This window comes from Cornus florida, unplaced genomic scaffold, assembly GCF_030987335.1.
Source record: "Cornus florida cultivar Cherokee Brave unplaced genomic scaffold, ASM3098733v1 CherokeeBrave_3.0.0_Hap2_Chr03, whole genome shotgun sequence".
NCBI lineage: Eukaryota > Viridiplantae > Streptophyta > Magnoliopsida > Cornales > Cornaceae > Cornus > Cornus florida.
Genome location: NW_026775573.1, coordinates 48,724,200 through 48,785,147, shown reverse-complemented (window position 1 = coordinate 48,785,147; position 60,948 = coordinate 48,724,200). Strand labels below are relative to the sequence as shown.

General features: G+C 33.2%; 2 protein-coding genes across 2 annotated transcripts; both read right to left on the bottom strand.

The window, feature by feature from the left end:
- Positions 1 to 4,395: 4,395 nt before the first annotated feature.
- On the bottom strand, positions 4,396 to 14,086 carry LOC132300457 (uncharacterized). Its single transcript, XM_059797526.1, has 11 exons — positions 13,579 to 14,086; positions 12,275 to 12,399; positions 10,830 to 11,274; positions 10,595 to 10,710; positions 9,198 to 9,984; positions 8,386 to 8,856; positions 7,843 to 8,031; positions 7,531 to 7,758; positions 5,470 to 5,824; positions 5,157 to 5,349; positions 4,396 to 5,063 (listed from the first exon to the last, which is right to left on the bottom strand). The coding sequence occupies exons 1-11, from the start codon at positions 13,765 to 13,767 to the stop codon at positions 4,583 to 4,585; spliced, it is 3,579 nt and encodes a 1,192-aa protein (XP_059653509.1). The 5' UTR covers positions 13,768 to 14,086; the 3' UTR covers positions 4,396 to 4,582.
- A 24,260-nt stretch (positions 14,087 to 38,346) lies between these two features.
- LOC132300456 (small ribosomal subunit protein eS1) lies at positions 38,347 to 41,553 on the bottom strand. Its single transcript, XM_059797525.1, has 7 exons — positions 41,431 to 41,553; positions 41,290 to 41,337; positions 41,052 to 41,157; positions 39,412 to 39,549; positions 39,111 to 39,296; positions 38,823 to 39,023; positions 38,347 to 38,636 (listed from the first exon to the last, which is right to left on the bottom strand). The coding sequence occupies exons 1-7, from the start codon at positions 41,439 to 41,441 to the stop codon at positions 38,535 to 38,537; spliced, it is 792 nt and encodes a 263-aa protein (XP_059653508.1). The 5' UTR covers positions 41,442 to 41,553; the 3' UTR covers positions 38,347 to 38,534.
- Between the last annotated feature and the right edge of the window lie 19,395 nt (positions 41,554 to 60,948).

Below are 60,948 nucleotides of genomic sequence, written 5' to 3'. Positions count from 1 at the left end.
GTTCACGGGCACGAATCATTGTTCCCGAGCTCAAATCCGATCTTCACCGTTCAGATTTTAACTCATTGAGTCATGAACCTCTCCTCTAAATTTCAGCTCGATCGGAGTACGGACGAAACGGAATCGGAGGTTTGATGAAACCTGGGCAGTATATAGAAAAACTGCGTTTTTCCTCTTTCTCTTATAAAAAAACTACGGCTGATCTCCCTCTCTTTTTATTCTGACTTCCTTAGGGTTATTCACCCTAAAAAACTGGGCTTAAAGTTTTAATAAAACCCACTTAGGCTTTCCTCCATATAGAAGGAAATAAACCCAACAATATTTTGATAGTATTGTTTTCATGGGCAACTCTGTTGATATTTATAGCCCACTTTCACCTTCTAAATTTCTCTAATTTTTTTAATTTCACAGTAAAATTAATAATTTGTTTACTAGTTAACCTTTTCTACATATTCTTCATTTTTAATTTGAAATTTTCATCCAATGATGTTTAGAAACTCATTTTTGCAAAAGCCTAGATTTTTCTCAAATCTTCCCTCCTCTTTTGGAGTTCTCTAAAAAAAATCATTGACTCAAATTTTTATCAAAAGAAACAACCCGACCAAATTACCAAAACTTCGTGACAGTAAGGTCCTGTTTGGTGGTTGCTTCTGCCACATGTGTTTTGCTTTGAGCCAGTTACTGCAACACAATTCTGGCCCAAAGCATGTTTGGTGAAAAATGCTAGGCCAATAATACCAAGGGACTATTAATAACAGGGGAAAAGAATTCTGCAAGGAAAATAAACAACAAAGAGAATATTATTTAAATTGACACACACATATATATATTCCAAACGATAATTTTAAATTTTATGGAAATCCCAAAAAATGATCTGAAACAAGAAGAGGGAAAAAGAAAATGAATAGGGATTGGATTGGTTTGGTTAACAAACATCAAACTTGCCAAATTATTTGCAACCTTCTCATAAACAAATAAATAATACATATCCCAAACGCTTTAGGCTTTTACCTTTACCTCATGGATTAGGCCCTTGTCCAATAAGCCCATGAGATAGCTTAGGCCAGATCGTAGGGTCTGTTTTGTAATTCTAATTTTATTTTATTTTGTGAAAATCAGGTAAAATGTACAAAAAATATGTTTAGTTAACTATTTTTGTAATTTGTTTTCCAAAAAAAAAGAGAGAGATTGTTTTTTTAAAAGACAACAAATTAGTATTTTCTGCGTTTTTTAGAACTACTTATAAAAAAATTGAACCAAAAATGTCCTTTATGTCGGACTCGATTGGAGGATTTTACTTTCAATATTAGTGCTATATATATATATGATATTTACGGTTGTAAAGAACCTGACCAATAATTAAAGAAATGTCATACCCACTATATTATAAGGGAGAACAAAAATATTCATGTGAAAAACTTTATATATGTATAAATATATAATATGTATTTAACCAATTTATATACTTTACGTGTGGGTGGTCTATATATATATATATTTTAAACTCAAGGTTCCATCAAACATTCATAAACAGTAAACAAAAATAGCAAGAAAAGAAAGAGAGTAGAATTTTTTTATAATAGGAATATTTTCTTAGATGATATTTATTTTAAAATGGTTACAATTTGTAGGAAAATTCTCCTCAAAAATTATTTTCCATAAACACCTAATGTCATTTCTACAATAATGTCTTAAGAATTTTTTTTGAATTTACAATAATATCCTTTCTATTAAGGTAAGTTTCTTGCCATGTGTGCAAGGCTGCAACTGCAGGTTGTTGTTCAAATTGGGAAAAGTTTGGGCTTCATGTAATGGGCTAAAGCCCTCTTTTGTTACTTCGGCTCATTAACTGGGCCTGTACATATTTACTCCTCTGATATAATCAATTATTACAAGTGTTATCATTCCTTTCCTTCCAACTAAATCTGAAAGAATGGCACCCTATCCGGATTCATAAGTCACTACATAGGCAGTGAAGACTAGTTACAAAGAACATCTAACGGGACTCGAACCTCAAATCTTAAACTTGCTAACCTCCAAAGTCCTGTAGCGTCTTCCACCACCGCAGAGCCCAAACCGACTGCCTCTGCCATATCCTATAATTTACGATTATATGACCTTTCCTACCTTTACCCCCCAAAATGGGAAACCAATGAACTTTTTGTCTTAGATGAAACTCACTGGTTATATGCCATTAATTTGGTGTGATTTTGAGCCAAATTACGTTATTGACTAAATTGGATTGAACGCCACCGATGAGGGCAAGTAAGGCCATATCCGAAGTGGAATTTTCGTCTCTTTTCTCCCTCCAACCAAAACACAACATTTGACATCAGGCACCATTTGCACATTTCAACTTTCACAAACAATCTGAATTTTTTTACACACTACACCAATAATTGAAATTCAAAAAATAAAAATAAAATAAAAAAGAACAATAAAACACTGAGACTAAAATAAGAATGAGGTAAAATTTTTATAGAGGTTCTCAAATTTACATTTTAGATATACGATGAATGCAATGAACATATAACAAGAATAATAAAGATATAACAAAATTTATTTAAACGCTATCATTATGTGTTTTCTTACTTTAGCAGCTTTCGCTCTCAGATCAGACGGCTGTGGAGACTCCATAATCAGTGAGTCATTAGCAGATGCCTAGTTGTTGTGATTAGGAACAACATGTGGGACCACCAACCTAGAACTCCCATAATGATTCACAATGAACGCCCTGCTGATGAACATAAAGGTTCATTGGGCCAAAAAAAATAAGCTGAAAAAAAAAAAAAATGGTTTTGTTTTGTTTGGCGTAAAATATTTTTTAGAAAATAATATTTTATTTTTTGATGTTTGATTGTAATAAAATATTTATGAGAGAAAAAAATATTAAAATTTAATAAAAATAATTTATTTATAAATTTTACTACAAGTTATTTTATATGTAAAAAGAAAAAAATATTTTACTTGAAAAAAATATATATTAATAATATTTTCCGTCCAAACAAACTGAGAAAAAAAAACATAATAAGAAGCACTCAATTCAACCAGAAATTTATACAAGTGATTACACACAGTGACACACATATTGACAGAATAAAACCAAAACAGGGGAGACGGCAGACGAAACCCAGATTTAAAAAATCAAAGAAAACAAAAACCCAAGAACGAATTCACCCAAATAACACATTAATTTAAGAATTTATTTGGGAATTGAAGAGAGGGATTAACAAAAATACCAATTTTTTTTTTTTTTCTCTATTCTTTAAGTTCAGAATAATTTTCATTCATAGAAAGTAGGGAGAGACTAAATAGAAATCATGGGAACATGTCAAGCGAGTAGAGATGGAGGGTTGTTCTAGGGTTGAAAATCTCTCCGCGTAAAATCTCTCTACAACCTACTTTAAAATTAAAACATCCATGCTCACCCTGACTCATATCCAACCAGCCAGAGGTGGCCAAATATTCAGCTCTCTACTTGGTGGTGTATTAGAGAAAGCCGGTTCCAGTATCTGTCAAAATGCTATCACGGGAATACGTGCAAAATATAAATTGTATGACTCAAATGGAAAACACATCAAAGTCTATTATAAAAATGAAGTTGTTCCACTATTGATAGCAAATTATAATCAAATCCTGAGCACTAAATGTTTTATGATTTTAAATTTTATATAATTTTTTTTTACTATTATTTGAGATATGGGAGTAAATTAAACCGGATTCAGGTTAAAAGAGCCATTGGAAACCCTATATTTAGGTTGTCTATTGTACGGTAATGAAAATGCTATTGAATATTTAAAATGAGTTTCGTATCGAACGTGTTAATAATTTTGTAATTTTGTATTTTTTTTCCATTAATATATATATATATATATATATATTCAATTTCATAATTTAAAATGGTATTTTATATATATATTCAATTTCATAATTAAAAATGATATTTTTTTTTTCCTTTTTTTAAAATTTTCAGTTGTGATGAGATATTTAACATCCCGGTACTATTATTTTGAATTCTTGCAACGCAAGTGTTTTTTTGGTGTGTGTATATATAGGACTTTTTCCTAAAGCAAGTGGTACTGTAACATCGTTATCAAAGATCCTTTTTACCACTTACTAAAGCACAACTATAAAAAATAATAATAATAAAAAAGTAAAAATAAAAAAAAAAAATTCTTAAATTAGGTGAGGAAGAACTCGAATATAGACACACTTGTTAAGTATTCTGATTCTGCGACAAACTTTTGATACTGATTGAACCATATGAGGGATCCATTTAACCATTTTTTTTCTTTTTTTTCCCGGCAAATTAGGTGAGGCCGAGCGGCACTACCATGTGCTCGACATCAGTTTATTCCACCCTTGCACAAATGCATCATCATGAAGAAAGCCAAATCAGAATAGAAGAGGAGCATTTATTTCTTTTCATCCAGTTCAAATACAATTTACATTTTCTACCTCCCCTCTATTCATGTTTGTACACACCATTCAATTTATGCACCTCTGCCATTTAAATTACACTACATAATATAAGCAAAACCTAATATTATTAATATGTACAAGGTTGTTACTATTTGTCCCTTCACATGTTCTTAGTCAGCTGTGCATACCAAGGCAAATGAACATGTACAGACACATTTGCTGCTACCCCCAACACCATCACAGCTTCCGCCAGCCGATCGGTTAAAACCGCTGCTCCCACCTGCCGGAGCACCCTTTCCGCCAATTCTCTTCCACATGGCCCGTTCCCCTCGAGGATGACTCCTCTTGCAGCCAAATATACAGCACGAGACACCCGGATAAAAATAGGATCCCCGGCTTGTAAGCTTTTGGTTAACATACTGGCCATCACATTCTTCCTTGTCCCAAGTTTCGTGGCGTCGGCAGGTTTATCACCATCTGCTAGTTTACCGAGTATTTCAACAATTTCTTTAATACCTGCATCCTCTACGGTGTCCAGGAGTTGAGAAAGTTTTCTCTCACAACTCAATACCGTGCTTTCGACATATGCAGGGTTTGCTGCCATTTGCTCGCTCAGAATAGTTTGCCGCAGAACCAGAATACTACACAGTTTACACAGATATCAGTCGGTGTCAAGAAAATAGAGTCTCGGAGAGTTTTAGAAGGAAAGAGAGATGGAAATCTAATTCACCTACCTGGTAGAAATTACAATGATCTTCTGAATTTGGGACTGGACACCCCTTAGCCTAGAGGGGTTGAGCTTCAGAGTTTCAGGTAAAGCTTCTTCTGTTAGGCCAGCTACTCCACTTACTAACTTTAACAGCCCGAGCCTCACCATCAAATCAACCTTTTCCCCCTTGCATTTAAGATTTTGATAATCTGAACCACCTACAGCCAAAAAACAAGATAATGTTAAGAAATATATATATATACACACACACAAATACACATATCTTTGCCGCATTTTGTACAGATTTCTTAGTTTAAAAAAAAAGTTCAAATTTTTACCTGTAGTGTTCGTAGCGAACGAGGCCGAAGAATATGAAGCCTCTTGGTTTCCACTGATTTTGACTGAGATGCTTCCGCCAGTTCTAAGGGTGGTAGAAGGAACAAGTCTTTGAGACGAACTTTCTTGGATCCTTGTCAACTCCGAGAGAGCATTCGTGTGTTCAACCCATTCCTGATCTTTGCTCTCACACACAGATGAAAGCCATTGCATTGTCAATGGTAGAGCAATCAGGGCATCAGATGGAGGTCCATAACGGATGGAAAATGCCTTCTTCAAGTAATCCAAACCAGCAGGCCCCCTTAAAAATGGTTTCATAAGTCTTATTCGAGCCTTGCTGATCTCTTGCTTGAGTTCCTGTCATAAAAAATATATATCTTGAAACTCTCTTCTGCACAAGCTACACATTGTACAGAAATGCACATGTATATTTAACATGTATGTATGTTCTGTGAAAAGGTACATGCTTCCATTTCAAATGACAATGTGAAGGCTGGCTCATAAAATATACTTCTTTTCACTGCAGAACCTAATTTAAATTTAAATCATTTTCTATAAGGATAGAAGGCAGCAGACTGCAAATAGTTTGCACCTGTGTTACATGGACTCGGGTACGTGTGTCGAGTACGAGTATGTGTCCATGCGTCGGACGTGTCAAATCTCTAAACAGGACACACAGACTCTGCTAAATATTTATTTTATTTAACTAGTTTATTATATTTTCTAGAGGAATGTAATGTTTTTATCTAATATAGAGTTCAATTTAGGCTTTTAACTCACTTTAAGTAGTAATACAATATAATTGAATGATTGGGCATGCCTTTTAAGTACATGTCCAACCAAAAGTGAAGAGTGTGTAACATAGGTTTGAACAATACACCATAGGAGGCAATTAACTGTACACAGCAGGCAGTTACTGTTACAGATATCTTCTCATGAAACATGAACATGGAAAATATGTAATGTTGGCAGTTAAGTGAATTCAAGATAAGTTAAAAGGCACAACACGTGACGGGTACTACCCATGTATCTCGTTAAAAATAATCCAGGCTAAATACAAGCGCACAGAGCTAAGAAAAACTAATGGCAATAGAAAGAGTTTTCAACAACTAAGACACACCTCAGGACCAATATGTCATACAAAATACAATTGCTTGGACATCTAAGGCATTACCAATAAAATGGCTATTATTACAATTCGAAATAGAAATAAATGACGATGCTGTGATGAGTGTTAACTCATGGGATGTTATACAGTTACTTTGAACCTTTAAATAAAGTTTTAAAATTAACCTTCTTTTTTCACTGTTAAAAGCCATGGTAGCAGTTATGAGGGAGGTATTTTACTTTCTGCTGGTCTGATCACGTAGTGCTCTTCTATGGGATATTCATCTGTTTATATACTGTCAGTTGCATTTTAATTAACTTCTAAAATCAGTCTGGCTGTTCAATTAATTATGAGGAAGTATTTATTTATATATTTTTAATATTTATTCCTCCTAGGACTGAAATTTTGACTTTCATATGCTTTCAGAAAACTTTAAAAACAAATCTAAGTCAGTCAACTTTATATTGAGCCTTTCATTCATCTATTTCTACTGCTGTTTCTCATTTGTCCCTCCCTTCATCATTCATGAAGTTTTGTGTATCAAACTTCAATAAAGGAAAGTCAGTCCTATATTGAGCTTAAATCATCCATTTAGTAATATTTTTCCTACCACTTAAGAATTTGGCTTATATATATTTTTTACTGTTTAAATGCAGACATTATTTTCCACTACCTATCTCTTATTTACTAGAAGTATCCTACACATTTTATTAGTTTTGATTTTCTACTCATTTTCTGTAAAATGAACACCCCAAAATAAAAGAAAAAAAATAGTCTCCACCGTGACCATCCCATTGTGGGTATACCCCCGTGTCAATGGCATGTTGACTGCTAGAAAATTATTCATCAGTACCATGGCTACCCAGACAAGCATCTCTCCTAAACAGCAGCTAACATTGATTTACAAAATAAAAATAAAACAAAATCTAGAGGGAAAACAAGCATAGAGATTTACCTGTATCTGCTCTAAGAGAAAGCGCAAACCCTTGAGCAACGCAATAACATGTGAATAGTTTGATCCATCTGTAGCCTGACATATCTCAGCAAGTTCTTCCAATAATTTCTGGTGAGCAGCCTTAAGTTCATCCTCACTCGCTGGAGCGGATAACTTCTGCAAAGTGACCAATGCAAATTCCAGAATCTTTCCAAGGTAATCCATGTCTAGCTTTCCCGAATTCAGCACCTATGGAAAAATTTATACTTAGTATACACTACAAATAAATTAGAAACCTGGGAGCAAAAATAATCTCAGTAATTTGGTGTATACCTGAGAGAGAATGTCCAGATCAATAGCATCAATAATCTCTTGTTTCCAGCTCTGAGGAGCCATGTCACATATTTCATCCCTCACTTCTCTCATTAGGTCGACAACTCGATCATAGTTGGGCTCATCCTGTTTCATAGATTCTGTGATGCCATCCCAGAAAGCCTTCTCCATTGTCTCTCTTATCTTTGCCTAAACAGTGAACAAGTGAGAAATCAAATGAAGAATTTTGATCTTATCTGTCAGACTGTTCTATGGCCAATTATGGATTAAGGTATGCTTTGGTATAAATGTCAACATATATATACATATATAGGACACGTTTCAGAATCTAGTAGGAATCTCTTTAAAGTGGTTTCCATTTTAAAGATGTTATCCCTATGCTTGTTACCAAATTTGCATTCCCACCCATTGTGTTATATAAGAACTGCAAAAAGGAGAAAGCCGTGACACTCTTACGATATAAAATATATGCCAAAATTCTATTTCTTCTTTTTGGTATAGCTTCTGTTGTTTGTTGCGTTCAAACTAAGACAATGCACTAACCTTGATACCATTTTGGTCGTCTTCAGTGTCATTGAAGCTATCAGCAAACTCATGGCGCTGCTCATGAACAATTTCATTCACAACCAACTCATTTTCCATGGTCAACTTCTCACCAGAATTATTGAACTGACTCTCTAAACTACTACTAGGAGTGGAGGACAAACCAACTTCTTTTGGTGGGAGAGATGCCACATCCCTAAATAAGGAGCGAACTACATGGCTTGGCCTCTCATTACCCTCAATTACATCACTTGTTCCATCTGAGCTGCCAACAGAAGAAGGCTGAGCTGAGGAATTAGACAGGGTTTGAGATACAATGTGTTTGATAGGAGACCCTGCTGGACTTCCATTCTCCCTTGCTTGAAAGTATTTGTTTCGTGTATCAGAAAGAGCATATTCCATACGTTCAATCCCAGCATCTCCACTCAGATGTTGCACTTTCTCTCTTAAGAGTTTCTGATCTTCCATAACCTGCATCAACAGAAGTTTCAGTATTGACCATTAACCATAAATAGGAAAGAAGAAACATTACCCTCTGTAACATAAGAGTAATTTAACTCATAGCAAATCCTTCCTTTAAATGAGAAAATTCAGAATGCCGCTTGATGGCAAACCAAATGGTGCAAACTGCAAAAATCTTACGAGATTTTTGGATTTGGAAATGAAAATTGTCAAGATGCCGTTTTAAGCACCAAAAAAGGATCCAGCTGTAAGAGCCTTACAAAGATGAAATTATTTCCTCAGTGAAGAAAACTTGGTGTCATTCATTTGTAATGATTTTCCTTAAAAAGAATAAAGGCTAAGAGCAAGACCTGTTTCTGAATAGCCTTCATATCATGAGTGAGAGCACCACCACTCTCTCCTTCTGGGGTCAGCTTGCATTTTTGAATCATAGAGAGTTCAAGCTGGCAAGCGGCTCTCACCAAATCCTCCTCTAATGATTCGGCATCCTTAACCTTCCACATCACAAAACTATTCAAATACGAGCACCATGTTGCATCAAAAGCTGCAAGCTGAGATCTAAAAGTCCAACGTTTTGCCAATGCTGGGTCATACTCTTCACCAGAACTCTGTATGGGCCCGTCTAATATTATCTTTATCAGGAACTCAAATTCTCGAACAAAATTTTCAGCAGACTTGGCAAGAGCAATCTCGCGCTCTCCTTGACCACTGAAAACTGCATCTGGATGACCTAATATCATATAAGCACAGAGCACAACCCTGACTTGGTACCTTGGTAATTTAACCAGATTTTTGGTTGCTTCTCCAATGGATGCTGGTTTCTTTGCATCTCTGCTCCTAGGGGATCTCCTGGGTGGACATCTCCTATTTGGGGAAGCAACTCGCTTGAGAAGGTGACTAATGTCATCCCAACTGGAATGACCACTGGTAGCAGCAACAGCCCGTGATAATTTATAGCGGCTCTCAAGTCGGTCAAGTAAAGCTTTCACAGTCTGAAGGGTAGTGGTCGATTCTATCAGAAGTGCAAATTGCTCAAAAGGAGTTGACTTCACGTATTTCTCATTAATATTCAAAGCATCATAAGCTTTTGTTAAATCTAAGGTAGTTCTTCTATGTCTAAGGAAACGCCTCCAGCACCTACACACACAGTAATTAAAGATTAAAGCTATAGGAGCTTTATCTTGCACACAGACCCCAAGAGAGACAGAGAGACAGAGAGAGAGAGTACAAAAAAGGAAAAAAAAAAAAAAAATCAAGTTCCACACATCTACCCAAAACTTTAGATACATGTGTTTGAGAATTTCTATGGTTTTGATATTTTAAATACTAAATAATAACATAAAAACAAAACATAGCTTTAAATATATATATACATATATTGTAAAGCCCCCAAAAGTAGCTAATTTCAAATTTTGTTTAATTTGACAGCATTATTACTATATAAACATTCCAGTCACACCAGGAAAAAATACAAAAAAAATCCCCACCCCAAAAGTACATACAATTTTTAACTCCAACAAGAAAATAGTTGTAATTATTAAAACACTCCACAAGTTAAAAAAGTTAAAAGTGATTGTATCAAGCTAGCCGCAAGAAAGAGTTCTATATAGCTTGGTCCAGGTGAAAATGCCTTCACAATAATAGTCAAGTGTAATAAAATAATAGAATGAATTCAAAAGCTCTCAAAGATGTGAAATTTATCACTTATGAAAGATAAAAAATAAAAATAAACAATTGCTTTAGATACCTTGCTAATTTTCTGGAAAGAAGGTCAGCCTGCTTGTGCATCTTATTCCTGTTAAGACGAACAGAATTGTGCAGCCTTCCTCTCTGCCTTAAATACTCTGCTCTCTGTCTCCTTGCCTAATTGTTATCAAATCCCAGGAGCCAAAAGAATATGCAACAATCAGGAAAGAGCCACTTGCAGAATGACAATAAAATTTGGTGAAATATGTTATTTTAACTTCAAATCATGAGCATACCTTTTGCAGTCTGTCTTCCAATTTGTCCTTCATTCTCCTCCTCTCAATCTCGCGTTGGTGAGAGACAGACTTCGCTACCTTTTGCACTTGCAAGACCCTAGCATGTGCCCTCTTCTTCTCTTCTTCAAGCAAACCTAATCGCTTCTTCTCAGCAGCTGCCCGTTTTTGGTAAATTGCAGCTCGCACACACTCCTTATATTTGCTCTCTCTGGCCATCCTTCGTAATAGTGACTGAGATGTCCTCTCCTTCAGTGAGGCCCTCCGTAGCCTGCGAGCCTTCAACATAAGCATTCTATTTGCCTCTGCCTGCTGAACCCGTGATTCGACTTTTGAACCTAACTCTGCACGTTCCTTCTTAAAGCGCATTTCTACCCCAGTTTTTGCTGCTTGCCGCAGTTCATCCAACTTAGCTAGGCGCATTTGAGCCTTTGCCAGAGTGTTCAACCTATAAGTTTGGCCAATTAATGCGTAAAAACAGTAAGTCATCATAGAGAATATGAACCTTACAATATGCAGGATCCATGCTAGTTTCATTTACAATGACATTTTAGTAAGTGGAAACGGTGCTCTTCAATTAACCTTTGTCTTGTCAAGCATAAGCAGGTACCAGAACCATGCTATGTTTTTTTACAGCATTTTCTATCTAAAAAATACATCAATGCTAGACAAACAGACAATAGGTCAAAAGGAACTTTAACACTGATGTAACACATACAATATTGCAGCAATTCTACAGAAGCCAATATTAGAAATCACATTACAAAGGATGCAAGAGTTTAGTGCATATACAAGAACATTAAGGAAGTAATATACCTTCATGCTTGAGAAACCGACCTTTAAGGATATTCAAATACACTGCTTCTAAGTTCTAACCAATCAACTTGTCCCTCTCTCTTCCTATACAAACTCTACAAGTGTTCTTAAAATTTTCTCCTATTGAGTATTTTAAAATAATTTTTTCATATGTAAATTGAATTTTTTCAAGCCATGTAATCATTTATAAATAAAGAACGATGATTTATGACTCATGAGCCATGAACCCTTTTCTTCTTATATTTTACATCTTATAAAATAACGTTGAGTCTTATACTTCACATCTTATAGATTAATCATCACCAGGGCTTTCGTTTTTATTACTAGGGTTTGTTTAAGTGTTTAAGAGAACTATGTCATCAACAAAGAGACTAGCGTTGATCCTTAGTATGCTCCTACTTTCTTTTCTTTTCTTTTTTAAGTGAAGATGTTTTAGAACAAAAGGGAAACGCATCCCGAAAACTACGTGATCCTACTTTTAATCATTAATTTTCCCAATATAGTATGAACTCTATTACTTGTATCTTTATACACATCTTAGATAACTTAAATAAAATGAATAGAAACTTCTATTCTCTATAAGGCCCACTAAATCTTTAGAGAGAGAGAGAGAGAGAGAGAGAGACTTTCACCTTTTTTGCTCGGCAGCTTGGAGCTTTGCAGCAAGCCTCTCACCAAGGTCTTCTTCATGAGAGGAAGAATGTGAGGGGCTTCTCGGCTTCCGGCAAGCCTTGCTTGACAAATTCTCATAGAATTTCTGCATTCAACAACAAAGACGTTAAATTGAATTAAGTAAAACACAGAGAGAGAGAATTCTCTCAAGCAGGTTCATCTAAAAATCCACAACTACTCAACAAAAGAACGATGCATACAATACAAATATTGAACTATTTACTAAAGGAAAATCTGCAATGGTATCCACAAACAATTTTGGTACCCAATTCAACCTAATTTGCCAAAAGATGTATACTGCAATTGATTAAAAATAAACCACCACAAGAAGGAAATTAAACAAGGAAAGAGAGACACACACAGAAACAATCAAAATTTATAACATAAAAAGATAATAGAGTAAACTCTAGAGGAAATGCAAAAAATGATTCTCAAAAACGATTTATACTTCCAAACTAAAACCTCCCAAAAGAACCATGTAGGAAAGTTACAATTTTTAAAAAGAAACTTCTAAATAAATTCAACGATAGAAAGAGAGAATGAAAAAAGAAACGGCTTTGAGAAGAGAACTACTGGACGGTAAATAAAATTAACAATAGATGGAGAGAGAGAGAGTCCAATGTGAAAAAAGACTACCAAAGAGAAGTATAGAACAAAATTCAAACAAGAAAAGCACCTACCCCACCTAACTTAAGAAAAACCTTCAACACAAAGGTAAAGAGATTCAAAGAAATTGAAGAAAAAAGTATCCAAAAGAATAAGAACCAACAATTCCTTTCGTTATTGGCAAGTATATTGAAAAAGAAAAGAAACAAAAGAGATGGATAATAATATAGTCTTCGTGGTTTAGAAACCTCTATTAAACCGAACCTAAATACCAAACACAACTGTTACAAAAGACTTTCTCACTGACCAAACAAGTCCTATTAACAAAAGACCCAATATTCTAAAGGTTTTCTCGTCTTTACTTTCCTTTCCTCAACTTTCTCACTGACCAAACAGAGGCCAGAAAAATTATACACGGGGCAAGAAATTCTCAATAATCAAATTACAAACTGCGCAGCTAAATTCAATAAGTCCAACTAACAAAAGACTCGATATTTAAAAGATTTTCTAGTCTCGACGACTTTCAGTTTCTCAACTTTCTCACGGACCAAACATAGGCCAGAAAATTACACAGAAAAGTACAAAGCAAGAAAATTTTCACAGAATCAAATTACAAACTACTATAATTTACAAGAATTTAGAGAAAAAGGTTAGAGACCTGTCTACGAAGATCGGCGTCTCTAAGCTTGGCTTCGATTTCTTCAACAGTAGACGGTGACGACTTGCTCTCTAAAAGCCTCCTACGAAGCCTCCGAGGCATCGTCCTCGGCGAAGACGACGGCGTGCAGTCACTCGCCGGAAAATCCATCGCGATTCCGGTCATCCTCTCCGTCTCCGGCGACTCCATTCCGATCGCTCGAACTCCGATTATATCAAAGACGATGTTAATTACAAGTATATATCTGTTTGCTTGTGTAAATATAAGGATATAGAGAGAGGAGAGAGAAAGGGGCCGAGGAGGGAAGTGATTAAAGAAAGAAGGAAAATATATGCATATATAGATATGTAGAGAGAGAAAAAGAGGAGAGAGAGAGGAGGAGGAGGGCTGCGGGGAGGAAGTGATTTAAGACAGAAGGGAAAGGACGCGACGTCTCTCTCTCTCTCTCTCTTTCTTTCTCTCTCTAAACTTACAGTGTTTGTGTCTGTTGAAAGGAAAAGCTTTTCTATGAGTTTGGTTTTGCGTTTATTGTGTGTGATTTAAGTACGTGTACTCTAATTTGTTTATCTACAAAGCTAGACACGTCATCACTTACACAACGGCTCTATGTTACTTGGACTCTGACTACTCCGTGCAATTTGACTATTTTGCCCTTTTTCTTCTTTTAATTGAAGACGGTATTCACTGATAGATTGGAAAAGTGAAAATTTATTTTCGGCGGATTAATAAGTGTGGGTGCTGTTTGAAAACGTAATTCAGTATTTATTTCTAAACAAATTAAATGCTTTCAATTGTGTTTGATAACCCAATATAAATATTATTTAAAATAGTAAGCGTCATTTAAAATAAGATAAAAAAATTTAAGTGACAAAAACTCTTAAAATTTAATAAGATTTTTAAAAATATTTATTTTTTAATTATCACTTAAAAATTTCAGTATTAGTATTTAAAATTTTGAATACTTATTTTTCAATTTTATCAAACAACAAGTTAAATGTTGTAAAAAAAAAACAACAAGAAGTTAAATCCTTCATGTTTCACAATTATTGTATAACAAAAATAACTTGAATTACATGGCAGATGTTTTGGCAATTTTGTGTGGAATAATATGGTAACGTAACATTGTGTATTCTGAAATTGATTTTGTCCAGAAACATATGGTAGGATGAGAGAAAAATAGGAAAAAAATATTTATGGTAAAATTTGAACCCTAAAATAATTCTTTAGAGGGGACGTCTTCAGAATTAACTCTTTCTCTTTAATAAGAACCCTAATTTTGTGAACCAATTTCTATGTGTAAATAATTAGATAAATACATAATCCTAATTTTCTCAATAATCTACATGTGTAAATAATTTGATAAATAAATAATCAACTTCATATTTATCATAATTATAAAGTCGAGAATGCAAAAGATAATATATATATATATATATATATATATATATATATATATATATATATATATATATAATAAAAGTAGAGAAAAGAAAATTAGAGAGAAACGCAATTTAATGTTCATCTTCTCTTTCATTGGGTAATTTACACAAATATGTATATATATCATCTGCTCATTTTTTAATTTGTTTGCTTTCTTAATTTAATTATAAGTTAAATATGTTAATACTTAAAAAAAAAAAAAAAAAAAAAAAAGGTGTAATATTTATGAAAATTTAGGACATATTAATCTTTTTATTAACGTCACATCATATATTATGTGTAATTTGTCCAAACATCATATCTGGTCAATGTATAATGTATCTATAATTATACTTATTTTACCCTTATTTACCCTTTTTTATCAAATAAATGTTTGATAAATAAGGGTAAAAAACTAAAAAGTATAACATGGATATTTTTGTCATTAACATATTTTAATGGTTAAATTAGATGTGTTTGGTTTAGTGCAACATTATGAGACTTCAATTGTAGTTGAGGGTTGGATGTTACAATAACTTAATAGTTAAGGAGTGTTGGGGCAATTTAATTGGATAAGTATATACTTTTCTTGAGGGAGACAAATGAAATCATACGTTACATAGGGAGGAGATCATATATACATTCTGCAAAACTTGCTATTCAATGACTAAATTACTTATAAAATTGAGTGTATAAGAATATTTGAAATAACTCTCAAGTTTTAATGTGTAGTTGTGGGTAATTATGTCATTTTATTTTTAAATAAAAATAAGTAAATTATAAGTAAATAAAAGTGAAGTGTGAATTTCTTTCTTAAAATATATATAAATTAATCCTTTTAGTAGGTCTTACAAGTTAAAAGTCACTCTTACCTTTTTATAATTCATTATTTTAGACTCTTAACTTTTAGAGTCAAACTTATTATTATCTTCTTCTTTTTTATGTTAAGTTTAGGAATTAAAATTCCTTTTGCTTTTAAAAGTTAGTTGTCAAATACAATGGTTCTATGTTTTTTTTTCTTTACCACGTGATCAATGCATTTAAAATCAAACTTTGTTACTTTATTATCAATATAGTTATAATAATAAAAATAATATTTTAACAAGTGAAGCTTGCAACTCACAATTATTTCACGCTTGGTAAGGCTTAATCTACATAAGCATTTTTTTAATTTTATTTTTTCAAAATGATGAAATTATTAACATCATGTGCCACATAATCACTAAAGAACAACACTTCTCTATTACAGGTGGAGTAAGTAGTCCAATTACAATATACAAATAGTCTTTAATTACACAATTAGAAAAGTAATAAATAAAGAAATTAGAGAGTAAGTTATCCCTACTAACATCCGATCACAATGTACAAATAATTCGATAATTACAAAATTTAAAAAGTAATAAATAAAAAAATTAGAAAGAGTGACTGAATTTATTCTAAAAAAATTATTATCCTTATTATTACCTTCTTATTTTGTAATTACAAATTATTTATATATTTATGATTGAACTACATTAGCCATCACTCATCAGGATGACCTACCCATGGCAGGAAGTCTTGTTCATCACTAAAAGTGGATTGACCAATAATTGTGGTTTGTTTAGTGCTTCAAAAGTTTTCTTAAAGGCAAACTTTTTTAAAATTTATTTTGGAAACAAAGGCAGTGGTTCATTGCCTAATGGGCAGTGGTTCATTACCTCCTAATCAAAGGGTAGGTATTCTTCGATGCACTGGACACATTACAATCATTTGTATTGTAAGTGTGCAGATGTATGTACAACACGAACGATTACGATATACTCAGTACACTGAACAAGTACAATATAATATATTTTCTCCTAACCAAAGACAACATTCCACAACAGTACTTTGCTATATGTACCACACAAAGTGTATTAACAATAATATTTTTTTTTTGAAAAAAAAAAAGTATTAACAATAATTAATATGATATTTAAAAAAAAAAAATGACTAATTGTGGAAAATATAGCATAAAGATGATCCATCCTTGCTTATGGATTTCTAATCAATATCACTTTAAAAAAAGTAAAAACTATCATGATGGGTCACATGTATTAAATATGGCTAAAGTGGAATGTGTTTGTGGCAAATAATGACTGATTTTAGGTGCCTTTAATTTCATCTCAAGTTCATGTCAATCAATGTTTACTTGGAATGAGACATGGTACTATGATAATTGAAGATTTGTTGTACTATGATCATATTAATTATTAATATTTTTTATACAAGTTACACCAAAAAAAATCCTTATTGTTAGAAATGCAACAAACCCTAGAGAGGTAAATTGTTCAAATAAATCTTCCTTTGCTCCAAAATTGAAAAATTTTAAAATACTTAAACGAAAATGCAAAATAGACATACGAAGGTAGAGGTATATTTATTAAAACAAAGCAGAAAAAAAAAAAAAAAAAAAAAAAAAAAAAAAAAAAGCATGGTCTTCATTTTGTTTGATTGAATAAAATGATAAAATGCAATGACACGGATATGGATGACTTTATTAGTAATTTATTATTTTATTGTAACACTTTGAAAGAAAAGAGACTTCTTCTAAATAAGGGATGCAACTCGAGTGAATTGAAGAGTAAGAATTCAACTCAAATTATAAAAGCTTTAACACGAGCTCAATCAAGCCAACCATTAACCCAAGATCTCTAATTGAGTCCAACCAATGCTCGAGTTAATAAATTTGTCTTAAGCTCGAGCAAGAGAATTCAGGTTGAAAATTGAGTTGATCGTAAGTTAGCTTTGAATTACAATACTTCCAAGTAATAAAAAAAAAAAAAACTTGAAGTTTCAAAAAAATTACAAACAAATTCTTAAAAAATCAATTATCCAAAATATTCATATATAATGGATTAAGATTTAAAAAGAAAAAAAAAAAAAAAAGTGATCATAATTTAAAATGTATATAACTTATTTGAAATTGAAAAATATAATTACAAAAAATAAATATGAAATTTTTTTAAAAAATAAAATTCAAATTCAAATTCAAATTCAAATTGAGCTCATGTTGTGAAAATCTCAATCCAATCTCAACCTTAATTAAGTTTGAATTGAAAATTTTCTATTCAAATCCAACTATAATTGGAAAAATAATTGCTTTTAGTTCGTTAAAAATTAAATTGGACTTGAATTGGGTTGGAATTGGGGAGTCCAAGACACACATGCTTTGTTTGGTGGGAAGAAAGAAAAGAAGAGGTGTAAAGAAAAAATAAGAAGGAATCAACAAACTTGGAAAAGAAAAGATAATATGAGGAATGTTTCTTCATTCTTTATAAATTTTCATCTATCCAAAAATAAACAGAAGAGAGGAGGAAGAAAAGTGTTCAATTATAGAAGTTTAAATTAAATACTATCCTAAATTACACAAGTTTTAAATTATAGTACTATATTTTATGCATTACAATATTACATATATTACTTAACATAATGGTAAAAATAATTTTATATTTTATATTTTCTTCACACATAAAGAACATGATAATTTGGGAGCTTATTTTCTTCTCTTCCATTCAACCGACAAAAAAAAAATAAAAATAAAAAAAAATAAAAAAATAAAAAAAATCTCTTCAATATAGATGTTTTATCCATCCATTATTCCCGCTCTTTCATCCAAATTTTTTTTCTTACTAATGGTGCAGTGAAAAACTAGCCAAACAACTCACTTTGCCCATTTAAAAAAAATTAAAAAAAAAAAAAAAAAAAAAAAAACTCAATACTTACTTTTATTAGAAAGAAAGAATTAGATTATTGAGCAAGATAAAGTTTTAAAAAATAAAGTAAAAATAAAGAAGGTAATGTTTACAAAATTGAAACATAGGGACATTACCGTAATTTGAGCAACATATTTTCCTAAATTTCTAAATTCATTTGACTAACCCATGAAGTTATAATGCTTCGCGGTGAGGATTACGCGTTTCTTCGCCACATGGAAAGCCTAGTCATCATCCACCGCAATCCCCAATCAACCTTACTCGCGAAAGTACAAAATCAACTATACTCGCTCACCTACCAAAACAATGTGGTGACTTGTTACAAAACGAATGGTTAGATCATCTTTATTACTGTGGAACGTAGCGTATATAATCGTTTCCTTATAAGTTATGACTTGAATACAGCCCTTGCCACGTAAGGGCACGCGTCGTTTGACCACGTGTGCATAGTACGCAAAGGAGGAATTTCAACCGTATGAGTCTCTGTCGCATGTGGGACCCATTGTGTGAATAAAGAACCTATCTTTGGGACATCATGAAAAGAGCGCCTCTAAATGGCTGACATCTATGTGTACAGTGGATTGAGCAATACATATATAGTATATATATACTACTAATATACACATATATGGTATATACACTAATATACACGTATATAATACTATATATATATGCGCCATATATAATATTGTTGATGCTTATTATATGAGTCACATGTTATAGTGTACTACGTATATTTCTTTGACATCTACGTGAAGTGCATAGAGCCATAAATATATAGTAATATATACATATAGATAGCACTAACAATATACATACACTAATTCAACTATTTATTGGTGGCTAAGGAGTTTATGTACGACTTAAATATTAATAGTTAGATATAAAAGTATAAATTAATTATCTAGCTAATACTTAAGGTGTATCTATATGATGCACGTTATAAGAGCCACATTTATATAATTTTCAATATTTTTTATTTTTGTTTAGGCAATACAAGAAGAAAATATATATATATATACACTAATATACATTTCACAGATACTCAAACTCTCCGTCTTCTCTTTGAGATTAGCCTCTGCATCCAAACAAATATGTCAATTTTGTATAATAATTTTTTTGCATTAAGAGAAATGTTATACCATTGAACTAATAATAGTTGGTATTATAACATAACAATTGTAATACCCCGTAAATTATTGTTATTATATATATATATATATATATATATATATATTTATGGATGCATATTGTTATATATGAGTTATCTTTTAAAACAAAAAAAAAAAGGATAAATAGGTGATTGTATTTAAAAGGGGATAACAGAGTTATCATTTAATTTACTTTGAAAATTAAAAGAGGTCTTATTGAACTCAACTATTGGATATATATATAGATATATCTAGACTAAGTTGTGTATTCAGTTTGCTATCCCGAGGATTATTCGTTGTGGTGGAGCAAAGAAAAGTTCAGGCAAGTTAATACTTGCTCATAATATTTATTTATGTTTTAATAGTTAGATTATTAACTATGATTTAATTGTAGAACTCATGATAATTATTTCTAATTGGAGATATAGAGATTATACAAGGAGTTATTGAGTGATTAGGAATTTTATTTGATTCATTATTTCTTTTTGTTTAATTGGAGTTGTAGAGTAGCATAGATTTATACTGATGGATTGTGGGGTTATATAAAGGAAATTTAGTAATTGGGGTTAATGATAGTTTTTGTTTTTAGTGTTAATTTAGTAAAGGAGATATGAAATAATAAGGCCAGGAATCCATAGAAGCCTGGAAGGTGGAGAAAAGAATTGGAATAAATAATGGTAATAATGATGTGGTGGGACCCAGTAAAGTGTAGCAAAAAAATCCAAATCTTTGGCTTTGGCTGCATGAGAGTTTTTATTAGGTAATTAGATGCAATGCTGGCTAAGGTGACTGGAATCATAAATTCAAAACAGAAGAACTGGGTTACGAAGTAGGGACTTCTTTGGGAATACGAAAAGGATCCAGAACAATGAAATCGATCAGTAACAGTAATTTAATACAAAACAATAAAAAATAGGTTATTACAGTTGACGTTATGTTTGAGTGGGATTCATGGATTTGGTTTCAGTTGTTTATTTATGGAGTATTATATATAATTAATGGCAGAACAATTTTGAATGATATTGAGGTTGAAATTTAGAGTATAATTTTGTAATTTATTCTAATTAGTACTATGCGTTGGTATTAATTAATTAATTAGTGAATGATTAATTAAGGTGTTGGATAAACTCATGATATTATGAGTAAAAGTTGATTAAGTATATTTACCCAATGATAAGTTTGTTGAGCGCAGTCAGGGACTGTCTCCGGGGGTGAAATACTCTTTTGTTATGGCCATTGGGCTAAAGATGCCCTTAATATGTGTTCGTGGTCAGGGGCCATCTGGGTGAGTAGACGTATAACCCAGCCACATGTGTGTATTTGGTAGTCAGGGACTATGCAATTCACACCATTTATTAGTAGTGGAGCCAGGGGCTCATGTGAGGTATTGGCATTAGAATGCCAACTAGTTGAGGGGAGGCAGGGGCTCATGTGAGGTAAGTGGAATTTTAGTAATTTAAATTCTAGATGGGTTACAGGTTCACAATTTGAGTTAAAGTTGTAGAATGACAATAATTAGTAAATCTTTTCGAGGTCACTTATTTAAGTACATATATACGGAGTATAAGGATTGACTTGCTGAACGATGATAGTGTTTAGCAATTTTTTGCTGAGTTTGTGAGCTCACCCCTTTATTACTTTCAGGTGCACATGGATTTAGCTTGCAAAGGACTCAAGGGGAGATGGAGATTTTCGAATTTCTACACTATGATTTTATTATTGTTTCCAAGCAAACATTTTGTAATAAGATTCATTTTGTTGTTGGAATTTTTAGTAGTTGGGGATGTGATAAATTTTCTTTGGATTGATGGATTTTTAATGTATTCTTATGGATTTAATCATGGTTTTGGTGGATGTATGATGTGAGTTACGCACCAGATTTTACTATAAGACAATAGTTCTTGTGTTAGAATTTTTGGGACGTGACAACAATATATCGAAAAAAGTCGGTGTAAACAAACCGATAGAAATTATGTATCAAACTATACCACCAACCATGCTTTATATATATATATATATATATATATATAGTACAATTATAACAATAGCATAGTACAATTATAACAATAGCATATTATAGAGTATTATATTGCTAATGGAGAAAGGGTCTCTAATTACTTACTAGTCTTAATCCCCAAATTAATGGCTAAAATTTTGGGCCTAAAGTCCAATTCTGCCCCCATTTTCTGGCTTCACATCTTTAGCTTTCCCAATTTCAAAGTCAATGTTGTTTTGGTGTCGGCTATTTTGGGATCAAATATTCCTGCCGAAAAGAAATTTAATTTAATTTTAGATTTTAATTTTGTAAATTTAAGCCTATCTTGTCAATTTCTTACTTTAAGTAAAGTCATTTTTAATTATTTGATCACAAGTCAACTTTAATCGGCGCACAGTCCCTCAACTTTTATGAAAATTAATATTTTGATTTGACATTTCTATATCACTTAAATATATTCTCTCTTTTATCATACAAAATAAGTGTTAATCTTATTTTGTCAGTGTATTTTTAATGCGATGTTTGGTAGGAAAGAACAAAATTGAATGAAAAGGAAAGAACAAAATTGAAAGAAGAATAGATTATATATTTTTTTCTTTTTGTTCGATCGGATAAAAAATGAGAATAAACTTATATAACTTATTATGTTAGCAAAGAAAAAAGAAAAGAGAAAGTTCTAATTATTTTTATCATTATATTCAATAATTACTAAAATATTATAATTTATAAAAGACACACTGTAATTTAAAAGTGTATAATTTAGGATAATATTTAATTTAATAATTCTATTATAATCCATTTATCTTTTTCCTTTATTCAGCCCATTTTTGAACGAATGAAAATATATAAAAGAGAAATGATGAAAATTTCTATTCTTTTTGTATATATATATTTTTTTCCTTATATTATCTCTATCGAACAAAAAAAATTCCTTCATTACTGTTTATTTTCTGTCGCACACCTCATCCTTCCTTCCGCGAAAGACAGGAATAAATATTTTCCTTCCTTTTCCTTTCTACCAAACATTTCTACCAAACAAACCATTTGGAGTATATAACTTGAATGTCCACACACTTTGACTTGGAAGAAATGGTTATAATATATCCATTGTACTAAGTGGGTGGTTTTCCAAAAATGGTACATCTCATTCAATGGAAATGTTTTAATGTTATTAAATGGTAAAGACCTTGTCAGCAACTACAGGTGCCCTTGAAAGAGTTGTTCTTTATGAATAATGAATGTCAAAACATATTCATCACTTTCCACAAGTTATACTAGTATATAATATTTATATATATATGAAATAACACTCAATCCTTAATTTTAATTACAAGTAAAATCTTTTAATCTCAAGTAATGAAAATTTTCATATGCGAGAGAAATGAATTTTTAATTAGAAAATTATAAAGTATGTGTTGGTGGAAAAGAGAGATTTATGGGATTTATTCTATTTATGGGTTGATATAGTGAGTTATTGTTAGTAATTTTCTTAAATCGTGATTCCTAATTGATGCTAGGTTTTTTAAAAAAAAATTGGTACAATATTGTAATTATATATTGTCTTCTTCCACGGGCTAAGTCCCAGTGGCAACAAACTTCTTTATTTAATAGAGATGATCTAAAAATAAAAAATAAAAAAAGAATTTGAGCCAAAAATGAGCTAAGGAAAAGAAATAATACAAAAGAAAAGAGGGAAGGAAAGTGTACTATTATAGAAATTTTAAATTAAATATTATCTTAAATTATATAAATTTTAAATAACAGTAATATCCTTTATAAATTACAATATTATAGTATATATTATTCGATATAATGATAAAAATAATTAAAAATTTTAAGTTTCTTCTTTCTTAACAAACATAGTAAATTACGAATGATACACAATCTTTAACTTTCTCTTTTCTTATTTTTTACCAACATAGTAAATTATGAGTTCATTCTCTTCTCTTTTATTTAACTAAAAAAATACACAATCTTTTCCCTATAATGTTTCATACTCTCATCCTTTCCTTCTTATCTCCCTTTCATCTAATTTTTTTTTTCTTTCCTACCAAATAGAACAGTTGTGGTTGAAGGTGAAATAATTTAGTAATTAAACTTTATGGTGACGCACCAATATCAGCTGAGATTATAAGTTTGGTTTTGTGCGCAATTTTTTTACTAATGTTTTACTTTCACTACTACGTGTTAAACTTATATATAATATTTTAAAATGATGGTTATTACATTATGCTCCACTTCCTTTTCTTACAAATAAAATTACATAACCATCATTTAAAAATACTTTCACAAAGAAGTTTTTGTGTACACCCTAATCTCAATAATAATAATAATAATAAATAAATAATAATAATAATAATAAACTCAGAGCCTTGGATAATCTCCTCTGGAGAAACATTCATTACCCTTGAGTTTCAATTCAAGAATAATACACATCTCTAAATTCTTTTAATTTTAGACTGGTGTTTAAATAGCATTGGACCACATCATATGAGAGGAAAAGTTTCATCCTCCTAGGGGAATGAGAATTTTTATCATTTCGTTTATTAAGCGGACAAAAGTAGAGTATTAATTTTTTTTTTTTTTTTTGGTAGAAAGAACTATTAAATCATACTAATTATTCTTAATTATTATTATTATTATTTATGTTTTTTTTTTTTAAACTTATCCTATAGGTATAAGTATTTAGCATGCTTACAAATTCTCTTAAAAAATATATACAAGAGAAGATTTGTTCAAATCTGTTTCTTAAATGGCATGAAGAAATGTTCAAAGCTGTTCTCTCTTTTTTTTTCTTTTTTCTTTATTATTATTATTATTATTATTTGGAACTCAACCAATACTGAGAGTAATAGTTTTATAATATGTAAATTATTTTTTTATATATAGTTTTATAATATGTAAATTATTTTTTAATATCAATACATTGATTTTACTAGCGTGACAATTGAGTGGGTTTGGATGGATTTTGTATTGTTCATGAATGTGCGAGTCAATAATGGGTCAATAACCTATTATTAACCAATTTATGATGAATAATAAATATAGTCCGGTAGCATTTTCGCTCTACATTTTTTTTTTCCTTATTCAATTTACTCTGCGAATAATATTAATCTCTCTATCTCTCTCTCTCTCTATATATATATATATATATTATTAAAAGTATAAAGAGTTTCAGTATTTATTTATTAATATAAAAAAAATTAAGGGGGAGAAATTATTAAAAGAGATTATTAAGGATATTTTGGAATTTTTATAAAAAATTTGGATCCATAGTCGATAGATATTAGGGATCAATTTGCACATTTTTTTAAATGTGAGGGATTTATATGCACATACTAAATATAGTCCGATAGTTTTTGGAACATTTTTCATATAACAAGATTTTTTTTGTTTTTTTACACATCACCCTTACAAGAATGATAGCATAATACAATTACTTTAAAAGTATAGATGCACTCCACTTTTTTGAGGATAAGTGTATCATTTCATATATTGAAAAATTCTAGTATACGAAAATGCCTTTATATTAAGAAATTTTAAGTTTTCTGTAAAATGATTTTTATTTTAGATTTTAAATTAAAAATAGTTCACAACAATTCCAAATGTAAAGGCCAAACATCATGATATTATTTCCTATATGCTGATGTCCTAAATGCATTTGCAGAATGCTAAGTGCCGTGTTTTTATATATGCATGGGTCATTTAAAGAGTGTTGTCAGCCAACTCCAAAGGTACAACACAAATTAAATACAAAGTGTCTTTTTAACACCATATTTATTGTTCATTATTAACTTAATTGTTAAAATGCATCAGGTTATTCGGTTGACACCATTTCTATATTTATTATTAAGTACTAATTTGATTGTTAAATTACACCCAACCACCGCCGTGGTGCCAGCCATCTTGCAGGTCACCCCCTAGACGGTGCGAATTTTTGCATCAATATTTGCAATGGTGAAGAATTAGAAGAAAAGAAAAAAAGATCAAAAAAAGTAAAAAGAGGATATTTTCTGACAATGGAACTCCATTTGTCAACTGCAACGTCAAGAATATAGAAGACTTATCACGTCACACAAACACCATCTCTCAAAACGGGCTCAAATCCCCTGTGAGTTACCTTACAATCCCCTGCTGTGAGTTGATGAAAGGCCTTAATTTGGCCACGTGTGCTTCAGTTTGTAATATGTCTGTGGGCTCCACTAAAATGGTGCAAAACGCATTATTCCGTTAAATCTGTCTTCCGTTAAACATCCATCTCTCGGCATCTTTGAAAAAGCCCAAAAGAGCCGGCTCTACAAATTAATTGAGCCGTCTCTAAAAAATTGGGTTCAGCCATCTCCACATTTCTTCTTGAGCCGGCTGTTCATTATTTTTTTTTTCTTTTATTTTTATTTTTTTTTTGCCTGGCAAGGAGCCGGCTCTAAAAATTCTGAGAGCCAGCTCCATATTTATTATGAGCTGGCTCAACAAATTAGAGCCGGCTCCATTGAACTTCAAGAGCCGGTTCCATTAAATCCCAAAAGCTGTTAAATTTAGGTGTGAAATTAGTTTGTTAGAATTGTGGGAATAGCTTATTTTGATGGTGAAGGTGATCAGTGTCCCTACTTATTAAACTTCACAATGTATTTTTTCTCAGAAATGTGACATAATAACTTGTGAAATGTGTAATTGTCGCATACATGAGAAGACAAAATATTTGGATAACACATTAGTACGTAATGAAGCCAACTCAGTTAAAAAAAAAAAAACAATTACGGAAGATGTTACATTCACTAGAATGGTTATTGAAAATTATTGAAGAAAATCTTACAATTACGCTAGAATGTTTAACCAATGTCAATTTCAAGTAAAAAAAAATCATAATTTACACTAACGGATGACAAATGAAAGAATTAAAAAATGTTAAATTTAGGTGTGATATTAGTTTTGCAGAGGTGTGAAATTAGTTTAGTAGAACTGTGTAAATAGCTTATTTTGATGGTGAAGGTAATCAGTGTCCCTACTTATTAAACTTCACAATGTATTTTTTCTCATAAATGTCACATAATAACCTGTGAAATATGTAATTGCCACATATATGAGAAGAAAAAATATTTGGATAACAAATTGGTACCTAATGAAGTCAACTCAGTTAAAAAAAACAATTATATAAGATTTTACATTAACTAGAATGGTTATTGAAGATTATAGAAAAAAAATCCTACAATTATCCAACATTTCAAATATGCTAGAATGCTTAACCAATATCAATTTCAAGTAGAAAAATATCATAATTTACACTAACAGATGACAAATAAAAGAATTAAAAAATGTTAAATTTAGGTGTCAAATTAGTTTTACAGAGGTGTGAAATTAGTTTTACAGAACTGTGTCAATAGTTTATTTTGATGGTGAAGGTGATCAGAGTTCCTGTGATCAGAATTTTTAGAGCCGGCTCCTTGCCAAGCAAAAAAAAATAAAAATAAAAGAAAAAAAAAATAATGGACAGCCGGCTCAAGAAGAAATGTGGAGACGGCTTAACCTAATTTTTTGGAGACGGCTCAATTAATTTGTAGAGCCGGCTCTTTTGGGCTTTTTCAGAGATGCCGAGAGATGGATGTTTAACGGAAGGCTGATTTAACGGAATAATGCGTTTTGCACCATTTTAGTAGAGCCCACAGACATATTACAAACTGAAGCACACGGGGCCAAACTAAGGCCTTTATCAGCTCACAGCAGGGAACTACAGGGTAACTCACAGCACAGGATTTGAGCCCCTCTCAAAACAGCCTATCAATAATCAAAGAGTTATCACATCACACAAACACCATCTCTCAAAACAGCCTATCAATAATCCATGTGTCTATATATCTTTAGGATGGAGCATGAAATGAAATGGGTCGCGACTTTCAAGTTCGTCGGAGCATGAAATGAAATGATTTCGATATGACACTTTCAAGTTCGATGCAATTCGTATCGATCGCAACAAATTACTAGCCACTGATCTTATTAGCCATCCATAAATATCACTATCGCGATTAGCAACATATATATTCTTTTAGACATTTTTAAAGAATAAAAAGGTAAAATATGTATTATAATACTACTTTATTTGAAATTTCTGATTATGTATTATAATACTAATTTATGTGAGATTTCTGATTGAGGAGTATTTTTGTACAATGTTAAAAATTTAGGGTTGTCTTTTGCATAACTTTATTAAATAGGAATAAAAATAATATGCGGTTTTTTTTTTATATGCGTTGTGCACTTGTTCTTTATTAAATAGGAATAAAAATAATATGCGGTTTTTTTTTATATGCGTTGTGCACTTGTTCCATATATATTTGCTACCATTTGACGTTTATGGTTTATTTCTTTTTTTGTTAAAGGTAAAAAATGGTTAATATCAAAAGTTGCTTATGCTATCAGAATTAATGTTTAAAATGTGTATATATATCATATTGTACAAAACCCAAATATCACATAAATCTCTTTTCGAATTCATATATAATTATGCTGTTTTTCACTCCAAATGTGACTTTTTTCTGTCCTTGATCTGTAAAATTGAATATAAGATACTGTTCAATGGTTCTTCATATAATAAATGTTTTAATATTCTCTGTAATTTTTTAAGTCTGTTTTAGCAGTTGAATTCTTTTCCAGTTTGACAAACTCATCATGCTCACTAATTTTCAGTAGTATTTGTGTGTGTGTTTTTTTTTCCCTTCTTTGTGTTTTGTTAAACTGCAAAAATCCTAATGGATTTATCCTAATGGATTGCCTGTTTAGTAGGTTGATATACCTACTTGAGAGAGATCGTAATCAATAACTATTGGGGCTTGGTTCAAAGCTGTTTGCCAACTTTTATGGTTCAGAACTGAATCTCAATTTGAAGCACAATGCTTATCATGTCATTATTACCTATTTTTCTGATTTGGTGGCGGCGGCGGCGGCGGCGGCGGCAACAGCGACGGGCGGTGGTGGGGTGGTTATAAATATACATAACAACATAGTTCACTAAAAGAGACATTCTTACTTATCAAAAAAAAAAAAACACAAAGGCTCTTCGTAGTTACCACCATCAAAGATCTGTAAAATTCTTCCAACGCATTCAAGTGCAAAACGCCGAACGAACACATCATAGCCACATAGAGGTTTGAAAGTCTCTGGATAACACAAGGATACTACCTTTGAAAAACGGGCCAAGTCGGAAGCGATTACAACGCCATTCCACATCTCCTCACTCACAAGGTCACCCTCATTAATCTCACTCCAAAGGTCATCCTCATTAATCTTCACATCTTCGTGTGACGACACCGGAGACTCCGAGGTTTGCACATCACGACTGGCTGCTAAAACAACTCCTCCACAATTCGTTCCTTTGTCACTGCAGCATCCGCCCCAACAACTCCGGCCATACCGGAGGAAACCTGTTGCTTCTCCATTGCAAGCCCTTGGTTTCCACACAACACTAAAAAAACACAAATTGACAAAGAGAAAGAACCTATTGAATCAGAACTAAAATTGATTTGGTGAAAATTATATATCTTTATTCGAGGTCTTAGCCCCTATTTATAAGCAATTTATAGGCAATTGAGTCATTTTAGGACCCGCATGGCTTGTTCCTAAAGAATATTGGATTTACACGATTTGGTTTCCTTATATTATAGGGAAAATTACATATAAATGGAGTCAAAGTTTCATATTTACTTAGAGACTGAGTCAAAGTTCCATATTTCTCTAAAATGGATTACTGAGGTGTCACATGGTTTTTTACTGTTTAGAAAATTATGGTGCCTAAAATGCCCTTCTCTAACAAAAAAGTAGTACCTTCAGTGCAAAAAAGTAGTACTTTCAGTTCAAAAAAGTAGTACCTTCGGATAAAAAGTAGTACCTTCGCGGGTGTTTAAAAAACATGGTACCTGGACGCCAAAAAGTAGTACCTTCAGTTCAAAAAAGTAGTACCTTCGAAGAAAAAGTAGTACCTTCGCGGAAGGGTATTTTAGACACCACAATTTTTAAACAGTAAAAAATCATGTGCCACCTCAGCAATCCATTTTAGAGAAATATGGAACTTTGACTCAGCCTCTAAGTAAATATGAAACTTTGACTCCATTTATATGTAATTTTCCCTATATTATAAACCATCTTTTAATATAACTGTTACTAAGAATGGGTTTAGAAGTAATTCGGGCTTGGAGTTCTATTATTTCGGGTCTTCTTAATCAGTTCAGCCCACTGTGCTTAGCTAATTCGGCCCAAGCATTTTGTAGAGGCCCAAATTGAAAGTTGAATGGTCAAAGATTTTGTGGTGGTCCCCTTATGTGCTAATGTGTCGCTTTTTTGCTGGTGGGGAAGTAATTTTCCTCCACACGAGTTCTTCCACAACTGGTACACACTACACTGGAGCTCTCAGAGATGATGATAAATTTAGAAAAGAAGAATATAACAAACCGGAGAACTGTTCACTTGCTCATTGGTATGCAAGGAATTCATACACGAATTAAATCATTACCATTGGATATAAAAACATAAATTACCTTTTTAACTGCCAAATAGAATCTGACGGTTATTACTTCAGGTGTGCATACATTTTTTTACACATTAGGGAGTAAGAGAACAATTCTGTAACAAGCAAATAGCATATGGATTCAAATTTCTGCTTAAATACCAAAGACCTGAAAATTATAATAACAAGAACATTAGAATGCGATAATGACCATGCTACAAATTTTAAAGATATTTGACTTGAGATTTAAGTTTTAGCCTTTAAAAAAGAAAGAATAGCATTAGAAGACTCATCTCATTGCCATCATACTGCCCAGAAATCATTTCCTGGGAAAAACCAATGGCTAAAAAAATTGTTCTTCGGATGATTTATAATCCAAACACTACTAGAACTCATCTCATTTTGTTTGTTTTTTGTTATGTATTTTTTTAATTTTATTTTTATTTTGATCTCAAATTAAGATTCTCCTCTCCAGAAAAATCTGTAATACTCAAATTTGATATACACCAGAAACTATAACCATTTAGGTAGCCTCTCATGAAACGAAAATCATAAAACACTACATATATCGAGAATAGCAGACAATAATATTCTAATGGTATAGACAATATTTTCAAACTGATCACTTTTAAATTAGCAGGAGAAAAATAATACCTGCTCTTTCATACTCCCCCGAATCAGGAAAACATGCAGCAGCAGACTCACAGGGGCGGCTTGATGTAACTCGGGACCTTAGGCGAAAAATAAAAAGTGATCTTTTCATATCATAATATGCAATATATTAATTATTAACTGGGGCCTTAAGCGGCCGCCTAACTTGCCTAAGGTTCGAGCCGCCCCTGCAGACTCAGCTCTGCCAGTTGAATCAAATATTTCAGGACGCAAACAGCCAACTGCTGCTTCAAGCCACCATGTGTTGTCTCACTAAATTTCGGAATTGAATTGGGAGAAGTAGCAGCATCAAGCATTTCTTGTTCCTTCATAAATTCATATATTACTCTCCACTGATTTTTCAGTGGGATGACCCAAAAAAGTTGTACAGCAATACATCCTACAAATAATATTACATGAGGAGTCAATGAATACAAAATAATGTTTCATAGAGTTGTTTTAAGAGTCTAGAGAAAAAAACTTCACCTGAAATTCTAGGCCCTTACACTCCCCTACAGTCAAAACAAGAGCTTGCTTTCCAGACATATTTGAAAAGAGCAATATATCTCATGGTAATTAAGATCTTGCACTTCTTCAATCCATTTCATGATCCTCAAACATTTCCTTTTGTAGTCGATGATGAAGATCAATTACTAAATCATCTATACCGGTATCGCCTTTTTCTATCTTCATTTTTTCATAATCTTGATAGATATCATAGATTACCTCCCTCTTCCGCTTGCTCAAAGTGGACACCCGACCCTCGGACAGTAACATGTAATTCTCTCTACTAAGTTTACCATCAAGGGACTCCCCTGTTTGCAGGCCACCTTTTATATGAAAAATTATCTCAGTATACACAACAGTAGGATCAAGCTGCTTCGTTAGCTCCGTATTGAAATGGGGCCAGTAAAATGAATGGAACTTGTCATAATTAGCCTCCTTCATACCTAAATTTTTTTGCAATACAACTGATCCTGAAGTTCCAGTTTTACGGTGAGGAAGTTCCCTTACATCATTGAATCTTTCGAAGTTTGAATTATCCGATGTTCCACCAAGCATCATTAACAACGTATACAACGTACGTTATAGCAAGAGGAATATCAACAAAAGAATCTAGGATATCTTTATATTCTTATGATCCATATCAATTGAACTGTTCGCGACTGAACAATTCAAACCATGCACAAAGCTGTACGTACACAAAGATAATAGTTAGATAAACAAATCCTGCCACTAATGTTTATTTATATATGCATACAAATACAACAACAACCAAGCCTTTGCCCAATTATTTGGGTTTATTTATATATATGCATATAAGAGTTCTATTTTAATTTTTATAAGACAATCCTCTAGACGCCTTTAGAAATGTAAAAGAACTTCCTATGAAAACAGGTGTTTTATGGTAAATAAACGGTAAGGAATTGTTTAAATAAACATTAGTAGTGTTTGGAATTGGTACATTGGAGAAAATTTAGTTTAAACTTTGAACTAATTTTTCTCTAATTTGAAGGGCGCGTACCAATTTCATGCAATAGAACATAATATAAGTAGACGGCACAATTGAGTAAGACCTGTATCATTAATTGTTACCCACATACTCAATACCATGTGAATATCCATGCTTAAGAGTATGAGGCTCAAACACAATTCTTTTTCTCGTGTTATTGTAACATTTTTTTCTTAAGTGACCGGGGTATCCGGGGCTACTAAATCTTGGCACACGGCACACTGGCATGAGTAAAGTGCCCCCTCCACGTGAGTTGGGTAAAGCTATGGCTTTCACCCGAGCAAGGACATCTCATAAAATTGATATCAATAAACCATCAATTTTTAAGTTAATTATGTAAATGTTATGTAGTTGTTTTTCTTGTTAGTTCCTCGGGTTAAAATAGTGTGTTTTTTTTCCTTCCGAAAACAGACAATTGCAATTATTTAACTCCAAGAATACTTTGATTTCTCGGTTGTAATTCAAATTTTCACACTTTTTGTTAATTCAAATATCCATACAGCTGCACTATTCAAGTAATCATCTATGTAAAGGACAGACATTGAAAATGTTAAAGAAGCTTTTAGATGACTAATTAATCATTAAACAAGTTTTTAATAAAGTGAACTGTAGCAACATATATGCCTGTAATGTTTCAAACCAAGTCTAAACCAAAGTGAAAAATGCAAGCAAGATGTTGCTTATCGAGATATATATATATATATATATATATATATATACAAAGAGGTTTTGAAAGTACCAAATTAATCTGGTTGTGAAGATGGGTTTATCAAGGTCCTGATAATATAAAACTGTAAAAAAAATAAAAATAAAAAAATCAGTATTTATTTATTAATATAAAAAAAAATTAAAACAATTTTTATAAAACTTTAACAAAAATTATCTATTTATTATAAATTTAAATTTATTAATAAATTTTTTTTAATTAAATAAGGATATATTTAAATAAAATAAAATAATTTTTATAAGAGTTTCAGTATTTTAGTATTTATTTATTAATATAAAATTTTATTTATTAATTAATATAAAAAGAATTTTTAAAGATTGAGAAATAAAAAAGTGGAGTCTCAGTTCTCACTTCACGGAACACGTTATCAAAGAAACTTTCACCATTTATTTCATTCACAAAACAATCAAACTATATTGTATATTAAGTATGACGGCTTCACTCTTGTTGTTGAAGGAAGAGTTTCTATAAAACTCTACCATAAATTATTTATTTATTACAATTATAAGTTATTTAATAAAAAAAAAATTAATTAGATAAGAATAAATTTAAAGAAAATAAAATAATTTTTATAAGAATTTTAGTATTTATTTATTAATATAAAATATATATTTACTAATTGATATAAAAATAATTTTTTAAAGAATTTCTATAAAATTTTAAAACAAATTACTTATTTATCTATTTATTATGAGTTAAAATAAAATTTAATTAGATAAGGATATATTTAAAAAAAATATAATAACTTTTATAAATCTCTTCCACAAATTACCTATTTTATTTTTTATAAAACTCTATCACATATAACCTAATTATATCAAATTACCTATTTTATTTTATAACTGCTTTTAGTTGTGATATAGATATTTACATCTACAAAAAATATATATATATATATATATATATATATATATATATAAATAAAAAATTGGTGTTAAGGCCTACCTTTATACTTTTTTATTTTATTTTATATCCATACATTTGTTTTAACTTTTCAAAAAAACAAAAATAATGAATATTAGAAAGAAATATAGTATCAAAGCATTATATTCTGTGAGACACAAAGTTATAAAAAATAAAAAAAAAAATCAATTTTCTCTAATTAGACAAGAAAATATATAAAAAGTTTAATAATGAATTCTATTAAAATGTTTAATAATTGAATTATTATCAAAAATTTTAATTAATAGCAATAAATAAATAAATACACCGGCTAATAGAGAGAAACCGAGATGAGAGGGAAAAAAGAGAGAGAAACAATGTTAAGAAAAAAAAAAACAGAAACAAGAGGAAAAAACACGGCCCAGTACAGAGAGAAACCGAGATGAGAGAGAAAAACTCACTTATATCTATAAATAGAAAAAGCAGCTTTGACCGGTAATATATGAAAATTTTACCCCAAAAAAAAAAAAAAAAATTAAAAAATAATTTCATGTAACAGTTTTCCATTAATTTATTGGTTTCCAGCATTACAATTTTTTTTTTCTTTTTTTTTTTAATTCGAAAAAGTCACTTATATATATACATATAAACAAAGGAGCTTTGACATATATTCTCATATTTTTTTAATCCAGTAAAATATAAATTGAAGGAACAATACAGGAAAAAAAAAAAAAAAGAGAGATTTATTTAATAAGAGAGGCAGTGTGGACCAATAAAAAAAAAATGAATAAATTTTTACAAAACTTTACAAATCATCATCTAAATGACATACCTTTTTGATCTTTCTCTTTTAAATTTCTCTCTCTACAAGGCTAATTTTTTCTCCAATTTTCTATCTCCAACAAGTTCCTTTAACTTTTGGAAAAAAAAAAAAAAAAAAAACAAATTCCTTGACCCTTAGGCTCTGTTTGCTCAGATGACAATAGCAAGAAAAGAAATGAAATGAAAAATGAAAAGCAAATTTATTTTTTAATATGAATTTGGTTAGGATGAAAATTTATTCAAGAATTTTAATTTGGATACCTAAATTACTTTTATTTTATAAAAATAATAAAGAATTAGTAATAAAATATAGGGTGAATGGCTAAAAAAACCCCTCAACTTTCACCTGTTTGTAAAAAACACTCTTTATAAATATTTTTAGCAAAAAATCCCCCTCAACTATCCGGAGGGGATGACTTTAACTGACGTCCGTTTAAATAATTTGTTTAGCCATTTTTTTGGACGAAATTGTCCCTTAACAGTAAAGGACTTTTTTTATTATTATTTACAACGTCAGCATATTCTTCATACTATTTTATTCATACAATAGTGTTTCAATATTATAATTGAATCATATATTTTTACGCAGGTGGGCCTGTTGAATGTAAAGAGTGATCCTTCAATATTATAATTGAATCATATATACTATAATACTATATACGTGTGAAAATTAAATCAAATTTATTTTATTTACTTTTATCCCATCAGTATGAAACCATATTATAAGTCAAGTTTATTTTATTTTATTTTATTTTTAATCATATCATATTCATATGATAATTTTTCCCTAATATCATCTTAAATTAATATGAAACCATATTATATGTTTATGTAAAGGAGGGTATTTTTATCCGAGATTGCATAAAAATTAAATAATTATAGTAATCTGCTTAGTCATTTATCAAATTTCAACTAAAATTGATTTTGCCAAGACTCGTGCATATAAAATCCAAATAAGAATCATGATCCCTCACTATTTGATATGTGATCAACTCTTTCAATACCAAAGTCTCAAGGTGAACAACTAGTTTAGGGAGGATAGGCCTCTAGATTGAGTCCAAACGCGAACAAAAAGAAATAAAATTTGTTTTAGACGGTTACCAAAAAAAAAATTAAGAACTAAATGGACGTTAGTTAAAGTCACCCCTTTCGGATAGTTAAGGGAGATTTTTTGTTAAAAATATTCATAAAGGGAATTTTTTGCGTTCCAAACTACTATTATTCATATTTGATGAAAAACAAGTAGAAATGGAAGTTAATTAAAACTTTATCATTGATAAAGTTGTTGCTCGACTCTAATTATTTGAAACCCAGTAAATATAAATGAAGTTGTTAAGTAAAATAATATCAATGAAATTGTTAGGTAAAATAGGAACACTAAATAAAAAAACCGAAAAAATAAAATTTCTCATGTTTTGTGCAAGAAATGGATAAAATAAAGGATTGCAAAAATCTTAATTTTATACAACTTATCATTTTCTATCTAACCAAACTATAATTTTTTTTTTTCAAAAAAAAAAAAATTATATTTCTTTCCTTTTCCAAAGGCTGCCTTACTCTCCAAGCCAAAAATGATGATTATTGTAAAGAGGAGAGGGTTTTGTTTGAGCGGATTAACCGACTCAAACAAACCCACTATTAACCCACCATTGAATTAAATGGGTCCCAACTTTTTACCCATTATTGACCCATTTAATTATATTTGAATACTCAAATGATTTAATTTTAATGACCCCTAATTTTACCACATAAGAGTTGCTATAAGGCTCAAAAACAAGTTGAGTGCCTAACAATAACCCATCAAAGAGAAATAAACCAACTCCCTGAGGCCATGTCTAATGTTTATTTCAAAGTGCTAAAAGAATCATGGGTAGTTTTGTCATTCTTTCAATCCAAATAAGAGAAAAATGAGAGAATAAAAAAAAATAGTTAGTAACGGCCCATTACTAATTTTTTTTTTTTTTTTCAAAAATGGCCGTACAACAACAAATATCATAAAACAAGAGAATAAAACTGAAGAACGGGCTCCAAATTTGCTGAAAAAACAACGCACCAGCAGAAACCACCAAGGGAAGAAAGCAATAACGAAAGTAACTCACAGATCAAGCCATCGGCAAGGCAACTGCTCCAAGACTACATCCACAAGGCGTCACCGACGAGGAAGAAACCCCCCAACCCCACACAAAAGGCAGGGACAACACAAACCACACAGAGGTGGGAACCACAAAACCCACACAGAGGCGGGGACCCGACATAGATCGAAGATGTAACCGGAAAACCAAAAACAGATCTACCCCGTCAAGCCAGAAACAAGCCTGACAAGAGCAGATCTAACAAAACAACAACAAAACGGCATAAAAAACCAACCCACGGAGCGACTATGTACAACAAACGCATCCACCAAACGACTATGTACACCACGTCGAGTTTTTTACGCGGTGGGAGGCGAGGATAGACACCTCCTCACCCCCGTGGGAGGGGGTGGAGAGCAAAACAGAGGGAAGAACGAAGGGGGCCGCTAGGTTTAGAGAGAGGCGAAAGAAAAAGTTGTAGAAAGAGAGAGGGTTGGCCAATTGCTAATTTATACGCAAACAAAAAGTTGGAAAAAGCTAACACAATTGGTGATGTCTCACTTAGTCATGTGAAAATCGGGAGCAAGGCCACACAACATGGGGAATAGCAGGGTGCTGAAAAAGCATATTTTGAGACATATTGGTTCCAGGGTGGCCTAATTGGCAGAGCGTCCAGCTCTCCCCCATCTCTCGAGCAGGTGTGCCCGTATTCGAATCTCCTACCCCCAGTTTGCCAAGACCCAGAAGAAGAAGAAGAAAAAAAAAAAAAATGTAGAGTTATCAGAGAGACCATCATAGAGCTCTTCCGGGATACATTTATGCATGCTATTAATAATAAACAAGTTGATGTTTTCACTCAATAGTAACAGGAATTACTAAACCAAAAAATACCTCAAAACCTAACAAGCAAAAAGCAACAAGAGTGTCTTTATGATGGAATAATAAACCAAATTGCAGCCCCGACAACCAAGTCAAATGAATTTTGTTCTTCACTGTTATACAACCACCACACAATGAAAATCATCTTAAAGACAGCTACTGTAGGCAAAACGACCATGATGTTGATACAGTATATCAAATAGACCATTTGCGAAAGAATGCATGGTTAAGGAAAAAAATTTACACTTGGTAGCTTTTAATTGGTTATCTATGCAATAAATAAGAGACTGGACCCTCCACTTGCTTGTATGTTGCATAAATAACCAATCAAAACCATTCGGTCAATTCCCTGCAACTCTTCAGACTGGGTCAACTCAAAAAATAATAGTGCAATAAAAAGTAGACAGCATATCAAGGAAGAGGCCATATAGAGAAAAAGGCGCATCTATAAATTAAAACATAAACCAAATCCAAAATTTAAATAGGTCATAACCTGAAACCAACCTCAAGAAAGGCATCATCTTTTATCCAAATAAACTTCTAATCAGAGATTCATATCTCTGGAGTCTAAGAGCAATGCATATGATTCCAATCTGATGAAGAAAAAAAAATCTTTTCAAGCTCCAACTACTTCGTTAGTTGCCGTTCCCTCTTCCACGGTCTCCTCTGCTGGCCTTTCCATCTTGACACCAACATCTTCTGAATAGTCACCATGAACCTACATGAGTAACAAAACTGGAAATTGAGACATAACCCATGATTGTCGCCAAAGAATTAGCATATTCACTCTCTAGAAATGTTTGATAAATCAAAAGTAGCACCAGTGTAAATGTAAACAATTGATACTGTAGTCCAAACAAAGAACAGGAGAAAACAGTAAAACTAGAAAGGGCGAGAAACATGCCTCCATCAACTTGCCAAGATCAAATTTAGGAGCCTTCAGGATCTTGACTTTCCGAATGAATACGTTCTGTAGCGGGAAAATGCTTGAAGTTGCCTTCTCAATCTCTCTACCTATCGACTCTGGAATGAACTTGGCCACCAACTCCTTGAGATCACAGGAACTTGCCTGGTTTCTCATAATTTCTACCATCTTGCGACGGATCTGACAATAAAAAGAACCAATATTATAACACGAAAACATACAACTTCAACGACAAAATGAAAAATATAACAGAAATCTAAACCAAACCTGACGGATCTGGCTGGACTGGGCATAACAAGTTCGCTTCTGCTGATTCTGACGCTTCTTGGTAAATGCAATACAGAACATCCTAAGAGTGTAGTTGTCTGTCGTCTTCACATCCACATGAGCCTCAATTAATGTCTGCCACTTGCGAACAAGAGACCTCAACTTATCTGTGGTAAAATCCATTCCCTGAAATAACCCAGGAGAAGACCCATTTTCAGATTTACATTAAATTTAGACATATAAATCATAATTTTATCTCTTTAGCGTAATGTAAAAAGTTCGACAAAAATGGCTAACATACCCAGAAGTTCGTGAGCACATTCTTGCCCTGTACATCCTCCGCTCTCAGTCGGATCTTCCTGTAGGCCTGATCCTCATCCTTCTGAAGATCAGCCAGACTAACCTCAAAAACCCGATGTTTGAGTCCTTCAGAAGCAATCTGTATGATAAAAGATCAGAACACCAGACAAGGGATTGAAGTTGCATCAATATTAAATATCAATAAGTGATGCAGCAGAAATCATCATCCATTTCGAGTAGGTCAAAAACGATACAAGTATAAATCAATTAAATACTACTTTCTCACTAAAACTAAATTAAGTAGCAAAACTCATGAGAGAAACAAGTTCCACATAAGGTCGGAAAGTTAAACACTAAGCTAACCAGGTTCTATGACCGCAAGGCTTAATCATACTCAAAAGAAGGCTTAATCTTGACTCTAAAGAAATCCCAGTAATAGGCTTTACTCATGAAGGTCGAATGTTGTGTTCTAAATTGAGAATAAATCAAACAAATTTAAACACGATGAAACATATTGTAAATTAGGGAATCTCCATTTAATATCTTGGGTTGAAAACTTGAAATGCCTTGTTCATCACTAAACCAGCGTCACAAAATATATAAACTGTGTCTTAATTTGATCGTTAACATAACAATCAACAAAACCGTATTGAGAATAACATTGATCTTTCCAGTCTTGCATTCTCTTTCATATTTCCTACTTCCTAAAACAAATCCCATTCCTTTATTCTCATAAGCACTTCAAGAGTATTTACTAACCAAATTCCTGAAATCTAACATTGTACGCAATTTACTTGCCAAGGAAAGTAATTTAAAGTTAAAAAATTAAAAGCAAAAACTGTTCCTTAAAGCTTTATGGCCATGCTTGTCAACCAATAACAACAAACTTGCCTCAACTAAGTCACATAATAAAATCAGAGTGCTAATGAAGGCAAAAAAAATTCTTGGCTTATCTTCTAAAACATTTTGAATTCAACACATCATTTTCCTTCCAGTTTCATACATTCTTACAGCAACTAAACACAATCCAAATTCCTCTACACTTGATATAATGCCACAGGAGGTCAAATTTAGATTGTTAGAGAAGCTCTGAGTCAGCCAAACATTTTATATCTGCGGACAGAGGAGAATGAAGGAATTAGGAAATTTAGATAGAAATCAACAGATAGACGTCCTGTGTGAGGTCAATCTAGTGTGCTCCAAACTGCTACAAGCTTTCAAACCAATTCAGCTACAGCTATAAAAAAATTAAAAAAATAAAAAAAAAAACCCAGAAACAAAATTCCTAGCTGCTTGCTAAACCCTTTGGAGAAACTAGTAATGATTGACTCTCAATGTAAACTAAACAAACTAGAATGCTTAATTCGTAGCTGCTTGCTAAACCCTTTGGAGAAACTAGTGATAATTGACTCTCAATGTATACTAAACAAATCTGATTCCTGAATTTTCAGCTATAACCCGTGTGTAAAATTTCAAAAATATTCTAAATATATTATTTAACTATGCAAAAAATAACTAATTGAAACAGATCCCTTAACCCATGACATATATCTGGGGAATCGAACTATAAGTAGTGATCATTACAGAAGAAACCATCAAAGTTGAGCATCAAAATATATATAGTTAAAAGCAAATTTATACCTTGGTACCCTGAGTTCTACTAACTAGGGTTTTGCCAACATTTCTGATATTGAAGAGTGAAGGTGCCTTGATGTCATACCAATCCTTCTTAGCAAACGGATCGGCCCTGTAACAATATCAAATCTTAAACCACTCGAATCGGTATGATGTGTGTATATATATCTAAACAATACCAGTATAAAATATATGTATATATATATATATAATATACTGAAATTAGCGATTGAATGTCACTCACGCTTTCTTCTTTCCTCCCTTCTTTCCCTTAGAAATCCGCTTATTCTTTCTGCGAAAAGGGGGAAAAACAAACAATACGGTTATCAACTAAGTTGTAGAGAGAGAAAGTATATAGAGAATGTAAGAGAAAGATGAGAACTACCCGACTGCCATGGTTGCTAGTGAATAGGCTGGTTAGGTTAGGGTTTCCTTCAGAAGCAGAGGCACGACAGCGGAGGCAATAAGAAACCCTAGTGCTTAGTAATCTTCTACAGTTTAAGTTGCTTATATATAAGTCAGATGCGCCAACCCTACTATATGCCATTCATATTCGACTGCCTGAAAGTTAAATTGACCAATATGTCCCCATTGCTAGACCGGTCGGGCAGGGGTGTAAAAAAAACCGACCCAACCAACAAATCGAATCGAACCATACCGACTAGTCCGTTTCGGTTCAATTTTCTTACATTTTGGTCCAATCCCAATTTTAAAATTTTGAAACCATAGTTTTACGGTTTGGTTTTGATTTGGAATCCAGGACCCAACTGTTATAAGCTTATACATATATACAATAAACTCCCTGCACTATTGAAATATTGCAAAAAACCTCTTGAACTGCAAAAAAAAAAAAAAAAAACCATTGAACTATGTTTTTGTTGCATTTAACCCCACTAGGTAAGCTTCTGATGTCGGAAAAAATGAAAGACCACTTTACCCTTATAAAAAATGACGTCGTTTTAAACATATACACTACATTTTTTTTTTTTTAATCAAACTTTTACACTTAACCGTGTACCAAACATGACCCAAACCACAACAAGCAACTAAATAAAATAGAAAGAAAAATGAAAGTGTGGCAAGGGGCAAGTACTATATGTAGAATCAACATCCTTCTATGACACAACATGTTTTAAAGCCTTGATGGTCGTGAACCCACTAAAACTCTGGAGTTAAGCGTGTTTAACCTGGAGTAGTTCCAGGATGGGTGACCCCCTGGGAAGTGTCTGATCTGGGTGAGCTAAAAGCGGACAATATTGTGTCTGGATAGGATGAAGAACAAATGGTATCAGAGCCTGGCCCATCCGTAAGTGTGGCCAACGAGGAAGTTGGGCCCTAAAGGGAGGGAGTGATTGTGACGACCTTGTGGGCGGGGTGTGTCATATCGCCTGGGTGTGGAAGGGGCAAGTTTAAGCGTGCTTAACCTAGGGGTGGCAAGAATTGACACAACACGCTAACACGACACGAACACGACACGGGTTAAGTGGGTTTGAGTTTGGGTTAATCGTGTTCGTGTCGACACGAAATGACTCGTCAACTAATCGTGTTCGTGTCGACACGAAATGACTCGTCAACTAATCGTGTCATGTTCGTGTTTGAACCTACTAACCCGATCATGACACAATTAACCTGATTGAATATACGTGTCGTGTCGTGTTGACACAGATAAGACCCATTTAGACATGCTTACACATTAACACATTTATACCCATATTTACACAATACCACATTTATACCCATATTGACACGTTAAATTATAATGCAATATTATAAAAGATAAATGGGTAGTTTTGTAAATTTATTGAAAGATGCCCTAACCTAATGCTGCCTATTTTAGTGTTGTTAACTATTTTGAGCCTCAGAAGTCAGAAATACAAAATCAAGAGGCGAGCTCAGCAAGTCTCTCATTTGTCATTTGATCTTCTACGATTCTGAGCAAAAAAACACTTAGTTGATCAGCGATTGTGATACATCACTACTCTCTAGTCACTAGTCAGTAGTCACTCCAGATTCTTATTGTCTCAAATTGGAAGGCAAGTTAAATCCTAATTCGTAACCCTAATTTTTTTTTTTGTTACTGATTAATCTCAAATCTCAATGAATCCATGTTTGATGTTTTTTTTTTCTTCTATGGACATCAAACTGGACCTATTTGTTTTCATTTTTTTAAAAAAAAAATTTGTTCACCTTCAAACCGTAATTTTAATTTCTTAAATTGATTTTTTTTTCTCTTTTTTTTTTTTTTTTATTTGTTTTGCCTTCATTGATCGATTTATTTTTTGAATCCATGTTTGATGTTTCTTTTTCCTTCTATGGACATCAAACTGGACCCTATTTGTTTTTATTTTTTAAAAAAAAAATTTGTTCAACCTTCAAAGACGTCGCTTCCTCCAGCATCTCCATCAGTTCTTCCATCCTAAAGAAAATCCCAGGCTAGGGACACTTTTTGTTGAGAATTAGCTTCATAAAACAGACCTTCTATCGGAATGGTGAGCACTTACAGCTTCAGAATTCTCTTATGAAAGCTTACCTTAAAAGTACATCATGCACTTCACCAAACCGATGATGTAATTTTAATTTCTTAAACTGATTTTTTTTTTCTCTTTTTTTTTTTTTTTTTTTTTTTTTAATTTGTTCTGCCCTTTGATTTATTTTTTGTTCTACTAATTTTTTTTCTCTCTTTTTTTTATTTGTTCTGCCCTTCATTGATCGATTTATTTTTTGTTGTTCTTTGAGGAGGTTCTAAAATCTGATTTCTTTGAGGAGGTCTAGAGATTGGTTGTTTAATTTGAAAGGTAAATAATTCATACTTACAATGACTGAAATGAATTTGGTTATAAATTATTTTGATTTGTTCTTATTAACATTTTTTTTTTTTTGGCCTAAATGAAGAGAGCTCGGAACTTGAATTGGAAAAGCTTATTGTGGATCTTAAAAATGTTAATATCAGCAAAGGGGATCCTACTTCAACTGAATGTTCCAACGCTATTGATATGGTGGAGTAGTGTCCAGTGAGGTATCATTATATTTAGTCTCGTGGCATATTTGATTCATTTAATTAGGCTTTTATATTTTCTTCCATAAGTTTTGCTGATTTACATTGTGGCTGAATGGGTATTGTTTTCTAGGTGTTTGTTTGTTTGTGCTTTTGTTTTTTTTGCTTTGATTTTTATTTTACAAGTTTGTTGCCTTTCTCTATTATGTATAACCATTTTTTTTTTTAATTTCCTTTTTTTAAGCTTAATCTTTATTAAAGTGTTTCTGTGCTTGGGTTCATTGCAGACAACAAATACTTTTGGGTAATGTTGCAACTTAACGAATGCTAGTTTTTGGGTAATGTTGCAACTTAAGGAATGCTAGTTTTTGGGTAATGTTGCAGCTTGAAAAATGTTATAATTATATTAGGTTCAAAGTACAACACACAATTTGATTATTTTGTGTCATTTTTTTTTGTGTACATTTCAATTTAATTTACTATCAGATTATTTAATCTTTTGTGGTTTTTCTTTTCCAGTTTCTCCAATGGTGAAAGGTTGACATTTGACAATAGTAGATGGTGACACTGATGATGCTAGGATGTTCACAACTATCCCCAGATGTTCTTAAGTTTCTTTTGTGACTTTAAGTTATTTTGGTTTATTTTGTTATGGGATTATATTTGTGAATTTCTTACTGAAGGACTTGTAATTTCTGTTGGTAATTTCTGTTGGTGTGGATTGTTGGAAGGACTTGTAATTTCTTACTGAAGGACTTGTAATGCTCCTTAGTTCGTCTTTCTGGAATTTATATTTTGAATCATATTTATATTACAAAATTAAAAATAAAAGCAGGTTATAGCTAGGTGACTGTCAAAAATGAGTTGTGTGGGTTGTGCTACTCAAATAAGAAAAATAAAAGCAGGTCATAAACGAGTGACAGGTGAAAAATGAGTTATGTGGATTGTGCGACCCAAATAAGAAATTTTGTGTCGTGGCGTATTGAATTGTGACTTATTTATTAAACGTGTTAAATGGGTCATGTCGTGTTAGTTGAATTTTGACCTTTATTAAATGTGTCAAAAGTGTCATGTCGTGTTAACACTGTTTATAATAGTGTCGTGTTCAAGTTGAGGGTTTTAACATGATTAATAATCATGTCGTATTCGTGTCGACCCTAATCGTGTTTGTGTCGTAATCGTGTTGACACGAATACGACTCGCCAGCACGAATTGCCACCCTTAGCTTAACCTGGAGTAGTACTAGGAGTAAGTACCCACCAAAACTCCAGAGTTAATCTTGTTTAACCTGGAGTAGTACTAGGATGGGTTACCCTCTAGGAAATGTCTGGTCTGGGTAAGCAAAAAATGAACAATATTATGTTCGGATAGGGTGGGGGTTGTTACAAAAAGTGTGGAAAGATAAAGAAGGAAGAGACCAGAGACGTCCATGGCTAACGAAATAGAAGAAAAAGAACCACAAAGAGGCAACATCTATGAGAGACCATCATCATCTTCTAAGTTATTGATAAGGCTGGTGAGCAAAAAGAGGGATTCAGTGGTGGAAGCGAATAAATTGATTGCATGCTGAGATTACTAGGTTTGTGGTAATATCTTGATCAAGGAATGGAATGTTGTGGTGACGCTTTGTATGGTTTTGGGCTATCATCTTCTTGGAATTCCAGCATGAACCAATATTAAGTGGAGTGAGTATCAAGTTCTATTGGCTAGAGAGAAAAAGTTTTTTTCAACCATATCAAATTTGGTAACTTGAAACAACGGAGAATAACGAATTTGAGCAAAAACCATTGCTTAATTCTCAAGAATTAGCTGAGAGGATTTGTCCCATCAATATTGTATCAACAGTCTAATGAATCTCAAAAGCACAACAAGTATCATTAGAGGTGTTATTCAAAGATCCTTCATGGTATGTGTAATACCCCTAATTTTAAAAAAGATATAAATTGGATTTAATTATTTATTTTATTGCATTTTATTTTATTATGTGGCTACGTGCTTATGTGGTTATGTATTTATATGTTATGTGCCTAATTGATTTACATTGTTTGATTTATATTGTGTGTTTTAATTGTGTGCATTTGTGCGATGCAATCTATGTGACTTAGCTGTGTATTTGTTTGTATTAATGTGTTAGCTAAATGTTTAATTGTCTATTTTATTTTGTTCTATTTTCATTTAAAAGAAATGGATTTGGATAGTAATAATGGACCAGCCAAATAGGTCACATAGACTACTTGGATAAGAGCCTAAATGGGTAGGATTATGACCCATGGGCATTGGTTTTATATATATATATATATATATTAATGTGTATATATATATGGATGTTATTATTTGTATAATAATTATTAATAATAATAATAATAGATGGAGTAGTAATATATATAGTAATGGGTATATATATATATATGTATATGTATACGTGTATTACTATGATATGTATTATTATTAGTTATAATTATTAATAATGCATGGTGGATTTAGTTATATATATATGAATATATTGTGTACATATAACTATATATATATATATATATATATATACAGAATTACCATTTTATTTGGATTATTGTTATAGTAATTAGTTTATTTTTATTTTTCTTTTTCTGTAAGTTTGATGTGGGGAAGGATTAGGAATAATTTTAGGGTTAGTATGCATTAGCCTATATATATATATATATATATATATTAGTCTGTTAGATGGGCTGCTTGTACGTGACTTTTAAAGAGAGAAAAACAGAGAGATAGCTGTGAGTTGTGAGAGGAAGAGAGAGGTTGCGTGAAGGTTGTGAATCACGACTAAAGGAAGAAGAAGGCAGAGGGCTGCTGTGGGTGACGAACCAGAACAGCAGGGTGGAGGATGATAGCATCCAAGGTCGCTGGCGTTGAGGAATTGGCCGGAGAAGAAAGGAGATGGGTTTTTAATTCAAAACCCTTAAAGGCAAGTTCTTTGTTCTACTCCTCTTCTTTGATCTGAGATTCAACGCATGTCTAGGATTGCTTTAGGATGATTAAATAAGATTAATGAATCTATATGCATGCTTTAATCGTATCAAAACAAAGAATTAATTTGTGTATATTTTGTTCTTGATTTTATGTGATTTTGTAAATTCATGCATAATTCTTTGTTTTAATTGTGGGGCTGGTGTATTTTTGTAATATGTAACATTGATAATCATATTAGACTTCAATACAACAATTTAGGACCCAAACAAACGAGTTGCAGGTCTGAAACAATAGTCGCGATGAAGAAGATGACCTATTTCGGTTGACCAATAGAGTGTATCGATCGACCGATGTGGGTATTTCGGCCGACCGATGAAGGTATTTCGGCTGACCGAAGTAGGGAATCAGTTGACCGAAATAACCTGTTTAGGCAATATCTTTTGTTATCTGATTTTAATGATTTTTTGGAATTGTTTTAAATGTTGTAAGTAGTAGTTGGTTTTTTGTTAAGTGGTGGTTAAGTGGTAAATTAGGTATTTGGGTAACGTTGTATTGTTACGTAGTAAAATTATATTGTACATTATATTAATTTGTTGATACACATTTTATCCTAAAATTGTTATAATTAATAAGATAATATAATGTGTAACGTGACATGTGGTTTATTAATATAACCACTTTTGGACACTAGTTGGTGATTGGTTGGTTTTATCACTTTAGTGGAAAATAAAGATAATGTTTAAATTGGGAATAGCGTGGTATTTATTTTAATACACATAATTAGATTAATAAATGATTTTATTAATTATTAAATTGTAAATCATTTTTGGGATAATGTTATATGTATTTAATTAAATTCATATTATTAATTATGATTTAATTCTATAAATGGATGTCCTTCTGCTATATAAAAATGGTCTATGGCTGTGGTATTTAATCTATCTCTGAAATAATATTGTGGATGAGATTAAATATTTATATGGGACGTGATCATGGAGGTAGTTAATAAGCTACGCTCATTGATAACATATTAATTAAATATGGTTGAATTAAATTGTTTTAATCAATTGTTTAGATTTAAATTAATTTAGTCAAAATGTGGAGGTGTACAATTTAATTGAGATGCATGTTAATTTCTTATGACGTAAATTAAATGCATGTTACTTAAAATTGTTACATTTTGCTCAATTAAATGCAAAGGAATATCTGTATGATTTATATCACGCTATGTATGGATTTATTTGATGTGATATTATAATTGTAGCATCATTTATGGATTATATACATTATATGCACCAGTATGGGATGGTGGCATATTAGAGACGAATTAACTAATAAGTTAAGTCCTACTTTTTTTATAAATTATGTGGATTAATGCACTAGTATGGGATGATGGCATTTTAAGAACGGATTAACCAAAAATGTTAAGCACTACCTACTTGTATATTATAGGGACGGATTTAACCAAAAGATGTTAAGTCCTACCTATTTCGTGTCAGGTCAACATCATAGTTGGATGACATACCATGGTTTACTTTTATGTTTGAATATGATGTATTTTATATATATAGTTATATGCCATGATATGAGCTTGAGTCTTAAGATCATGGTTAGGATGCATATATTGTCAGGGATATGTAGCTAGATATAGTGTATTTGTATACCCTGATAGGTCTAGGTACTCATACCCACTATATGTACGTTTTGTATGTTGCCTACCATTCATGTTAAGACAACCCTATAGTCTAGTGAAGTTTTTCTAATATGTATCTATATATATATGGGTTACTTAGCTATTGCATGAGTTGACTAGGATGTATTCATTCCTTAGGTCTTTGTTAGATGTAGTAAAAAGAACTTATTTGTGGGCCTGACCCACTATTTATTTTTCAGGTATATATAGATTTTGATCATGCAGAGTAGAGACCAGTCATCATTATTCTTTCGGTTCTTCTACATAGGATATTACTTTATGTTTCAATATTTAGATGTAAATAGTTATTACTGTTGATTATCAGTTTGGGATTTTCTAGGGTCCACACAATATGGATTCCTGTAATACCCTTAATTTTAAATAATTTTAAAAGGATAGTTTCGGCATTTATTTATTATTTTTATTATATTTTTGCGTGATTATTTGGTTTTGTTTGAATTGATTAATTGAGTATTTTCATTTTTATGTTAATGGGTTGCTTTTAAATTGACTTAATTTCATTTGTTTAAGTTTTTGCGTGATTAATTGGTTTTGTTTGAATTGATTAATTGAGTATTTTCATTTTTATGTTAATGGGTTGTTTTTAAATTGACTTAATTTAATTTATTTAACTTAATTGGTTTAATTTAAATGTTTAAGTTTTTCACGGTGTAATTATTTTATTTATCTAAATTTAGGGTTTTAGGATTTATCGTTGGCCGACTTATAGTCAGAGTTGGAATAGGATTTGGTAAATTGAAGCCTATATATACATGTACATACTGGGGTTTAGGGTTTTAGAAAACATAAAGCTACGTCTGAATCACTAAGGGCTGCTAAGAAACAGAGCGTGAACTTAGGGAATTGGCAGAGCAGTTCAAGGAAGACTACATAAACTGTGAAATTAGAGTTTCAAAATCTGAAACTCAAGGCAAGTCTTGTTCTTCTCTATCTCTCTAATCTGTGTTCTGTGCATGGTTAGGAAGACTTCAGGGATTAAACTAAGGCTTAATTACAACTTTTATGCATATTTAATCAATGTTTAACTTCATGGAATTGAACCTGTTCTTCGTTGTTTCAGAAAGATAGTAAATAAACTGTAGTTCTGTAATTTGGCTTCGTTGTGTAGTATTTTGTTTTCAATTCTAGTTTGATTATATATCATTGTTTTACAATCAATCTGGAACTGAATTAGGCCTTAAAACATGCACTAAAAATTTCTACAAGAACTGGTACTCAGAGAAAATAGAGAAGACGACGAAGCTGCTAAGGGGAAAAGGGAGCAGGCTCTTATAACCCCTTAGAGCCGGCTCCTAGAAGGTAGAGCCGGCTCTAGGATGTTGTGGAGCCGGCTCTAATGAGCCTAGAGCCGGCTTTGAAGAAAAGAAGAGCAGGCTCTTTTAATTTCTAGAGCCTGCTTAAAAGGTCCTGAAACTGTTTTTTTGTGGTTCGTTTGGCTGAAATTGAATTTTCTGGAACTGTTTGAAGCTACTAAATGTTGTAAATATGTGTTTGAGACTTATAATAATGTTAAGAAGCAAGTTCACATTCAGTTATTGAGGATAGGAATTAATTTAAGATCAAATAGAGGGCTCGTAGGTGAATGGTTAAATATTTACATTACGCTGCTTACTGTTTTAGCAATTGGTTTTATTGCATGATCTTAATTATGAATCATATTGTTAGCTGTGTTAAGAGCATATGACTGTTAAAATATATGTGTTCTTAGCTGGAATTCACTGATGTTTACAAACTAACATACCAGCATCAGTTATGGTATTATATGGAGAAATAAATTGTATAATCTTGATTTGTCAATTTAAAGGATTGGAACTGGGATTCTAAAATTGCTATTGGAGGCACAATTTAGTTATACACATGTTAAACTATATTTATGCAAATTTTGGAGTACGGTTGGTTAGTATCTGATACTGTTTTCGTCAACTACGCTAACTGGAGGAGCTAAGTGTACAGTCTTTTATTTTTATAAAGAACTGCAATGGGATATCTAAATGTTATATTGGAGGCATAAATTGGTTGTATACATGCTAAACTATATTTATGCTTATTCTGGGATGTGGTTAATAAATAGATATACTGTGTTATTAACTATGTAAACTGGAGGATGGTATGCACCGGTATGGGACGGTGTCATACTAGGTACGAATTAGCTCAGACACTAAGCCTACCTAAATTTGGATTAAGGTATGGATTAATCATAAAGGTTAAGTCCATCACCTACATGTGTCATATCAATTGTGAATTGAATGACCTACTATGGTTTCAGGATGGATTAGTTATACATATATCAGACCACTACACAGATGGATGGTATATTGTATTAGGAGGAGTTCGGACTTTATATATATATTATACGGTGCCGTGGAATGAACTTGAGTCTCATAACCATGGTTAGGGCGCGTATATCGCCTAGGATGGATAACTGGACGTAGGTGTTGTTCCCTGGGAGGTCTAGGTACTCATGCCCACCCTAGGGTGCGTATTCGCATGTTGCCTTCTATTCAGGCTGAGACAAACCTACTGGACTAGCGAGCGTCCTATAGTGTGTACTATATACATATATAGATTACTCTAGATATTATTGAGTCTTCCTAGGATGTATCTGCGTATCGGATTACTGTTTGGATTGTAGTAGATCAGGACTTGCATGTGGGCCTGACCCACTTCTTTATTTTTCAGGTGCTCGTCAGTTCCAGGGTTAGAGTTTGGAAATGCAGAGCAGATACAGCTATTCACTCTTCCGATTATGTAGGAATCTTCTCTATGTTAGCTTTGGATTTTATTTTTATTATTTCAGTATCTTTTGGAGAATTTAAATAAGGGGTCCAATGGATGGATTCCCGAGTTGTAAACTTATGGAGTTTTGGATTATCAGGTTTTAAGTATTTAATTATAAAGGATTGTATTTCTAGATTCTTCCAGCTTATTATTATTTTTATTTTTATTTCGTATTTTATCTTGTATTCTGTGTTCGGTTACATATTAATTGTTTGACATCCCTCGGGTTTGGGCCTGGGCCTGATCAACCCCTGTCTCGGATCCGAGGGGTATCACAGTTAATATCAGAGCACTTCAGGTTCAAGTGTCTCTAGGATTCTATTGTATAAGACTTCCGCGTAGCGTTCTCTATTGTTTAGAGCTTAAGTTTAGGATTCATTGTATTCTTTACGGTTCGGTTTAATCGTGCTGATGTCTGTCTTTCTATGTTCACAGAATGGCTAACGCAAGAACCAGATGGAACAATCGGCAACGAAGGGAAGCGGCCCGTAGGCAGCGTCAGGAGGATGAAGGTCAGTTTTATGAGGGGTAGGAGGAAGTTCAGCAGATTGGGGATCAATAAGGGAATCCAGAGTTTCCTCCTCACCTTAATGACCTTATTGCTCGGGCTATAGAGGCAGGGGTAATAGCTGCACTTCGGAATCAACCTCAGGTACAGCCGGCACCACTACCAGCACCAGTGGTTCAAACGGATTCTTGGGGAAAGGCTAGGAGCTCTTTTACAAAGGGGAGTCCACCTGTGTTCTCAAGCTCAACCGATGCGAGAGCAGCTCACCAGTGGAAACAGGACATTGAGCGTCATCTTCGTTTGGTTCAGTGCACGGAGGTTCAGAAGCAGATGCTTGCTACTTTCAAGTTAGTTGGGGATGCACTACAGTGGTGGGAGTCAGTTACCACCTCAGAGGAGAGGATGACATTGTCTTATGATGAGTTCAGTGCTCGCTTTGACGAGAAATATTTTCCCTATGCAGTCAGGGCAGCTATGAAGACCGAGTTTCTAAATCTGCAGCAGGGAAACATGACAGTGGCGGAGTATGAGCAGCAGTTCAGACGCTTGTCTCTCTTTGCACCGGAGGAGGTGGATACAGAGGAGAAGAAGCGTAACAGTTTCGTCAAGGGACTGATGTGGTCTATCAAGAGAGCTATTACAGGTAGCCCAGCCTATACTACCTATGCTCAGGTGGTAGACGCCGCTCTACAACAGTATCAGTTGACTGTGGACATCAGATAGGCTCGTGGTGAGAAGCGAGGTGATAAAGACTCTACTAATCAGTCAGCTGAAAAGGGGAACGGCAATGGTCACCGGCAGAATGACAAAGGCAAGTTCCAGGGACAATAGCCTTGGAAGAAGCACAAGGGTGGTTCAGATGCTCATCGGAATGGGGCACCTATTCAGAGGCAACAGAATGGGGGACCACAGGCAGGACAGGGTCAGCCGTAGGCTAACCGACAGAGGAGGCCATTTGGTACTTTCCAGGGTAGTTGTTACACTTGTGGAGAGTATGGTCATACCACCAGGCAGTGTCCTAAAGCAGGATAGGGACAGGGACAGTATGTGCAGCAAGGACAGAGGGCGTCAGTGCCTTTACCAGCTCCATAGGTTCCACGGATTCAGGGACAGACACATCTGGCTTTACCGGCACCACCACAGACTCAGGGACAGGCACCACAGCAGTTGCACTATGGCAGGGTGTATAACCCCATGCCACAGGATGTTCAGGCACCTCAGACTATTGAGGGTAAGTTTCTTATTCATGGTTTGTATGGACGTGTTTTATTTGATACGGGTGCTACACACTTATTTGTAGCTAGGACTTTTGTTACTTTATCTGGGATGAGGACGAGGGTATGCACTAGACCTCAGGGTATTTCTACACCATTGGGTGATACAGCTATTATACATAAGAGTGATGGGCCTGTGACCCTAGATATTGGCAGACTCAGATTTCTAGCCAATCTATTGGTCCTGGACATGCACACTTATGATGTGATACTTGGTATGGATTGGTTGTCTCACTACCATGCCCAAGTTGATTGTTTTGATAGATCTATTATTTTTACCATACCTGGTCAGGATATGTATGTAGTAGCTATGCCACGTTCTAAAGGGGGCGGTAGCACCTATTTGTTCCATGTGGAGGAGGAAAATGAGGAGGGGATTACTGTGTCATTGGATAACATACCGATTGTACAGGATTTCCCGGATGTATTTCAGGAGATTCCAGGATTGCCACCTAGTCGAGAGATTGAATTTGTGATAGACTTAGCTCCAGGCACTGCGCCTATTGCTAGGGCACCCTATAGGATGGCACCGGTGGAGATGAGAGAGCTGAGGGATCAGATTCAGCAGTTACTCAGCCAGGGTTTTATTCATAGGAGTACATCACCTTGGGGAGCACCGGTTCTGTTTGTGAAGAAGAAGGATGGTTCGCTTCGTCTGTGTATAGATTACAGGGAGTTGAACAAGGTTACGGTTCGTAACAAGTATCCTTTGCCCAGGATTGATGACTTGTTTGATCAGTTAAGGGGAGCCACATACTTCTCCAAGATTGATCTGCGTTCTGGGTATCATCAGCTGAGGGTTAGGGATCAGGATGTTCCTAAGACAGCATTTCTCACGAGATATGGTTCTTATGAGTTTCGTGTTATGCCGTTTGGGACGACTAATGCACCTGCAGTATTCATGGACGTAATGAATAGAGTCTTCCGGGCTTATTTGGATCAGTTTGTTATTGTCTTTATTGATGACATCTTGATCTATTCTCGGTCGGAGAACGATCATGCTAGACATCTTCGTATAGTCTTGCAGACGCTTCGTGAGCACCAGTTATATGCCAAGTTCGAGAAGTGTGAATTTTAGTAGCGGGAGGTGAAATTTTTGGGTCACGTGGTGTCAAAAAAGGGAATAGCAGTGGATCCGGCCAAGGTTTCAGCGGTGGTTGTGTGATACCCCCCGGATTTCCGAATGCGGGTTGGCCAGGCCCACGCCCGAATACCCGAGGATATCAAAACAAATTGATAATAAACGAACACAGAGTACAAAAGAATAAAGAAGAATAAATAAAATGTTGACAAGAAACTAAAACGATAATCTAATAATAAACCTCAGAATATATTTCCATTAATTAATAAACTCTTCTGATACAACTGATCCTCTAAAATACAACTCGGGAATCCATACTGTGTGGACCCCTAGAAAATCCAAACTAAACAAATGACAGCAATAACTGTCTAAATCAGGAAACTGAATCGTAAAGGAACTCCTATGTAGCATCGGAAGAATGAAGTAGACTGATCCTTACTCAGCACGAACAACCTCTACTTCTGACGAACACCTGAAAAATAATGGTGGGTCAAGCCCACAAACAAGTTCTACTCTACTACAGTCCAAGCAGAGATCCGATACACGTATACATCCTAGTCAATCCAACAGTAACTAGTAGTCCGTATATATATGTATATACACACTAAAGGAACCTACTAGACTATAGGGTTGTCTCAACCTGAATAGTAGGTAACATGCAAAACGCACATATAGTGGGCATGAATACCTAAACCTACCAGGGTACACAACTACACTATATCTAGCTACACATCCCTGGCGATATACGCATCCTAACCATTGATCCTGAGACTCAAGCTCATATCATGGCACCATACTTATATATATATAATCTAGTAACCATCCTATCCAGTATAAATTAATCCTCCACAAGTCATTCAACTTGTTCAGCTGACCTGACTTGGATATAAGTAGGACTTAACATTTTTGTTAATCCATTCCCTTATATAATAAATTAATCATCCATAAGTCATTCAACTTGTTCAGCTGACTTGACTTGAATATAAGTAGGACTTAACATTTTAGTTAATCTATTCCCTTATATAAAATAGGTAGGACTTAACTGATAAGTTAATCCGTCCCTAGAATGCCACCGTCCCATACCGGTGCATTAAATCACACAATTCAACAATTGATGCAACGATAAAGGAAATACATCAAACAATCCAGAAATAACTATGATAATATGAATTCAAGTTATCACAAAATAGGAATGACTTATTATTTATTTAAGTTTCCTATATCATATGTCCTATATAAACTGAATCTTATACATATGATGATATTTTATTATACCGTCAAATAAGCATTCTCCATATCCAATTCATCCTACACATTTAATCTCAATTGTTAAAACATATTAAAAGATTAAATTCATTCGTTTGTTTAAAACATTCAAATAGCAAGCATCATTATGATTGAGTTTATTTAAATTTATTTAAACCCAAACCTAGTTCCTATTTAATGTTCAGGAATCCTAGGCATGTTTCTACGTTCCATCATTCCACCGATATGAAATATACATAATTTAAACATGTAAAAATTCACACCGGAAATCAAATCAAAATCATGCATTTATCAATTCAAAACACAAGAACAGATATGAACCAAATTCATAAAACCTATGTTCTAATCCAATTAAACATGCATAATTATTTAATTTTATGTGTTTAATAAATCCTGAAATTTCCTAGGCATGTATAGAAACACGAATCAAAGGGAAAGAGATAGAAGAAGAACTTGCCTTAAACTTTCGGATTGAAAGTTAAACTTCTTCTTCCTTGATCTTCTCTCTAAAGGGTTTTCTCCTCATTCCTTCCTCTTTCTCCTTCTCCCTCTAACTTTCTCTCTCTAGAATATATTACGTGATATATTTTCACTCCTTTTTCAACCTATAGTTGTGTATTTATAGGCTAAATAATAACCCTATTCCTTTTCCCAATACAAGTCAACTTAATAAAGAAAAATAAAAATGAAAATATGAAAAAGGTAACTTAAAATATGTTACGTATATAATCAATGTATATCCTTATTATACATTAGATTATTTATTAATACTAAAGTTACCATAATATTAAAAGGTAACTTAAAATATGTTACGTATATAATCTATCTATATCCTCATTAAATAAATAAAATATATACATCAGATTATTTATTTATACTAAAGTTACCATAATATTAAAAAGGTAACTTAAAATATGTTACGTATCCTTATTATATAAAATATATACATCAGATTATTTATTAATACTAAAGTTACTATAATATTAATAAATTACTTTCCTTTTTATATATATGTATATATATATATATATATATATATATATACATATAGAACTATCCTTGGGTAATTATCCATACCCATCCAACCTCCTATCCAAGTAGTTTATGGGACCCAATTAGTTAGCCCATTACCACTAACCATAACCATAAAATAAAATAAAATAAAACATTTAATCATTTAATTTACAATTAATTACAATTAATCAAATACATCATTTAAGCACACAATCTAATTAAACAAATAATACAAATAACACATAGACAAAATACAAATAACACATAAATAAGTAGCCAATTAATCAAGTAACACTTAATTCAATTAAACACATAAACAATTAGTCAAATAATCAATTAAACAATTAAAAAAATACAATAAAAATAAATAAATAAATACCGAGATTATCCTTTTAAAATTAGGGGTATTACAGGTTGAGTGGGGACAGCCTACATCACCTACTGAGATTCGGAGTTTTCTCGGTCTGGCAGGCTATTACAGGAGATTCATCCAGGGGTTCTCCAAGATAACAGGACCACTCGCTCATCTGACCAAGAAAGGTGTACAGTTCGTGTGGGATGAACACTGTCAGCGAGCTTTTGATGAGCTAAAAAGGAAGCTGACTTCTGCACCGGTTCTGGCTACTCCGCAGAGCGGGATTGAGTATCTTGTTTACACGGATGCTTTGTTGCAGGGTCTTGGATGTGTATTGATGCAGAAGGAGCGACCGATTTCTTATAGATCTCGAAAACTTAAGCCTCATGAGCTTAATTATCCAACACATGATTTGGAGTTGGCAGCAGTGGTCTTTGCCTTGCGTATTTGGAGGCATTATCTGTTGGGTGAGTCCTTCAGATTATTCAGTGATCACAAGAGTCTGCAGTACTTGTTCACTCAGCGGGAGCTGAATATGAGATAGCGCAGATGGTTGGAGTTTGTAAAAGACTATCATTTTTCTATACAGTACCATCCAGGGAAAGCGAATGTGGTGGCGGATGCACTCAGTCGCCGACCTGTTGGTAGTCTTTCTGCTCTATTCACTACTGAGTGGAATGCTTTAAAGAATGTAGATGAGTTGTCAGACGTTTTTATGGCTTGCAAAGTGGTTACACCTTCCATCATTCGCAAGGTTTTACAAGCACAACTCACCGATCCGCAGTGTGTTGACAAGGTCGCCGAGATAGCTTCCGGAGAGGTTCCATTCTACTATGTTGGGGCTGATGGAGGTTTAAGGTACAAGGGACGGTTAGTGGTACCTTCTGCTGATAATTTGAGGAAGGATATGATGACTGAGACTCATCACTCTGAGTTTTCTGTTCATCCAGGAGGCGATAAGATGTATCAAGATATGAAGCGGCAGTTTTGGTGGGCAGGTATGAAGAGGGACATTGCTCTTTTTGTTTCTCAGTGTAGTACTTGTCAAATGGTTAAGATTGATCATCAGAGGCCGCCAGGAGCTCTATAGCCACTACCGATACCAGAGTGGAAATGGGAGAGCATTTCTATGGATTTTATGGAAGGATTGCCAAATTCTTTCAAGGGACATAATTCCATATGGGTCATTGTGGATAGGTTGACCAAGTCAGCTCATTTCTTGCCTAGTTGCACTGACTATACTTCGGAGCAGTTGGCGAGGCTTTACATTTCAGAGATTGTGAAGCTACATGGCATTCCATTGTCTATTATATCGGATAGGAATTCGAGCTTTGTATCTGGATTTTGGAAGAGTTTTCAGCAGGCTTTAGGTACGGAGTTACACCTTAGTACTGCTTATCATCCTTAGACTGACGGACAGGCTGAGAGGGTGAATCAGATTATGGAAGATATGCTTCGGTCGTGTGTTCTGGATTTCAAGGGCCACTGGGAGGAATATTTGCCACTTGTGGAGTTTGCTTATAACAATAGTTTCCAGAAGACTATTGGGATGGCACCTTTTGAGGCGTTATACGGCCGACCGTGTCGATCACCCGTTTGTTGGATGGAGGTTGGAGAAAATCGATTCTTAGGTCCTGAGTTCATCGAGGATACCTCTGAAAAGATTGCTCTTATTCGAGATCGCATGCGTACTACCCAAAGTAGGCAGAAAAGCTATGCTGATAGTCGCACTCGTGCTTTGGAGTTTCGGGTTGGGGATCAGGTTTTTCTCAAAGTATCTTCTATGAAGGGTGTTATGCGCTTTGGGAAGAAAGGGAAGTTGTCTCCGCGGTTTGTTGGTCCGTTCATGATTACGGATCGAGTGGGAGCTGTGGCTTATCGGTTGGCACTTCCTGATAATTTGGATCGCGTTCACAACGTGTTTCATGTTTCCATGTTGCGGAAATTTCTGCGAGATGAGGATCGGTATCAGCATATCGATGTTGGGGAGATTGAGTTGCAGCCGGATGCGACTTATTTAGAGCCACCATGTCGTATTGTCGATCGACGAGATCAGATCCTTCGCAATAAGGTTATCCCTTTAGTTCGTGTGTAGTAGAGTCATCACAATGAGGCTGAATCCACTTGGGAACGGGAGGATGTCATTCGTTCGCAGTTTCCTGGCATATTGGAAGAAGGTAAGAGCGAATTCCGAGAACGGAATTCCTTTTGTTAGGGGGGAAGAAAGTAATACCCCTAATTTTAAAAGGATAGTCCTGGCATTTATTTAATTGTTTAATCTTTTATTTAATTGTTTAATTGTGTGTTATATATTAATTGGTTATTTTAATTGTGTGTTTCTTCCATGGTTATTTAAATTTGATTTTTGTTTTAATTAATTGATTAAATTGTTTTGTTTTGTTTTATTAAATTATTTTAAATTAAATTATTTTATGATATTTTATTTGACTTAATTAATAATTGGTTTTATTTAATTAAATTGGTTTAAATTAGAATTGTGTTTTCTGTATATTCACGTATTAGCCGACATAGGTTATAACTTAGGTTATTCTTGGGCCGACTAAGTGTTGCATTATGGCTCAAATTATACAAGGATTAGGGTTGGATTACTATGCCTATATATATGACCTTATGTGGGTTTAGAGTTTGAGAAAAAAATACATAAAACTCTATTCCCGTATACAGTGATACAGAGAGTTGTGAGAGCAGAGAAACAGAGAGGGAACTTGAGTATTATACAGAGAGGTTCAAGGAAGGTTGGACGGGGTGTTTTCTGGGTTGAACCAAGAGCGTCAGAGGAGTAGGACGGTAGTCGACGACGCTGACGCACAATTCAGAGACGGAGGTTTAGAGTTTCAAAGTCTGAAACTCAAGGCAAGTCTCTGTTCCACTCTATCTTTTTAATCTGTGTTCTGTACATGCTTAGAAAGACTCCAGGGATCAAACCAACATTAAAACGGATTAAATAAATGTTAAAATTTATTTTGAATGCATGTTTAAACTGTAATAAATCTCGTGAACCAAACTGGTGCAAGTTCTTAAAGTTTCTGTGATTTGTTGCATGCCGTTCTTGAGTTTAAGCTTGGTTTAATTGGGATTATTGTTGCATGTGGGGGGCTTTCAAATAAATCTGGGACATTAAATAAACACCAGAATAGGAGTTTAAAATACTATAGAGGCTCTGGACTTCGCCGGAGGCGAAGAAGACGAACAGGTTAGGGGATGCGGCTCTCAAAAGAGGAGAGCCGGCTCACCAAAAGGGTAGAGCCGGCTCTAGGACTTGTAGAGCCGGCTCCACATGAAGTGGAGGCGGCTCCACTAAGGGGGGAGCCGGCTCCAACTTTCTGGAGGCGGCTCCAACCCATTTTCTTGAGGTTTTGCATGGTTCTGGGTCCGATTTGGCCTGTAGGAAGGTTTCTGGGTTGGTTCAGGGAATGTGGATGATCTGTATAATTATTCCAGAGATGTATAAACTGTTGGGAAGCATGTTATTGATATTATGTTGAAGCATGCACAAAAATAAGGTTCAACACTAAACCTGTTTGGGAAATAGTGGATGAAAGGATTGAAACTAGTATATTGTTCTTACTATTTTCTGAAACAATTGGGGTTCTTTGTCTAAATTAAAGACATTAAACATGTCTTAACTGTGTACAAGTATATAGTTATTTATCCGAAAATATAAATCTATTTAGCTGGAATTAATTGATGATTACCTTTTCCATTGATTGCATTAATTATGGTTCTGTTTGGAGGAATTAAATGTGCAGTTTTATTTCATGTATTTAAATGACTGGAACTGGGATTCTAAAGTTGTTATTAGATGCATAATTTAGTTATACACATGTTAAACTATAATTATGCAAATTTTGGAGTATGGTTGATTAGTATCTGATACTGTTTTCATCAACTGTGTTAACTGGAGGAGCTAAATGTACAGTCTTTTCATTTATATCAAGAACTGTAATGGGA

What these genes read in the sequence shown, in the direction of transcription:
- LOC132300457 (XM_059797526.1), bottom strand. Translation starts at nt 13,767, where the DNA reads ATGGAGTCGCCGGAGACGGAGAGGATGACCGGAATCGCGATGGATTTT. An exon ending in TGGAAGACAGACTGCAAAAG is followed by an intron (nt 10,711 to 10,829) that starts GTATGCTCATGA and finishes GATAACAATTAG; the next exon opens with GCAAGGAGACAGAGAGCAGA. An exon ending in TTCTCTTAGAGCAGATACAG is followed by an intron (nt 5,825 to 7,530) that starts GTAAATCTCTAT and finishes TTTTTATGACAG; the next exon opens with GAACTCAAGCAAGAGATCAG.
- LOC132300456 (XM_059797525.1), bottom strand. An exon ending in AAGGGAGGAAAGAAGAAAGC is followed by an intron (nt 41,158 to 41,289) that starts GTGAGTGACATT and finishes ATATTGTTACAG; the next exon opens with GGCCGATCCGTTTGCTAAGA. An exon ending in ATGTGCTCACGAACTTCTGG is followed by an intron (nt 39,297 to 39,411) that starts GTATGTTAGCCA and finishes GGGTTATTTCAG; the next exon opens with GGAATGGATTTTACCACAGA.